At 41.4% G+C, this 53,160-nt stretch overlaps 1 protein-coding gene and 1 long non-coding RNA gene across 2 annotated transcripts; one reads left to right on the forward strand and one right to left on the reverse strand.

Annotated features, from left to right (window-relative positions):
* The first annotated feature begins 21,673 nt into the window (after positions 1–21,673).
* LOC110890876 (serine/arginine-rich SC35-like splicing factor SCL30A) lies at positions 21,674–27,517 on the forward strand. Its single transcript, XM_022138527.2, has 6 exons — positions 21,674–21,766; positions 24,407–24,573; positions 24,767–24,844; positions 25,576–25,737; positions 26,798–26,926; positions 27,023–27,517. The coding sequence occupies exons 2-6, from the start codon at positions 24,416–24,418 to the stop codon at positions 27,318–27,320; spliced, it is 825 nt and encodes a 274-aa protein (XP_021994219.1). The 5' UTR covers positions 21,674–21,766; positions 24,407–24,415; the 3' UTR covers positions 27,321–27,517.
* Positions 27,518–28,168: 651 nt separating this feature from the next.
* Positions 28,169–28,770, reverse strand: LOC118484109. Its single transcript, XR_004872740.1, has 2 exons — positions 28,627–28,770; positions 28,169–28,463 (listed from the first exon to the last, which is right to left on the reverse strand). It is a non-coding gene; the product is annotated as an uncharacterized LOC118484109 (long non-coding RNA).
* Between the last annotated feature and the right edge of the window lie 24,390 nt (positions 28,771–53,160).

The following is a 53,160-nucleotide window of genomic DNA, read 5'->3' on the forward strand; positions in this document are numbered from 1 at the left end:
TTTTATATAGACAGTAAAATAACGCCAAGACACCACGGACAAACGATAAGGAAAGATCACCTTCAACATAAGTAACTAGTTATTAAAGTCATTAATACAAAACCAAATAAAAAGTGCAAAAGATTAAAAATAAAAAGTATTATACTAAACACTTGTCTTCACCAAGTGATGTAAGAGACTTAGGCAAACATGGCCTTGATTGTCAAGAACTCTTACGATCAATCTTGGATCCCGAGACGACTCACACACTCTACGATGGACAATGGATGATGGTGGTGGATGATGGTGTTATGGTGGTGGTGGGTGGTGGATGAGGTGTGAGAGAGGTGGTGTGCCAAGGGATGAGTTGAAATGAAGCCAAGCACTCCTATTTATAGGCTGAACAGAAGCCTGGGCACGGCCCCGTGTCCGCTGGACACGGCCCCGTGCCCGTCTGACACTCTTTCTCTTCATTAATTGTAATTCGCAATTACAATAAATGCACCTGCAGCACTCTGACCACGCCCCCGTGTCCGCTGGGCACGGCCCCGTGGTGGGCAATAGAAGCTTCTACCACTTTGTCTTTTGTGCCAGGACTGACCATCCTGGACACTGCCCCGTGCTTGCTGAGCACGGCCCCGTGTTGAGCTGGACACGCCCCGTGTCCGCTGGACACAGCCCCGTGTTCAGCTGGGCACAACCCCATGCTCAGCTGGGCATAGCCCCATGCTCAGCTTTCTTCTTGTTTTTGCTTTGGGAGATGCTGTCGAGGAGTCGGGCATGCCACGTTTCTTCCTTTTCTTTGTATTTATGTTGGATTTGGCTGCATTTTTGCTTCTTTTGTTCATTTAAGCTCTTTTAACCCTGAAAATACAAAAGGAAAACAAAAGCACACTTTTTCCAACATTAGTACTTAAAAAGGGTTAGTTTTATGCCTCATTTGATGTAATTTATATGTTGCATTTTACACACATCAAATACCCCCACACTTGAATCTTTGCTTGTCCTCAAGCAAAACTCTTTAATATGTGGCTTACACTCCCAAATGGAATGGGTAGAAGAGAAGGTTTTGGGCTTGTCTTTGAGTGTCGGGAATCCAAGATCTTTATTGGGTTTTATTTTTATACTATTTACAATCCTATTCGTTATGATTTATTTAGAACGTTTCATAAGATAAATTACTTATTAGGGCATAGCATGCCTTTTTAAAATTTCATTTATATACAAGTTCACATACCTCACGGGGGATCACTCAACACTCGGCCGAATGTGTATTTTTAGTGAATCACTCGAGAGCGGCATGGAACTTATTCCTACCATAAGTTTGCCAAGCAATCAATCCTCCTCCTTTTTAACTTTATACCTTTGTAAATATCAAGAGGACTTTTTGGGTGAAGGGTTAGGCTTGTGCTAAAGGTGGGTGGTTGGGTTAGTGGTTAGTAAAAGGGCGAAAAGCGTAAAAAGCGTCGGTTTTCGTAAGACCTTTTTTTTTTTTGACTTTTTTTTTAATGAAGCAATTTTTTTTTCAAACAAAGTTCTTTTTGATAACCTTGTTTGTTTATTTCTTTTGGCTTCATTATTATCATCATTTTTCTCTCTTTTTTTTTTTTTTTTTTTTTGATAAGGAGGTCATAAGAAAAACCGCGCTTTGTTACTAAAATAAAGGGTTTAAAATGAAAAAGGGGTTTTGGTGGGAAAAAGGGTGTTTGTTTTGGGTTAAAAAATGAAAAGGTTTTGGCTCAAAGGGGTTAACTAGGGGGATTTTGGGTAGGTGGTAAAAAAAAATAATAATGGTGTACAAATAAAAAGGGGTTAGTCCTAATGCCTCCATCGTTTACTTACTCGGGTTTAAGTTGGTAAGGACCGGGAATGTATCGTCGTGGCAAGTTCTAGAGTCGTAAGAAACCAAGCGGCTATTCACACAAGAAACGAAAAATGAGCATTTAGTTTAAAGATGTATATTTGTATGCTCAATAAAGGCTCAAAACTCACTTTTGTGGGAATGGGTTTTTATGTGATCAAGTATATATAATCAAATTTTAACTAAGCTTGTCATGCCGTTTCATAATTTTCTTATGTTGGTTCTTTTTATCACGACGTTATCGGTTGTAAATTTGTAAAAATATAACCTTTTTAGAATTTTGAAATTCCCAAATTAAACCAAGACAAGTAAAGAAAAAAAAATGAAAAGTTTTTTGAAAAAAAATTGGGGTGTTTCGCGGTTCGAATAGAGCTTTGTGTAAGGCTTGTAATTAGGACTTGCAAAATTCAAGGTTTTAGCACCCCCCCCCACACTTAAATTACACATTGTCCTCAATGTGTCCCAAAAATAAGATTTTCGGTTGATTAGAATGTGTAAAAGTGTGTTAAAAACAAGATTTTATGGTACTGGGTAGCTGAACACGGGGTGGTGTTGGCTGAGCACGGCCCTGTGTCCAGACTGCCAGTACCAAAAGTAAACAGAAGGCTGGGCACGGGGGCGTGTTCAGTGAGCACGGCCCCGTGTCCAGGTACCTGAACTGGGCATTTCTGCAGATTTTTGGGCACGGGGGCGTGTTGGGTGAGCATGGCCCCGTGCTGAACTTGCAGTAATGAAGAAAAATTGTCGAGAGGCTCTGTTTTTGCGCATGGGGTGTTGGTTCAAGCTTCCCTTAGTATCCTTCACCATCCCGAGTGTGTTTTATTCCTGCAAATTAAAACTAAACTAGAAAGCATAAAAGTTAAACTAATCTAAAACTAAGGACAGTTCCGCAGAATGCCTCCGTGGTGCGCCACGTTTATAAGGGTCCTTGGCTAGACCCTCCTTATCGGGTGGTTCAGGCTCATCTTCAATTAGGGGGTCATTATTGCCAAAAAGATATTTCATTGAGCGCTCAAGATCTATGCTCCTTTTGAATGCCCCTAATTGAAGAGGTAGATTATTAAACTTCCGGTTTTTCAAAGCGTCATGAGTTTTTACAAAAGGTTTTCCCAAGACTAGAGGAGCGTCATCGAGGATGACAAAGTCGGTTGGAATAACCATTTGATTTGTTTGAACCAATAAATCCTCAACTACACCGATTGATTTTATTACTTTCCGATCGGATAGAAAAATGGGTATTTGAAGTGGAGAAAAATCACTAATACTTAATTTTTCGAAAATGTAGTTAGGCATTATGTTAACACAAAGATCTTTATCAATGGTGATATTACTAATAAAGGAATTTTGAAAGAAACATGGAACCGGTGTAATGTTAATTTCAAAAGGATCTTCTTTTATTAGCGAGGTTTGATCATTAGTTAACTTAACACTTACTAAGTCTTTGATTTTAGCACTAGTGTTTAACTCTTTTAAAAACTTAGCATGAGGGGTTATTAAACAATGATTTTTGAAAGTAGGTGACAAGAGGTTAATTTCTTCAAAATTAGACTCTTCTTGAATTTTAACATTATCGGACTCACCATTTTCGTTGTTTAACTCATGTGTCGGTTTTTCACTTTCTTGTTCTTCCATTTTTACATTTTCAACTATCTCTACGTTATTATCATTTTTTAGCTCTTCTCTTGCGCGGGATTCCTCTTCCCTTGCGCGAGATTCTTTTATGCAACGTTCGATAGTTTTAATGTGTTCTAATATCCTATTGGTCACTTCGGTGAGATTGAAAGAATTTGGATCCTCAAAGCTTGAATCCGGTTGTTCGATCCTTGGTTCCTCATAATTCTCATATGAAGTAGATGGTTCATACCATTGTTCTTCATTATAAGTATATGATGGATAAGGGTCAAAACTTTGTTCTTCATAGTACTCATATGAGGTGGGTTGTTCACGCCATGGTTCCTCATAATAAGTGTATGAAGGTGGTGGCTCATATCTTGAGTCTTCAAAGTATGAGTATGAAGGCTCATACCTTGGTTCCTCAAAATATGAGTATGAGGGAGGAGGTTCATACCTTTGGTCTTCATAGGATGTGTATGAAGTTGATGGCTCGTACCTGGGCTCCTCATAATGGTTGTATGAATTGGATGGTTGATATGAGTTATTATATTGAACCGAGCGTGTGTTACGACAATTAGTGCAATAATTACCCCTATAATCATCCTCATCATAGGTGTAGTTGTAACCTCTTAAGTATTGATCCATAAGAATCACTCAACAGACCACAACTGAGTCTCGGGACCAGAAAACAAAAAAATAAGACGGAAACAGAAGCTGGACACGGCCCCGTGTTGGGTGAACACGGCCCCGTGTTCAGGGTCTGTATCTGGGCGTTTTAATTAAAGTTACTGGTCACGTTGAGCACGGGGGCGTGTTGAGTGAACATGGCCCCGTGGTCAGACTCTGTATCTGGGTATCTACTCTAAAAATATGCAGCACGGGGGCGTGTTCAGCGAGCACGGCCATGTGTTCAGGCTACTGTAAATGCAAAACTACACTAAAATGCAGAAAAATGCGCGCGTTTTAAAAAGGTTTTGAAAAACTGATTAGGCCGTCGATTTTGAGCTTTCTTAAAATCCTTGTGTCCCCGGCAACGGCGCCAAAAACTTGATGTGCGTGAAGTGTGTTATAATTTTGATATATATTTAAGCCCCTTTTTATACTTTTAGCCAAGTTTTAAATTTATAAAACACGATATTTACTAACACTAAACACACATATGGGCAAGTGCACCCATCGTGGACGTAGTATAGTGTTGGTAAGATACCGAGGTCGTCCAAGGACACAAGAGCTTTTAATACCGGTTTATCCTCAACGTCTAACCAAATCAAAAATTGAGAAAAATGTTTAAACTAAGAAAAATAAAAACTAACTAAATGCTGAAAAATAAAATAAAATAAAAACAGATAGACAAGATGAATCACTTGGATCCGACACGTGTATTAGTATAACCTTTGATTATTTTAGCACTTTTGCACTTGTTTAAGAGATTATCTTAGTTATTGTAGTAGGCCCCTCTTTTGAAGGCGACGTTACCCTCAACCCAGTAGTTTGAGTCAGCAAGGATACAATCCTAAAGGGTCGGATTATTGAAAGATAATGAATTAAGTTATTAATGCAAATTGTGGTAGGCCCCGCTTTTGGCGGTGACGTTACCCTCGGCTAAGTAGTCTGAGTCAGCAGGGATACAGTCCTAAATAGCCGGGTTATAGTATTAATAGTAGTTAACTTATGAGGGGGTCAAAGAGTTTGGATCCCCGCCATCCAATACCTATGGGCATTGAAGGAGATCCTACTAAATTTGACCCAGGTCCCAAGCAGGACCTCTAAACGCTGAACAAGGGCAAGACCCTTACCAAACCGTTCCCTTAACCCCCGACCAGGTAGCCAACATACCTCCATATAGACCGTGGAGATATGAATGGTGAAAATCTTTTATTTTATATAGACAGTAAAATAACGCCAAGACACCACGGACAAACGATAAGGAAAGATCACCTTCAACATAAGTAACTAGTTATTAAAGTCATTAATACAAAACCAAATAAAAAGTGCAAAAGATTAAAAATAAAAAGTATTATACTAAACACTTGTCTTCACCAAGTGATGTAAGAGACTTAGGCAAACATGGCCTTGATTGTCAAGAACTCTTACGATCAATCTTGGATCCCGAGACGACTCACACACTCTACGATGGACAATGGATGATGGTGGTGGATGATGGTGTTATGGTGGTGGTGGGTGGTGGATGAGGTGTGAGAGAGGTGGTGTGCCAAGGGATGAGTTGAAATGAAGCCAAGCACTCCTATTTATAGGCTGAACAGAAGCCTGGGCACGGCCCCGTGTCCGCTGGACACGGCCCCGTGCCCGTCTGACACTCTTTCTCTTCATTAATTGTAATTCGCAATTACAATAAATGCACCTGCAGCACTCTGACCACGCCCCCGTGTCCGCTGGGCACGGCCCCGTGGTGGGCAATAGAAGCTTCTACCACTTTGTCTTTTGTGCCAGGACTGACCATCCTGGACACTGCCCCGTGCTTGCTGAGCACGGCCCCGTGTTGAGCTGGACACGCCCCGTGTCCGCTGGACACAGCCCCGTGTTCAGCTGGGCACAACCCCATGCTCAGCTGGGCACAGCCCCATGCTCAGCTTTCTTCTTGTTTTTGCTTTGGGAGATGCTGTCGAGGAGTCGGGCATGCCACGTTTTTTCCTTTTCTTTGTATTTATGTTGGATTTGGCTGCATTTTTGCTTCTTTTGTTCATTTAAGCTCTTTTAACCCTGAAAATACAAAAGGAAAACAAAAGCACACTTTTTCCAACATTAGTACTTAAAAAGGGTTAGTTTTATGCCTCATTTGATGTAATTTATATGTTGCATTTTACACACATCAATGTGTATATATTCCGTAAAATTTAATATTAACTAGAGATTTGAAATTTTATACATATATGCATATACCGAATAGAATTTCTTGATGGTACACCCAACATAATATCTTCTGTAAGATAAACATAAGAGAAAATATCATTGGTGATTCTTATGAAAATATGAAGTCATATAAGAATAAATCCTGAAACATATTATGTTTTAAAATGCTATCTGTCTCAATAAAATATTCCGTGCATCGGAATCTCATAATATATAAGCATGAATATACTTATTACGTTGAACCTAGCTATAATATCAATGGAGACAATGATATAATTGAAACTCTATTCTCCAACCAAAAGAAAGCTACAACCATAATAATATCTATGCTTAAATGAAAGAGTTACGATATTGCTATTCACTGATAACAACCAGGATAATATTTAGACTTGAATCTAAGAAAAATGCCTTAGTATAAAGCTTTGAGATAAGCTAATTACTTGTGTGGATAAAGTGAGATGGTTATTGGTATCCCGTGAGGATGATGACTAGAACAGTGCTTGTATGATAAATAAGCAATAACACCTGGCCACTGTTGTTTCTTGTTTATTGATACTACTCGGTTCTAGAATATAATCCATCATGAGAATACTAATTTCCTTGTTCCTTGATACAAGCCATAATAAATGATGTACTTCTGAAGTCATTATTTGAGAAAATTCTATTTACGGGAAATACAATGATAACTACCTCTCCGGCAAGTCTGGGTATGATGTGGTATACACTCCAGCTTGTCCGGGTGAGATGAGGGTACCTCTCCGGCGAGACTGGGTGAGATGGGGTATATGTTATGTTAATGGAATTCCCTAAATAGTACAATGATTTGATGTCTGACCTGTTTTTGGAAATATGAATATGATAAATACACTAGCCTAATGAATAGTGTGTATGTTACAATATGTGAGATATATGATTATATAGATATGTATATCTATGAGGAAATCCAAAGACCATATTGATTGACAATTAGGGATAAATCTCGAACAGGTGTGTCAATGATAATTCTAGATTTAATTATTAGGAATCTCTCTCATATACGTCTATAATTCCGATGTCAAACACTATTTCGTTTGATCGTCAGTCTCGAAACTCGTGCGACAAGATGAACAACGGGAACCCTATAAGTTGGGACGCCATGGAAAGTATAAGATTTCTCTTTGCGATTATTAATGCATTAGGAAGCCTGTAACCAAAAGTTGTGCTAAGGCACAAAACATCTAAAAACTTATAGAGAGTCGTTTTACCTTTATTAAGAGCTCTTGAGAAGATAAGAGTAATCACGACTAGATATACTTACAAGAACTCTTTTTCCTAATACTAAGATTTACCATTCGGAAACCTTAAATTTATTTGAAATGACAGGAATACATCCCTAACTGATAAATCTTTAGTTGTACCTCTTCAAAGTTATAAAGGTAAATGAAAATTTTAAATCCATTAAAAGATCATCCAAAATTTAAGGTAAGAATCTCAAAGCATAGAGAATAGTTATGGTCAAAGTCAAAATGAGGACCAGAATATACCTAGAAACTAAACTATCTAAAAATATTCATCCAAATTTCAGGGAATCTCGAGGACGAGATTTAAAACAAGGTGGGGAGGATGTAACATTCCTAAAATTTTTACATTATTAAAAGGATGCATCATGGATAAATTGACCAATGGTAATATGAGATAGTTTGAGCAAGCGTAGGAACCATTTAATAATTAAATACCTTATATTTGAACCTACTCTGTTTTTAATGAAACTTGGTTCAAAATGTAGATAAAAATATGCTCGTCCTAATGGCATATTTATTATTTTATAAAACATCATATTTTTGGAAGTTATACACGCCAAATGAGTAAAGCAGTTAAATTAATTATAATATATATATATTAAATAAAGTAAAAATATTAAAAATGTATATCTAACATGTCATGAGAATTGTAGGCTTACGTAATTCTTTTATTAGAATTGAAATTTGATAAGACTTACATATGGGATCAGAAGGAATCAAAAATAGTGTACGTGGAAGTATGGCAATTAATATAACGTAACCTCCAAGCCATTTATTCGAATCCAACTATAAATAGATCTAACTTGTGAGCTTCAAAGAACTGTTCAGCTTCATTCCTTTCCTCTCTCGCCACTTTGTGATATATTTACATCCACTTTTCTTTAAGTAATTCACCCCTAATTCTATAAAGCCCTGCCCTGTTTTAAGTATTGTAACCCTTGATCACTGATACCCTGTCCGACTGACGTAGGACCCCGTAACGTATGTCAAGGTTCTGTCTAAACTCGTTGGGATTCTGTCTCGTGACGTAGGGATAAAGTGTAATTGGGTTACTATACTTAATGTGAGTGCACTATATATTTTATTAGATAACCCAGGAGTTATACCCAAAATATAACAACTCTCCTAAAACACCCCTGACACCCCTACACTTCCTGAAATACATCCCATACGTGAAAACCGAGTCCGAATTATAATATAGTATTAAAAATAAATGGAAAACAAGAAAAAGTAAGTTGAGGCGGGCCGCGTAGACCCACCCCAAACTTAACGCGGGCCGTGTGAGGGTGTAACTGAACTCCGCTGAATTCTTTAGTTCATGCGGGCCGCGTAAGGCCACACCGTTAGTTTATGCGGGCCGCGAGTGTCCCAATTGGTGGCGCAGCCCGGTGTTGACACGTGTCATCATCGTGGCAAGGCTAGATCATGACCAGGACAAGCTACGCGTTGACCCAATATGGACGCGGGCCGCGTAAGCCTTGCCTGTTCTTTACGCGGGCCGCGTGGGAACCAGTTTCAGCAACTATATAAGGAACGCATCGGATTTCAATTCAGTTCGCTCATTTCTCAATTCTCAATCACAATTTCTGTAGAAGGCTTATTATACTCGGGTATTATACCCCCTAATTAGCGAAGCTCTGCCTCGTTGTAAGTATCATAACCCTTGGATACGTATTAGATACTCTGCCCGATTGATCAAGGGTTCCGTAACGGCTGTCGTGGTTCTGCCCGACGTAGTCGTTGGAATACCGTCTCGGGGAGGGTATTACTAATGTTAAAATGGGTTATTATACTAACGCGTGTGCATTGTTTATTTAATTAGACTATAACCAGGGAATCACAAAGGAAAGCCCTATAATAGCAATGTGAGTTGATCCACTTTTTGTTAAATGCTTTTACAAAACCTTACATACTTTTCCATGCGAATGACAGTTATTGAGTATTTGTAAGAATACAATTATCGTGGGTATGTTGGGGTTTTGTATACAAAATTTGTTACAACCTGGTTATGGAGTAACATTACCACAAGTCGGGTGTCGACAGTACCACGGGTGATAATTGATATAACTTAGAAACAAATGTAATTGCGGATGCGCCCTCAATACTGTTCACTGTGACTTTTTATTTAAACTTGATTAAACTGGGATTCACTCACTAGTATTTCCTGCTGATAAAATGTTTTAAACACGTGTTTCAGGTAACTTAGTGTGAAGCCAATAAAAGCCAGCTGGAGAGCACTAAAGGCTTGGAAAAGTGGCTATAAAGTTACCTAAAATAAAATAGATGTTTTTATTAATAAAAATAGGATTTATTCCTATGAAAGTGTGTATACTGAAAACTTGGGTTTTACCCATGTGTTTAATATTATGAAAATATGGTGGTTTTACTCTGATAAAAATATTTCCTAACTACGGTCCTGATGAAAATTTCCGCTGCCAAATTAGACCATACGCGATACCACCGACACTGGTTCACGGCCGCCCATTCCTGTGTTTGTATAAGGGATCGGGGGTTGTGACAATACATCCCTCTCTTGTGTGGAGAAGTTGGATGAATGTTTAGAGGCTGCGGATTACGTTGACCGGTTGCGGATGCTGTATGCTGATGCAGAAGAGGAAAATCCCGCTGGTGGCGGCCAAGATGGCGCGGGTATCAGTGGTACAAAATAGGGTTTAGGTTGGCTAGTGTGCCCCCTTTTTTGCTTTCCTTTTGTAAATGTGGGAAACTCTATGTAAATCCATTAAGCATCGCATGGGTGCTTGAATTTTTTGAATATAAAGTTTGTTGTTCAATTTGTACAAGTGTTTTTAATTCTTGCATGTTTGAACGTATATATGCGGAACTTTACCCATTTGTGAATGGGGTCAAGTATACTCCATACCTTTGTCGTATGAGTACGCGTTAATTCCATTGTTTACCTTTTTAGGGTTTAGGAATTGTGTAAGTTTTGTAAAAACTTGTCTATCCAGCCGGATAGACACTTGATATTCTGCCTTTTGCTGGCTTATTACAATATTTGTGTGTGGTTAACACTTTGTGTGGGTATCGCGAATGAAGATTTTGCCAATCTGTTTTTGCGGATACCGCAAAGTGGAACACGCATTTGTAATAGTAGTAACAAACAATATTGCATTGAATCGTTCGTTTATTTAAATGGCCTGCAGCCCGATAGGTTACATGAAAATGTAAAAACATGGCTTACATGTAACAGCGTCTAAGCTGTTGTGCATTCCATGTACGTGCGATAGGTTCGCCTTCTAACGTTTGCAATTTGTACGCGCCTTTTCCCAAGACCTCATTGATGAGGTAGGGTCCTTCCCACTTGGGGGCAAGTTTTCCTGGGCGTTCAGCATTAGATGCTTCATTGTCACGGAGGACGTAGTCTCCCGGGTTGAAAGTACAAACGCGGACACGCGAGTTGTAGTACTTTTCCAGTTTGGATTTGTACTTAGCCTCATTGATGGCAGCGTTTTCACGCCTTTCTTCCAAAAGGTCTAAGTCAATCCTGCGTTCCATACTGTTGTCTATTTTTTCAATAGCCAACATTCTGGGTGAAGGGAGGCCTACTTCTGCGGGGATCACCGCTTCTGAGCCATAGACTAGGCTGAAGGGTGTTTCCCCATTGCTTGTTTTTTGGCTCGTACGGTGAGCCCATAGGATACTTGGGAGTTCATCGACCCAGCCACGCCTGGCTGTTCCCAACCGTCCTTTGATGCCTTCGACTAGACTTTTATTGATACTCTCAACTTGCCCGTTTCCTTGCGGATGTGCCACGGATGAAAATATATGTTCAATGTGTAGTTCTTCTAGCCATTTTTGAAATTCGTCAGCAGCAAACTTGGTGCCATTATCGGTAACGATGCACATTGGTAGACCGAAACGGCAGATAATGTGTTCCCATATGAATTTTCTTGTTATCATAGCAGTGGTCGAGGCGAGCGGTTTTGCCTCTACCCATTTTGTGAAGTAATCAACCGCTACTATGATAAATTTGACTGCACCTGGTGCGTCAGGGAAAGGTCCCACAACGTCGATTGCCCATTTCTGTAAGGGCCATGCGGTGGTGACCGGGACCAAGTTGTTCTTGGGGCGAAAAGTTTTTGGAGCATGTCGTTGACAGTTGATACATTTGCGCAACTCTTTGACGGTGTCCAGGTGCATGCCGGGCCAGTAATACCCAGCATTCATGATTTTGGCCACTACCATGCGTGGTCCTGCGTGTATGCCGCACATAACCTCGTGTATCTCTCTGATGAGGTATGTGGCATCCTGGGGGTTGACGCATCGTAGGAGTGGCCCTAGGTATGATTTGCGGTATAAGATACCGTCTACCATTTGGTAGTGGCACGCTTTGTATTGTAACTTGCGTGCCTCTGACTTGCTTTCGGGAGTCACACCTGATTGCAGATATGCAATAATTGGTGTCATCCAAGATGTTGTGCCGTATTGGATGACGTTGACCTGGCGCAGGGGTACTGAAGGATTTTGTAGAATTTCGATACGTATCTCCTTTGCCAGGTGTTGGAAGTTGGTGGATGCAAGTTTGGAGAGTGCATCTGCGGATTTGTTTTCACTTCTGTTAATATGTCAGATATTAAATGAAGTGAACTTTGATGTTAGTTGCAGGGCTTGCTCGAGGTAGAGGATCATGATATCCCCCTTTGCGGCATAGTCGCCGCGTATCTGTCCCGCAACCAACAAAGAGTCGACGTGTGCTTCCAGGTGTTGCACGCCGAGCTTGACTGCTAAACGTAGTCCTGCCAGTAAGGCTTCATATTCGGCCTCGTTGTTTGTGCTTTTGAAATCGAGGCGGATTGCATATGTAAGTTCTTGGCCATTAGGGCTGACGAGTCGCAGACCTGTGCCCGCACCTTCTTCGTTGGAGGCCCCATCGGTAAATAGTGCCCATGTTTCTGAGGAAGATGGTGTTGGTGCGGGGTTTTGTGCTTCTTCGCATTCTTGGATGCGATTCACCGGTACTTCGGCGGCGAAATCAGCTAAGATTTGGCCTTTAATCGCGGGGCGCGGTTTATAGTTCAGCGTGTGTGCGCCCAGCTCTATTGCCCATTTTGCTAATCTCCCAGAGATGTCAGGTTTGGATAGGATCGGGCCGATCCTGTAATTGGTTAGCACCGTGATGACATGGTTCGCGAAGTAGCGTCGCAGCCGTCTTGATGCGTGCACTAGTGCTAATACCAATTTTTCCATTATTGAGTACCTTGTTTCTGGGTCGTTGAGCATCTTGCTGATATAATAGATGGGTGTTTGAACCCCCTCCCGCTCCACTATCAACACCGCACCTACCGCGTTGTCCGCGGCGGATAGGTATAATATGAGTGGCTCATCCTTGCGTGGTGCGGTTAAGGTTGGGAGTTGTATCAAACACTCCTTCATTTCCCGGAAAGCGTTTTCAGCCTCTGCGGTCCACTGGAATTGTTATTTTTTTAAACAGTTCCGCAGGGTCTTGATGAAAGGATAAGACTTAGTTGCATGGTTGGCTAAGAATCTGTTGAGTGCTGCTAGCCTGCCGGCCAGTCGTTGCATATCTTTCATCGTTGAAGGCGATGGCATGCGCTCGATCGCCTGAACTTTCTCCGGGTTTACCTTGAATCCATCTTTAGTCACGATGAATCCAAGGAATTTGCCTTCTTCCATTCCAAACGAGCATTTCCCTGGATTAAGCTTTATGTTAACGCTTCGCAGAGTCTGGAATGTTCTGTCAATGTCTGTGAGCATGGTATCTTCTTCCATGCTCATGACGACTAGGTCGTCCATGTAGATTTCGACACTTTTGCTTATTTGCCCGCGGAAAGTGTCATTCATCAGTTTTTGATAAGTTGCGTCTGCGTTGCGCAACCCAAACGGCATTTTTGTATAACAGTAATTCCCGGTAGGAGTCCGGAATGCCGTTTTGTCTTCATCCTAGATTGCCATTTGTACCTGATGGTACCCTTTGTAGCAATCGAGGAAACACTTCCATCTGAATGGTGCGAGATTATCGACTTTTTCGTCGATTTCTGGAAGCGCGTAACAATCCTTGGGGCAGGCTTTGTTAAGGTCTTTGTAATCGACGCACATGCGCCAGCCCCCGAATGGTTTTTCTACCATGACTGGGTTGGATAACCAAGTCTGGTATTTAACTTCCCGCAGGATGCCTGCGGAGAGCAGTTCTTCGACCTGCTCTTGCATCGCCTGATTTTTAGCGGACCCAAGGTGGCGTTGGACTTGGATCACCGGCTTGATACCTGGTAAGGTATTCAAGTGATGTTGCGCGATATCACGTGGGACCCCTGTCATGTCTGCGGGTGCCCACGCGAAAATGTCTTGGTTCCTGAAGAGAAGTTGCTTCAGGTGCGCTTTGGTGGTTGGGGACAAGGCGTGACCCAATGTAAACTTTTGTTCTGGGTATCTCGCGTTGAGAACCCATTTTTCTGGTTGGTTGTTGGGGGTGGGTCTTGCGACCTTGGTCAGACGTAGCTCGTCCGACATCATGACGTCTCTTTGAGCGTAGATTATCGCGACCCCCGATTTGGTTGGGAAACCGATAGCAGAGTAGGGGACGGATGTAATCATATTGAAATCTCCCGGGGATTCTCTCCCAAGGAGTACATCATATCTGGAGGTGTGAGGTAAAACCATGAAGTTTACCTCTTCTGTTCTTGTGTGTCTTCCACTAGTAAGACGCACAGGAAAGGTGATCTGGCCCAGGGGAAAGACAGTTTCCCCTACGAACCCGGCCAATGGGTAATCTACTGCTTGCAACCGATCTTTGTCCTCCTGGTCAAACTGGTTGAAGCATTGTTCGTAGATTATGTCAGAAGTACTGCCCGGGTCGATGAATAGACGCTCGGGGCAGTAGTGTGCCAGTTGGCCTGTAATAACGACGGCGCGCCTATCGCGCGGTCCGCCTCGGACTTTTGGAAAGACGACTTGCTCGTCTTTCCAGTCATTGTCCGGCCTTCTCGCCGCTTTGCGCGGCCTACCTTTGCCTCCGTTGATCATGTGGGTGGAGGCCACGTACATGGTTTTCTTCCCGGAGGAGGTACCTTCGGCATGAGGGGTGATGCGCTTGGTGGGTTTTTGTCCACCTGGCAAAAGATGTTGCAGTTTCCCCTCTTTTAAGGCTCGCTCGATCTCCAGCCGGAGACTGATGCAGTTGTTGGTGGTGTGGCCCGAGTCTTTGTGATACTCACAGTAGAGTGTGAGATCCTGATTTTTCTTGGACTTCATTGGTTGGGCCGGTCGCAAGAATTGCGGGTCCGCAAGAAGGACCTCGCTTGGCGACATAGTGATCTCGGTCCAGTTGCGGTCCCGAGAATCTTTCTTTGACGCCCGGTTGTCCCGTTGGGCGTTGTGGTTCCTTGGGTCGAACGGGTTGGTTCGCGGGAAGTATGGTTTAGAAATACTGTCGCGATTTCCCGCGTCCCTGTTGCGTTTGTTGTTACGCTTGGACCCTTGGTAGGAGGTTTCGGCTTGGGGCTGTGCCTTTGCCAGGTGCGGTTCAAGAGACCGCTGCGTCTGGGCATATGTCTTGACCGCGGTCATGGCATCTTCCTATTTTTTAGGCAAGCCCTCCTTGCCAGAGATGGTCATGACCATCTGCTTGTCCCTGACGGCCTTGATGAAGTGGTTCCTTGCCATTTGGTCTGACATGTCACCTATCTCCAGGCACTCTTTGTTGTAACGGACGACGAATGCTTCGATAGATTCGTCGTCCCTACGCCAGATATTCATGACGTCCATCGAATCACGTTCGTGGCGTCGTTGCTGGCTAAAATGGGCGAGGAACTTGGCGTGCAAGTCCTCGAATGATTCCAGTGATCCTACTGGCAAAGAATCGAACCATGCCCTGGCAAGGCCCGTAAGGGTCTGGGGGAAAAATTACACCAAGTGGGTTCATCCCACTGGCCATTGCACCCCGCACCCATGAAAATGTTCATGTGGTCGTCCGGGTCGGTCGAACCACTGTATTTCCCGACATTGAATGGGAACTTTGTTGTAGTGATATGGGCGCGGGCAATCCGCGGGGCGAATTTGGAATTTTCGGCCGCTGCCTTTGGCCTGTAGGGTTGATTCGCAGGGCGCTTTCCGCCCTGAGGTATGTGTTGCGGGGTGACTGGGAGGAACATAGTTGCGTCCTCCTGGTCTGCTGCTGGTGTCATGTGAATCCCCGATATATGTATGGTCGTCCGGGTCGGTACGACCATACCCTTCGGTATACGGTTGCGGGCCCAACCGGCTCTGAATTCCAGAGCCATGTCGGGATGCGGACCGTCGTCTGTCCTCAACGTGAGGACCTAGGCGGGTATGCACTGGTCCCCTGGTGTGGGACCCATACGAGGCATCGTCCTCGTTGATTGTGTGGATCGAACAGTAAGATGATCTGCGGTCTTCGCGTCTGCTTCTCGAAGCTGGACGTGAATGTACCCTGCCTTCGTATTGTAGAATACGTTCAGCAGGGGTGTGCGGTGCTGGGGTAGGCCCAGCTTGTATTTGCGCTTCCGCACAAGCGCGGTTGTATGTTGCTGTCAGCAAGGCTGCCTGCTGGTCGTACCAGGCATGAACGTCCATGCCTGGTGGGATCACAGATGCGTACTGTGATAAGTCATGTCCAAACGTAAGGGAGGGACCCCTTTGTGTGGACGTGCCGATGTGTCCGGGTTGCGATGTTGAGGGATTGACCCCTACCGGACTTAGATTTGTGGGATTTTGGTTATCCCCAGTGTTGTTTTGGTGATCAGTCATGATCGTGAGAGAGGGAAAAGGATGGTTTAAAAAGTGCTAAGAGTAGCGGTGGGCGCCAATGATGAAACAATGGTTAACCGGGCAGGGTTAACTCACTGGTCTCGTCAAGAAGGGTTAATCCCTTCCTCTCGAGGATCGCTGGCTGGATCACCGGTGGGTTGATCTCCTGCACAAGGAAACAAACCGTGACTTGTAACAAACCGGTAGTGAGAGAGTTGTGAAGAGATACCTCAAACCTGGTTTGGGGTTGGTATTTATAGCCGAGGAGTGAAGGAGGAGGATGATGGACGGACTGACGACGTGCTGCACCTTTGCAGGTGTGTCAGGTTTGTCGGTTGTGGATGTTATGCCACGTCAGTCCGTTGCTTACGTAGCCCTGACAGGTGACTGCCATTGGTGCCACTTGCACTGTGGTGTCAGTCCCACTTGTTGAGCGTATAGGATGCGGTGCGAGCCGCATCGCTGCCTGCGGTAACGTCTGATGTTATCGCGTCTCTTGCTTGTGATCAAGAAATACGCGAGATGCGGTGCTGGCCGCATCGTCGCCTGTGGTGACTGTTGCTGTTATCCAGCTTCCTTGTATTGATAGAAGTGTTCACTGGACGCGGTGCGAGGCCGCATCGCTGTGAATACTTCCGTTTTCATACACCAGACGTGATGCTATGTCGCATCACTCTACCGTTCTCATGTTCCAGGTAAGTCCTCCTTCATCACTAGTCAGATTGGATTCAACCCTTGTGTCGACGCGTTCTCGCATGGGCACAAGTAGGTTGTTGGCTGGTGGGGGTTTTGATAAGGGTAATGGTCACTCGCGGTCGATGCTGACGCGAGATCTGGGACCATACCCCTTCACTATCACTTCAAAGCATCTATCCACAATGTGTCCAATTTTATTACAGTGAGTACATTTGAAATTAGGATTAGGACCTTTAAACTCTCTTTTTCTTTGTTCAAAAGATTGATTTGTTTTAGTAGCAAAGGACACACTTTGATTTTTTGTAGCATTACTAGTATTTCTATGTGGACACAATTGAAAAAACAACCTTAACTGAAGGTAATGGCTCTCTAGTTAACAAATTAGTTCTTACAGGTTGATAAATATCATCCAATCCCATAAGAAACTGCATCAGTTTTATTAAAGTAGAGAAATCATTAAAATCTTTAGCAGCTTGACAAGAACATGTAGGCAGTTGAAGCACAGCATCAAACTGCTTCCACATTGTATTTAGCTTATGATAATATTCAGACACAGAACTGCCATTTTGAGTTATACAGTTAATTCCTTTATACAAATCATAAACTATAGAGCCATCAACCTTATCATAGGTTTCTTTCAAATCTGTCCAAACTTCAGATGCTAGTTTAGAAAAAACTTGTCCTAGATATAATTCTTCTGAAACAGAGTTTAATAACCAACTTAAGACCACAGAATTACATCTGTCCCACTGACTACTTAACACAGGGTCCTCAATATTCTTTTTACAATTACCATCTATAAAACCAAATTTGTTTTTTGCTTCCAAAGCTAATTTCATAGCACTAGACCAGACTCTGTAATTCTCAGTTCCTTTTAATTTTATACTAACAATAGTCAACGAACTAGAATCACTAGGATGAAGAAATAAAGGGTCACCAATATCCAACTTACTAATCAAAGTTTGAGACGAACTAGCAGTATCATCTTTATCACCCATGATGAATAAACACAACAACAATCACAGTCAAAAACAATGACAGCACAGATAACAACAAAGAACAAGATCCTAAGGCGAAGCTGTATCAGTGTCCAGCTTCCAGGTTCGTCACTTATAGTGCCTGGACAGGTCTTAATACAGGAGCCAAACAACAACCTAGATATTATAACAAGATAAATGCACAAACCAATCACAAAAAACAAATAGAGATGCCGGTCCTCACTACCCCGACTTCAACTAATCAACCAACAAACAAAAATAAAGAGAAGGGTTAGAACAGCCTCACAGAGGGTGCAAGCAACTCCAAAAAAACAGATCTGAAGTTCGTCACAACAGATCTATGACCAGTAACAATCAGTAACACAACTGGTCAGTTTGCCCTAAATCTTCGAGGATTTAGAGACCAACACAGTGTGTACAAGCACCAGCAAGAGAAGATCCTTCACAGACTCAGAGAAACCCTAGCTAGGGTTTCAAAAAATGCTTTAATACAGAAGCGATACTCCCAAGATCAAGACGATCTATCCAGAATAACCACAAGATCTGCAACTCTTAAACAGACCTAGTCACAAATCAACAAGAAATCAGCAAATAACAGCGGAAATAAACCAGATCAAAAGCCTATAGCTCTGATACCATGTGAAAATTAAAGATACAACTAACAATAGAAGATCAACACAAGAAATAGTGACAAAACAGGTGACAAAACTCTTATTAAACCAACCCAAAATATTTGCCCACCAAATACCCAAATGATCTTACAATTGTAAGATCTAATCAACACAGATACAACAGTACATAGATGATTATCCACTGATGATCATCAGAACATGAATACAAGTACCAACAGATGAATAATCTCTCTGATACAGAAGAGAGATTATTCGTACAAACCCTAGCAGCGTACAACAACCAGAGAGAGAAAACAGATCTGAACTAAAGCTTAGAGACGAAGACAAAACCCTTTATATAGGGTGTAACTTTGAAACTTTCACTTGAACCCACAACTTCATCAAATCAGCACTTCTAGTCCCTTATATTTACACTTGACCCCCTGGAGATATTTATGAACCTGTAACAGTACGAACAACTTAACAACCAATGTAACTAGTTAGTTCAGCCCAATAACAACCCAGTAGTTAAGCCCAATAATGTTAAACCAATGAATGACAAGTACCAAATATAAGCCCAATAGCCAATCTTTTTAACACATTCTTTTAATCTCTCACTATTCGCAATCATATTCACACTTTAATTGACAAAAACACAGGATTGTTCTTGAAAAAAACAAACCCCATATTGTTCTTGCCACTAATCCCAAATTTAAACTTAAAAATCAAACCCATTAAATCACGAGGGTTTGGGGGCGAATTTTGAGGTGTCGAAATAACCAAAGCCATTAGTAATTGTATATGTTCATCAGTTTGCAATTTGAATATCTTTCTTGAAAAAAAGAAGTAGAATATTGGAGTTTGTTGGTATGGTTACAAAATTGGATCTTGGTCGAAGCTTATGTGTTAATTTGTGGGTTTGTAAACATGAGGATTTCAGATGGGAATTTGAGGGGTTTTGGGGTCGAAATAGAGGTGGTTGCGACGGTGGAGTTGATGGTGGTAGAGTGGTGGTTTGTTGCAATAGAAGAGGTGGTTTTAGTGCGATGTTGATGTTGACATAATAGATCTATAATAACCAGATCTAATGATGAAAGTCGTGATGGTGGTGCAGGTCAAGTCATACGTGGATGGTGGTGGTGGTGGTGGCGGTGTTCGTAATGGGCAGGTGGAGGGTGATGGTGGTTGGTGATAACAGGTGAAGGTGATGGTGGTAGGGTGGAGGTAGTGGATGATAGTGGTAAGATAGGGGTAGAGAGATGGATAAAGAGAGGATAATGGTTTTGGTGGGGGTGAGCCGGTGAGAGGTGGTGGTGGCGGTAGGCGAAGGCTTAGAGAGTGAGAGGAGAGAGATAACATAAATGGGGTTTCGTTATATAACTAGTTGATGCCCCGACTGTGTTGTGGGGCGATGTCTGAATAATTCTCAATCAATTAAAAAAAGACTACTATAATTTTGCTAGGAAAAAAAAACAAAAACGATTATAAGACCGTAATTTTGGGCTCAGGGCAAAACTGTAACTTTTAGGACTAATGAGCGAGTGTTAGGCAGCTCCTTGACACGAAAAAAAAATTAAATCGAGTAAACCAATTAAAAAAAACCTTTATAGTTTTGCTAAAAAAAACTAAAACGATTGGAAAAACATAATTTTTAACTGAGGGCGAAATCATAATTTTAATTCGGGGATAAATCGTAAATTAAATGGACCAACGGGGGAGTGTCAGGAAGCTGTCGGCACGACTGTAATTTTACACTGGGGGCAAAATTGTAATTTCACCAAGAAAAAAACAAAAACGATGAGGAAAATGTAAATTTAAGTTGAGGGCAAAATCGTAACTTAGGTGTGAGAAAAAAAACTAATGGCAAAATTATAAATTTATACGTGGCAAAATCGTAATTTTGAACCGAGGGCAAAATTGGAATTTTTAGCTGGGAGTAAAAGCGTAAATTTATTTTTAAGTGGGGTTAAAAACATAATTTTGAACTGATGGGGAAATCATAATTTTAAGGGAAAAAAAACTAATGACAAAACTGTAAATTGAAACGGGGCAACATTGTAATTTTAAATTGGGGGCAAAATTGAAATATTTAGCTGTGAATAAAAGCGTAAATTTATTTTTAAGTGGGGGCAAAAACATAATTATGAACTAATGGCAAAATCGTAATTTTAGAGGGGGATAAAATCGTAAATTTGTTGGGCCAATAGGGGAGTGCCAGACAGCAGACAGCTGCCTGACACTATTCCTTTGCCGCTCATTTAGCCCAATGAAGGGCCACACCTATTCTCGTGTCAGTGCTGACACTTGTTTTTGTAGTTGTTGAAAATTATAATTATTTTTTTAATTTGGTTTTGTTTTATTTATTGAAATATATTAAATAAATGGGTAAAAAGACTAAATTACCCTTGGGAAACCATATTTAACAAAATTTTTTTTTAACTAGGTTAGGGCTAAAGGACATAATGTGCAGGATTTTGAAATGTTAAGTACAAAACTCGTCAAGTTTTGCGCTAAATGACATCGCTTGAACATGGCTATTAACACAAGGACAAAACCTGTAATTTACTCAAAATTTAATAATAATCAAAAGAGTTAATTGTCATTTTCGTCTTTGTGATTTGTTCACTTTTGTCATTTAAGATCATTTTCAAAAATGCACCAGTTTCCTCCTCGATATACTGGAAACGTGACACTTCAGTTCAAAAATTAAAACTCAGTTAAGTCACACATGTTAAATGAAGGGTATTATCGTCAATTATATATCTTTTATTTTTACCTTATTTTATGAATTGACAATAATATCCTTCATTTAACATGTCTGACTTAACTGAGTTTTAATTTTTGGACAAAAGTGACACATTTTCGGTATGTCAGGAAGAAAACCAATCTATTTTTTAAAATTGGTTTGAAAAGACAAAAAAGAACAAAATACAGAGACGAAAATGACAGTTAAAAAATGTAAAAATATAAAATTGGGAGAGCACGCATCTCACGTGACCACTGATATAAAGAGGCGTTACCCCAAACCACACCCAACATATCATCTTCGTCGCCCATTCGCTTTTTAGCCCTAATCTATCATTCTTTGGTCTCTCCTGCGAAAACACTCAGGTACACTTTGATTCTCTTAATAAATCCGCTTTAATAACGGTTTTCGAAACATTATACACTGCAATCAATCTCGATTTTCTTTTATACGTCTTAACTTTCTCTCTCGTTGTTTGATTTCTTGTTTTACACTCGATTTCACTTTGATCTGGACAAATTAGCTTTTAGTTACCTGTAATTGCAGTTTTCGTGGATTTAGTAGCTACATGTTCTGGATTTTTATTATTAGGGTTTTGTGATTAATGTAAATTGGATAATCAATTGTTGTATATTTATATTTATGATACGTATTGTGGAAGAACGAGTGAGGTTAGGGTTTTTTTTAGTTAATTTGTTTCTGCGGATTAGTTTGTGTTTTCTTGGATATGTGTTGGATGTATAGTTGTCAATATGCTACGTAAGGATAGCCGCTATTTCATGTTTAGCAATAAAGTAGAGGAACAGAAAAATACATGTTATCGAGCAGTGGAGATGAGGAAAATACAGAAAAATACATGTTATAAGATCAGACGTGAGGTACCTAGCAGTGGAGATGAGAAAAAAATAAAAATGTCGCTATTTATCGCTGTTATGTATACTGTATAGCGACATATGACCTATACGCCACGTGGGGCGCTATAGTGGGCACTTATAGCTGCTATTGACAACTATGATTGGATGTTTTGCATGGTTTTGATATAAGCTATTTTTGAAAGATATGTACATACGGGTTAAGTTATTGGGAAAATGTCATAGAAATGTAACCAAGTTTGTCTAGTGTTCTAATTAAATCACTCAAACATTTTTTGTCTCTCTAAAGCAACTAAACTTTAATTTAGTGTTCTAATAGTGTGTAATTACCAGGTCCCCAGGTTATTATTATTTTTTATTTTCTTTAATGCTTATCTTGTATCACCTGACCCCACGACCCTCCCAACCCAACCCAACCCTGGCCGCCGTTTCAGACCAGGGTTGGGAAGATAAGTGAGATTTCAATAGTATTTTTGTATTTAAATTTTGTGAATCTTTGAGATTTAGAATCCATTTTTGAAGGGTAAATGACGATGAGGTGGATGTTAAAGATAATTAAAACTGTAAAATTTGAAGGTTTAAATGGATTTTTTGGTGTGAAGTCTACATTTGCTTCTGGTGTCAAGAGGAATACAAACTATGTTTTGAATTTCCATGATGATGATACATCTTCCATGTTTTTTGGTGGAAGATGGCTTTTTATAGTTTTAGCAGAGAAGACGAATTCATTATAATATGGCTTTTAGGGTTTTAGCAGAAGACGAATTCATTATAATAATTTTTAGTATTTTGTTTTAAGTTTAAGGAATAAAATATAATTATTTGTTCAAGTTTAAAAACTAATATATAAACATGACCTGCTACGTTATGAAGGTAACCTGGTAACCTGTAAATTGCATAACACTATAACAATAAATCAGACTTGAGTAACTTTAGAGAGACAAAAGAAGATTGAGTGACTTTAGTGGAATATATTAGAAACTTGGTTACTATTTTATAAAGTTACCCCTCAGTTATTCTACAAAGATTCCTAATTGTAAGAAGTGTAAGAAGGATTTATAGAGTGACAATTGTCCAATAACCTAAAACCACCACTCAAAACCTAAACACCCACCCCACCACCACCCAAAACCTAAACACCCACCACCACCCAAAAACTTACTCCCCCCCCCCCCCCCCCCAAATCCCAAAAACCTAAAAAAACCTAACCCCTCACCCCCCAAATCCCAAAAACCTAAAAAAACCTAACCCCTCACCCCCCAAATACCTAAAAAAAATCCTTAACACCCAAAAACCTACCCCCCCCCCTCTTCTTGACAATTGTGCTTTTGTGTTTGTATGCACTTTATTATAATTGTTTTAACCTTCTACTCATTGATGGGTTTAATACTGCTGGTTAGGTGAGTGATGAGTTGAGATTGAGTGTTAAAACTTTCATTTTCAGGTGTCTTAGGTTTCATTGGTAGTTCATAGCTATGCTGTCAAAGCACCTAGGTGCACAGTGCACTCAAGGCATATAGGCCAATCCTGGAGCGCTAAAGAAGCGAGGGCTTTTTTAAGCTAGGTGCATAGTATAAAATATAATTTTTTAAGGATTTTAGACATGTTTTAGGCCTGTTTAGGGCCAGTCTGAGTTGTTTAAGGTTGATTCCAGCCTTATTTAAGGGTTTATTTTTTATTTTTTTAATCATTTTTGGCCTGAATTTAGCCAGATATTGGCCTGAGCTGGCTCCTGGTTGTCTGAAACCTCACCTTTCAGGCTGCAACGCTAAATCTTCGGTGGGCTGCGCTTCAATGCGTAGGGCGCTTTTGACAACATAGGTTCATAGTTGTCACGTTTAATCATAAAGAAAGGTTTGCACATATTGTGTCTGTGACTCTGTCTGCACATGGTTTAAGTGTTTCAACCATCTACTCATTGGTATTCTGTAAGATAAGAATGAGTGATGGATGGGTTGAGACTGAATGTTAAAAATTTCATTTTTATGTGTCATAGGTTTCATTGGTAGTTTATAGCTGTACTTGCAGTCGTTTACAATGTGCTCTGTATTTTAGTGTTGCTAGTGGAATCTTTTTTAAATTTTTTTTTCTTTTATACGAGTTTTTATTTGTTTTGCTAAACTGATTGGACAGAGCTAAAACATGGGTGGAAGAAGCTACTCTCCATCACCGCCTAGGGGTGGTCGTTATGCGCGAAGGGGAAGGAGCCCTAGCCCCAGGGGTCGCTATGGTGGTGGTAGTAGCCGTGGAAGAGATCTCCCTACAAGTCTCTTGGTTCGTAATCTTCGTCTTGATTGCCGGTATGTTCGTGATCACTTTAATTTCCTTCTATGCATTTTATTGATACAGGAATTGGATTTTGGCATTATACCCTTTTTGTTAATTTGTTGCATGTACTTATAACACTTATCACTCTGAATTTGGGTTACCCTTAAAGAATATCTGTAAGTGATTTTATTGTTGATAACATTCTGATGCACCTAATTTGTTCAGGCCGGAGGACCTTCGAAGGCCGTTTGGAGAATTCGGTCCTTTAAAGGACATCTACTTGCCGAGGGATTATTATAGCGGGTGAGCTAGTGTAGCCTTTATGTTTATGATATTTAGTTAATCGACAGTTTAGTGTTTATTTTTCGTACAAATAAAGTCATAACTTTGGAATGAAAAGTCACATCATTTATGATATAATCAGATGCATTTACACTATATTCGTTTTCCTTTCACGTTTTTTTATAAAATATCGAGCATGCGTATGAGATTGGTGCCATGCCTTTTCAGATATTTTTCACTTATATTAAATATTAGTTTCTTTTAATCAAGTTGAGTGCCGGACATTTTTTTTTTATTTTAATTGTGTTTTCTTAGATTCTTAGATGTTTTACCATTTATTAATCTTACATCTTAAATTCGGTTCTCCATTAAGATTGTTGCCGTTTAACAGTGAAGTGAAGTAAAAGTTTTGAAGGCATGAATCAAGTATTAAGGTTTCTCTTGATATTATGAACTAAGTACCAATGAATCAAGTAGTAAAGAGTTCTGTCAAGGTGGTTTTGTTTGGTAGTGAAGATGTGAAGAAAATTGAGTCGGGTTACATTTAGAAGATTTCAAGATTCCAAGTCTTGAAGAATTTCAACTCATATTTATACACTGTCACTTACAAGGTCAGCAGTTCTGCTTATGACCATGACCTACCGTAACACTGAAAACTAATCATTAAATTATCAGTTAAAAACAGGTTAAATAAGGTCACTTGTTTCGGATTTTACTGGTTGTTGAGTTTTTTTTTTTAATTGTGTGTGCAGAGAGCCACGGGGGTTTGGATTCGTTCAGTTTGTTGATCCGGCTGATGCAGCAGAAGCAAAATACCAGATGGATGGTCAGGTTTTTCAAGGGAGAGAGCTGACTGTCGTTTTTGCTGAGGAGAATCGGAAGAAACCAGCTGATATGAGATCAAGAGAGCGCAGGCTAGTTTATTGACTCGTTTATAAGTTGAAGTATTTATATTAATTTGTAGAGTAAAATGCCATTTCGTCTCTGACTTAACGGAGAAAAAATAGATTTCAAACCTAAAAGATGCGGAAAAACAAACATTTGGACGAAAGTTGCAAAACTTGCCAAATCTTAGAGACGAAAATGGTATTTTACTCTCATTTTTATTAGAGGTGAGCATAAAACCGAACCGTAACCGAAGGGTCGGTTATTGTATTTTTGATAACCGCATGTTGCGGTTTGGTTATGGTTATTTTTATTTTCATAACCGAACCGAACCGAATGTTTTAAACATGGCCGAATGTTTTAAACATTTTTTTTAGTTAAATAACCATGACCCTGTCCATATGTTTTTTGGTGAAGTGTTTAAGTCTTTTGCCGTTAAAAAAAAAGTGTTTTTAAGTCTTTTAACCATGACCCAATCTCATTAAATTTAAAACTCTAGCCACTTTGTGTTCGTATGTATGCTTCCACATAACACGTGTCTACATGTGTTACTTTTGTTTTTGCAATTCAGTATGCAGAGTGAAATATAATTGATAATTGTACAAGATTTAAGTGTGTATTTAATTTTTGCGCATGAATTTTGCATAACCCACACTTTTAAAGCCTAACCTTAGGAACGATAAAAAACGACCTATAACCGAGCGGAAACCGCATTAACCGCAAATAACTGATTAACCGAAACCGCATTAACCGAACCGAACGGTAATGATTTTTGATAACCGAAGTGTCGATTCTCTCATCTTCTGTAGTCGAAACTCTATTCACAGGTGATGTTTAGAGTTTCAGCATCGCAACGTAAAGACCGTACCGATGTCATACGATTGTATGCTCTAACACATCTCCAATTACTTTGCTGGTGTCACTCCATGCGGTCCGTAGCCTAAACCCTAAACCCTAAAATGATTTTTGATAACCGAAGTGTGCGGTTATGGTTTCGGTTTTAGGCAATAACCGAACAGAACTGCACCATGCTCACCCTAATTTTTATATGCTAGTCGATGTTTTTTTATATGATTAATGTTATTGCAGAGGCGGAAGCAGATATAGTGACCGCAGACGATCGCCACCACGTCGCCACTCTCCACCGCCTCGCTACGCCAGATCGCGGTCTCGTAGCCGTGAGTACTCACCTCCTCCCAAGAGAAGGCATCAATCTAGGTATGTATTTAATATTTTAATTCTCATCTCTGCCCATTTTGTGGTTGTGAAAAAACCATGTTGAATTATTTTTATATATACTTTGAAATTATTTAGGTCGGTTTCGCCTCGAGGAAAAAGGTTTAGTAGAGAAAGGTCGTGTTCACGCTCACCAGTGAGAGCGCGTTCTCCACCTTACAATGGTGGGTCTAGGAGTCCTAGTCGAAGTCCCATCAGAGACAGGTCTCCTCCACCCTATAATAATGGGTCAAGGAGCCCAAGCCGAAGCCCTGAAAGAGAGGAACAGTCACCAACGGGCCGAAGCCCAATTCGAAGTCCAAGTCGAAGCAGAAGCCCTGATCCCCGTGAGTACGCGAGAGCCAAACCAAAGCGAGATGCTTCACTTAGCCCTTGAGTAATCGGCACCCAGAGTGATTTGGGTGCAGAAACCGCTGTTGTGTTTTTAGAATTTCGACATGATTTGACCTTGTTCAGGTGTTGGTTGTGGACGTTTTCATGGTGTTGGCACTTTATAGTTTTGAGTATTTTTTGTGATTCGACTGCTAATGGTTTTGATCCTGAAGTGATATGATTGTTGTGGTGTTTAATTCATGGTTATTCGAGCGAACCCTATGCAAATCGGTTTTGTTGGGTTGAACCAGTTAAACTGGTTTTCTAATCGGTTCAGTCCAAACCGGTTTCAATAATGAGAGTTCGGTAATGAGGTAAGAACTGATATACAAGTTGTAGATTTGAATTGGGTTAGGAACCGGTTTGAATAGTGGGTTTTTTTTTAATTTTATTTTATTATCAACTGTTGAGTGATAGACAAACCCTATGCGTGGTTGCCAATCCAGCCCCACCAAACCACCCCATGGCCAGCGTTTATAATGTTGTTGTCCGTTGGCTTCCACCGGCGTTAAGGGCAAACGGCTAGCGAGTTGGAATTTTATTATTGGTGGGTTTAAACTAACCGTTCAACGACTAGTTTGACCTAATAATTTTTTTGGATAACCCTATATTTTAGGGGTGTTCATTGAATCAAATTTTCGAATTATTCGAATAATTTTTATTTTCCCTTAAATTCGAATTCGATTAAAACCTACCCAATTTGATTCGACTTCGTATTCGAATAAAAAAACCAATTCGTATTCGATTAAAAATTAAATTCGAATCGAATTCGAATAAATTCGATTTGATTCATATTCTTTTAGAACGTGTAAGAAACTATCAAAATGAAAAATAAATCTTAAAGCAACCATACGAATCAGATTGAATAATTATATTTATGTAAAATTAGTCATAATCCGGTAACACACTATGTAGCCGAACACTAAAAATGAGATGCACAACATGATGTAAAATCAGTCATAATCTGGTAACACGCTATGTAGACGAACACTAAAAATGAGATGCACAACATGAAACACCCTCAAAAACCTAACATCTTAAAATTTAATAAACAAATATCAAAGAGGCAGTCTTCCAAACACATGGTCTAAACAACATCACCATTTTGATCTGTTAACCAAATTCTTGAACCTAATATCTTAAACTCCTGCAAAAACCAAAAATCATTACAAATATCAAACACATGGTCTAAGCAAGATCATAATATAGAAATAAGGATGTTATACATGTCATTTTTTAAAAGCAAAAGGAATTTTGGGATATTCAATCTGTGTTTAATTTTGTAAAAAAAATCCCCAAAAGTTAACAACCCGCATCGACTTCTATCGCTTAAAGGTCTATCCGTTTGGTGCACGGATGGCGATGTTGCCGCACGGATAGCACCTACCCGAAGCCAAATCGGTGGATGGCCCGGATTCCCTTACAAGACACATTCTTTTTGAGGATCCCTGTAGTCTATAAATCTTAGATATCAACTTAAACTATTATTTTCCAGCTAAAATAAGATATTAACTTTTAGGACATGTATTTAAGTAATCTTACCTAACAAATTCATATTTATTTTAAAATTCGACAACTCATATTATGAGCACACCTAACTAATTCATATTTATTTTAAAATTCGGCAACTCATGTTACCTATTACCTATTACCTATTACCTAATACTATAATTTTCAACATGTTTAAGCATAAAGGTGTTGTACCTTATGCTTTGGGGTTTTTCAAAGGACTTTTGATTTTTTTTTATTTTTGATCTAAAACTATATGATTCTTTACTTTTAACCCAAACTATTTTATTTTTTTACTTTTAACCCTAAAACTTTTCATCTTTTGCAATTTAACCGCACAACTTTTTTACTTTTAACTTTGGTCATCTATACTTTTCATTTTTCGCAAAATTTTCGTTTTACATTCCATTATAAATTTTGCGAGTTAACATGGCGCAACGTGCATGTGTGGTTAAATGTTTTTACGCACAATTTTTCCTGTTTGACAGGTTCATCATAACGTACGAGTGCTAGATCGACTTAGTTATTACCCAATACTATAATTTAAACTTGTGTAGACATAAACACTTTTTTTGGGGGGGGGGGGGTTCAAAAAAGCTTTTGATTTTTATTTACTTTTAACCCAAAACTATTTGATTTTTTTTATACTTTTAACCCAAAACTATTTGATTTTTTTTTTTACTTTTATTCCAAAACTATTTGATTATTTTTACTTTTAACCCCAATTTTCATCTTTTCCAATTTAACCTCACGACTTTTTTACCTTCAACTTTGGTCCTCTATAGTTTTCATTTTTTCACAAAATTTTCGTTTTACGTTTCGTTATAAATCTTGCGCGTTAACATGGCGCAACGTGCGTGTGTGGTTAAAAGTTTTTACGTTGTCTATTTTTTTCGTTGACAGGTTCATCGTAACGCGCGGGTTGTAGATCGACTTAGTTATTCTTTTATATGTTTTACGTTTCGGTTTCATTTCTTCGCATTAACATGTTGCAACTTAATGTTGGTGGTCGCTGATAGTAGTGTGACATTGATGTTTGCTCTCGCCGCAGCGCGGATCCTTAATACTAGTTATGAAATAATAAGATATTTGTCAACTATTAAATGAATATTTTAGATGATGGTTTTTTTTTTTTTTTTTGAATATTGATGTCACATAACATTCCATATCCCTTTTTAAATCTAGAGGTTAATATGGTAATTTTCTACCCTCTTACCCTAGATGGTTTACCACTTATATAAACCAACTTATTTAAGGTCTCGTCTTCACTCTAGCCGTCATGTAGGAATCCCTGAATACTGTTAATCGAAGTTAGATCCGTTAATTTTGTGTTTGAGTTCGAAATGGATACTGAAGAAACACGGAACTAATTATGGGGACTAATCAGTTTGGTTTATGTTTCTACCATAGTGGTTAATCTTCTAATGGATATTTGAGCTCCGACTTGATGTCTAATCCTGCAAAACAGAACACCGTTACTCGTTAAGAGGGGAATGTGGGGTTTCCCTCTTAACCGGGCTCCGGCGTGAGAATAAGCGACTGCTTTGGGAGGATAATTAAATGTTAAGAGTGAGAGTAGAGGGAATAGAATGTTTAACCTGTGGAATGAGGTCTCTATTTATAGCCGGAGAGGTGTAAGAGGATATGGGCTGATGGGCCTTGGGCCGGTAATGGACAACATAACGGATATGCTCTTTGTCTCACTAGTGTCGACCATTTAGTGGCTTCTAGAAGCTCTTCGGCGCTAGCGCGCCTTGGTTGGAGCCACGTGTCATTGTTGTCGGCCCTGCTGGTCTTCTGCCATCAGCAGACAAGTGGATATCGTGGGACAGATGTCTCCGTCCTCTGATTGGTGCCACGTAGGCGTCCTTAAGTACTTCTCGTCAGACGATCGTGGCGCACGATTGAACAGAGCCTGTTGAACGCTCATTGGCTCTTTTTCACTGCCACTTGTACCTTGTGTACCACTAGGGGCAGCCTTGCGCTGCCTCCTTGTATGGTTCTTGTTGAGCCTCTAACTAACCCGCGCGGGTTAGTATGCCCATGTGCTCTTTCAGTATGCTAAGTGCTGATATCGGAGCTTCTTGTGGGCGAGACCTCGCGCGACGTAGAGTAGAAAGTGGTGTAGCTCGCGCGAGACTTTTGGTAGGAAGTTTATTAAGATAAGGAGTATAGTCCCACGCGCAACCTTGATGTAGGTTTGCGCGGCTTTTTGGGACCATACCCCTTCAAGTCCCCCCAGTCCAGTGCTGCACCATGCGCGACGCAAGTGGTTGGAGCTCTGGACTTAGAAAAAATAAAAGTTGAAGGGAATGTGTCTTGCTTTTGGTTGGCGTGGCGCGTGTAGTCTTTTTTGTTTCCAACTGCGCGGAATCCAAGGTAGGTTCCAGGTGGTTCATTGGTTCTCCGAGCAGGCGCGAAGTGTTGTTAAGGTGATGTTAACTTGCGCGGCCTTGGTAGCTTTTGCATGAAGCTAATTGTAATTTTATGGCGGGAAAAACTTCGAAATTTGAACTCTGGCAAGTTGGTGAGATAAGTCGCTGATTGCGACGTCTGAGTTGACCCCTGGCACGGATGTCATCATGCCGACCGCGACGGTTGCACTTCGTTTCAGGAGAGTGAGACCCACGCGCGCGTGGTAACCGTCACCCCTGCTTTTCCGCGTGACGTGGCAGCCTCTCGTTGGTTAGCCTAGCGGCGAAAGCGGCACGTTTACCCATCGCATTAAATGCGATGGGTATATATATCCGAAGAGATGTGAGAGGTTCTCACTTCTCTTCTGTTCTTTCCAACTTTTATCTCGTTTCTCCTCTTTGAATCTTCAAATCTTGTAGCAGATCTTCAAGATTTTTCTTCACATCTTCAAGTTTTTCCAGAAACTTGCATCCTTATTGACGATGACTGAAGAACATCAGGAGGGTGTTTCCGTAGAAGAGGGTCCTGTTCCCGTTCTCCGGTGGGATCTTGGACTTTTTGAGCAGATTGTTAGGAGCTTCCGGTTTCCACCGGAGTGGGATGCTCGGCACCCGGCTCAAAATCAGACGGCAGCCGACGCACCGCCGGGTTACATCACGTTATTTGAAGACTTTTTTTCTTCAAGGTAACTTTAGACTGCCGGCGACAAACTTCATGGGGCATATATTGCATCACTACAACTTCCATCTTTCCCAGATGAGCCCTCCTGGAATGGTTAGGGTTCGTCATTTTGAGTTTTTATGCCGAGCCCATGGCATCGAGCCATCTGTTGAGAAGTTACGGGCCTTCTACCAACTTCAACGGACGATGGGCTTCTTCTCGTTTGCCAGCCATGGTGCTGCAAAGAAGATCTTGTTAAACCCACCGAAGAGTTTCCACGATTGGAAACCCAAATTCTTCTTTATTCGGGAAGAGGTGCTTCCGATTGCCATGCCCTTCAGAGATTGGAGTGAGCCAGTGCTGAAGGAGGATCTTACAATCCCAAAGCATGAATGGTGGTATCAACAGTTAACCCCTACCCTGAATCGGGTATTTGCGGAAAATGTGTTGGTAGCGGCGCGCATGAGTGACCAGTGGTCACCAGATAGCAAGGAGGTGCCGGTTTTGAAGATTGGTGATCAAGGTCAGTGATTTCCCTACTTTCCCTTGTTTCATGTTTTATGTTTTATTTTACTTATGCATTTTGACGTGTAGAGGCGCAATTGTATCAAGCTGCGTTCGCCACTTTTGGTGGATCTATGGGCGTGCGCCCACTGCGCGAGGATGAGGAAAGCTGGTACGAGCAGATTAGAGGCAATTTCATGTATCCGGTTGCTGATGCCTTTGCCTTGCCGCCTACCGCGACTGAAGGTGCGCAATTCTCTAAACCTCGTGCTTTGCGCTCTGTGACTTCTGCTGGGAAAGAGGTTGTCTATCTTTCCAGCAAGGAGTCTGTAGGGTCTTCAAACGGCGAGCTAAGTCTGTGGTCTAACATCTTTGCAGGTGTGTTGCGCGACCTGGGGGTTGACCCAGAAGAGAAGAAGAAAAAACCCTTGAAGAAGAAGAAGATAGTTAACTTGGATCCTGAGGTGACCAGTAAGGGGGCTGGTAGTAGTCGCGCAACCGCTGCTGCTGGTAAAGGTACTCTTCGCCTTCGACAGAGTGACTTAAACGATTATGTGATAATTAGTGATTCACTTAAAGGCTTATCGCGCACAGCTGAGACGAAGACTGGAGCGGGTGGTTCAAGGAGCTCTGGAAGCGCGGGTTCTCGTAACCCTGATGCTGGCGCGACTCCTTCCACTGCCGCGCATGAAGAAGAGGAAGCTGAAGAAGAAGAGGAGGCTGCTGCACAGTTGGTCAGCAGAAAAAGAGTTAGGAGCGAGACCACAGCTGGTGTGGCTTCCGCGCCGATAGTTGGTGCGATTCCCTTGGTTGGGAAAACGAGCAACCTGCGCTCTCTATATAAATTTTCTCATGGTAAGCTCTTGATTTCTCTCCCTTTAGTTACTTTCCTAGCTTAATTACGTGGTTTCTGCAGAGATCAAGAAGAAGACCCCTGAGAAGGGGGTTAAGTTTACTGAGCCAGAGCCGAAAAGGCCGAAGATTACTATCAAATCTTCTCAAACTGTTGGGGTTGAGACTGCTAAGGAGAAGAATGCTGCTGAGAAGGATTCGGCGAAGGCTGCTGAGGCGCAGAGAAAGGCTGAGGAGCGTCGGAAGAAAATTGAGGAAGAGAAAAAGAGGAAAGCTGAGGAAGATAGGAAGTCTGAGGAAGTGAAGAAGAAAAAGGCTGTAACACCCCCAAATTCCACCTGCGGAAACCCCGCGAGGCGTGTTACGCATCAGAGTTCGAGCCACCAATCACATTGAACCAATGATAAATATTTAGGTAAGTCATAACATTAATTACCAAATAAGATGTCTACATGATATCAATTCTCAAAAGTTGTGTAGCGGAAGCATGTAATCGTTTCATAATAATAATCAAAATCAATGCATTGTTTATAAGTGAATCCAAGAGTCTCGATCCATGACCACTCCAGCACTCCCAGATAGCAAGTCCATGTTCCAAACGTTAACGACCTACAAGCATGCAAACAAGTGTGTCAGACTACGCTGGTGAGTTCAAGGTTTTGTTAACGTGTTGAGTTACCAGATGTATGTTAATGCGATTCAACGTTACGTTACGATGTTGCTCATGTTAGATACCCTAGGGAGTGTACCCATGTGTATCCGGGGAGTGGGTACCCCTTACGACTGATTGCTATGTTGCCTTCGTTAGATACCCTAGGGAGAGTGCCCATATGTATCCGAGGAGTGTGCCTCTAACAACCATAGCCATACCCAGATAATTAGTTCACGCCCGTCCTTACGGCCCGGTGTGAGGTTTCCCACCTAATAGCGCTATCAACTAATACCCCCATTGCCCTCCAGGCAATAACCAAAACCGATTAAGTTATTTACCCAATGTTTCCCTTCCAAATGTTTACCAGTTGTCCCAAACCACCGGGACGCATGCTTAGAGAAAAGAGCAATGAACTCACCTTTGGTTTGCTCGGATTGTTAATCTACTTTACCAGTTCCCAGTTGGTCAACCGAACCCTATCGTGGTTACCAATCGCTATTAGTTACGAAATCGTGTGAGTCACGTATTGTACACAATAAGTCACGTATTCATACACAGAAAACCACGCATTCATGTACAGTTTGCATCTACCGATTACCCTATAGCAAATATCATGTTCTGTTCATGTTCTCAATCTATGTATATCATGCATCAGCATTCCCAGTAGCATCAATTATTCACATTATACAGTTTGTATTTGACTACGCACAACTGTTTATATACAAGTACCTTATTCTAGATAGCCTATCCTCACACAGCAACCATAATTTGTAAAACAACAGGCACCACATCACACATTGTTCAAGATGTTACCTAGACGACGAAAGGCCCAACTTTTGTCGCCCTTCAATCACGACGAAGTTCATGTTTCGTCGTCCCATTTATTTGTCAAACCCTAGTCATCACATAATAATGCAGAATATATCTTGAATTCAATCATTAGCAGTAATCATTGAATCACCGATTTACGAGAATATCGGACAGGCTATATACAATATATTTTTTTATATGCAAAACATTAATCAAGCACACATATATACAATCACCTATACTCAGACAATTCACATGCAATTAAGAACACAATGGCCGACAACATGAGGTGATGCTTCTCCAATTGGCTGCCCTATTTAAAAATCTCACATGCAATTATATAGGATATTGGGCAATTAATGATATTACTAATTCAATAAACAAAAGCATCTCAACAGGGATTCATATTGTAGTCGAAGATCACAAAAATGCACACACTAATTGATGGACATACAATCTTGACCAACACAGTTTACGTACGTTAACATATCCTGACCAAACATTATACACATGCTTTCCAACCAAGGATTTCCACAATAAAGACAAAGAAATCACAAAGTATAAAGTAACTTCGGCTAGACATCCACTGACCGAGAGTTGCGGGACAGATGGAGCTGCTCGTTGCCTCTGTTGTTGTCTGTTTTGGAGCTCCGGCGGTCCGTCGTCGCCGGCGTGTTCTCCGCTACCACCATCTGAAGCACCACCCGGTACACTCTTCGTCGTCACAACCACCGTTCCGAACACTCCTGATGACAACCACCATCTTCCTGCCGTTTCTCTCTATTGTTCTTGTTCGATTCGTCGGTTGTCGGAGTTGCGCCGTCGCCGCTATTTGACGTCACCCATCGGCCACCATCGCCCCCCCTCAAACCGTACAACAATATGCAAGTGATTACACTGACCGAATGATATAATCCAGGTAGAAAGCCTCGAGAGGGGGGTGGGCATCTACTGCCGAGATTGTGCGATCAGGAAGAGGGGATGTAGGGGTAGGGTTTATTTAAAAGCCTGTGCATATCCAATTCACGTATGCATGGATATATATGCAATCTAATAGGTAGTTAGGGCGGTGGCCCAATCATTGGTTCGGTCAAGGTAGGCTTAAGCCCAAATAAAGGCTGCCGAACATTCTTAGGCAAGGGATAGCAGAATTTATTAATTATACACGGCCCACTCCTAAGTACTGCCCTAAGTTCGGCCCAATACACTCTCATAAATATCTACTCGAACATATTATACGCGTAACCATTACCGACACAAGTGTTCACTGATTTTTATCGTGCACAAAATATGAAGAAGAAAATCACAAGAAACAGAACCACGTGACAAACATATACTGACTTTGAAAATTCGGGTTGTCACAAAGGCTGAGGAGAGGAGAGCTGAGGAGGCGAAGAGGAAGAGAGCCTCTGATTTGGAGAAGGAGAGGGAGCAGAAGAAGGCTATGGAAAGGCCTGTAAACGATCCAGATTTTGAAATCACTAAGGGTCCTGAGAGGAGGACGGAGCCTAGGTTACGAAACCTACCCACCCCGCGCATACTAAGGCTCATGATCGCACAAAGATAGTTACTACCAAGGGGTCGGGTCGGTATGTCTCCAGTGGTGCGAGCTCTGGTGGGGATGGGGGCTACAATCCACAAGTCATTGGGGCGAAGGATACCCTCGGTGATATCTATTATAAGAGCTACACCGAGGAAGAACGTGGTAGCGCTCCTCACCAAGCTCCCTGGGGTTTGAAGCAAAGGGACACTTTTCAGGAGTTCGGGCCCTGCCGCTATTGGTTCTTAAACTCGTTTACTCCCGGCGAGGTTAACCGGCAGAGGGCGAAGACCCATGAGATGTTGTATCGAACTTACGTCATCGGGGAGGCCAATACCCGCGCCGCGAATCATCAGATAGTTCGTGAGTGGCGAACGATGGTTAGGGAGCGGGCGGATTGGGAGGGTTATCGCGAGCGGATGTTGAAGCGTATCGCCGATTTTGAGAAGTCCAAAGCCGCCTTTGATGATGAGAAGGCCAAGTTTGATGCGGACAAGAAGGCAGAGGAATGGGGGCGTGAGGGCTTGAAAAATAAGCTTTAAGCTCCTGAACAGCAACTGGCCAAGGAGAAGGCCGAGTTTAAGCGCATATGCGAGAAGGATAATGAGCGCGCTTTCGCGGCTCGGAACAAGATCGTTGAGCTTGAAGCCAAGATTGTTGAGCTTACTGCGAAAGTTGAGGATGCGCAGGCTGAAAAGGCTGCCAAGCAGCAGATTGAGGTTAGCCTACCACTTATTTTCTTTCTTGCTATGCTGTTTACAAAACAGCCTAAGTCTTTTGTCGCTTTTCAGGTTGAGTTGGCTAATGTGAAGGTGTAATTGTCCAGCAAGGATAAGGATCTACAGGCCAAGGATGTCGAAATCGCTGAGCTGAAACGTCGCCTGAATGATCAGATTGATAGATGCGAGTCCTTGGAGATCGACCTCGAGGCGGAGAAAGTTAAGGCTGCCACTGCTGAAGAGGCGCGCACTGTCAGTACCGCCACCCTTAATGTAGCGGAGACTAACTACTCTGAGGCGCAAGGTATCGTTGATACACTTGTCTCTGAGGACGAGTGGATGCGCAGTCACGGAGTAGTGCTGGTAAGTTTGTACTTATATATTTTTATATGCTTAATTTTCTAGGAATTGTCTTTAATGTTCTGTTTTCGTTATAGGTTGCCAACTCTATCCTCAACGCTGGCGAGCTGGATCGCGCTGTCGCTGCGCTGACAGATGCTGCGCGCGCAGTGGGTCATCGAGGGGGCTATCTGGAATGTGCCCAACACGTTGAGGAGATGTTTGGACAAGAGTTTGATGTGAGCCATTGCTCGGTGACCGACCAGGCTAACGTCGAGTTGACGCGTGCTGAGACTGCTTATGATAACCTTACATTGCCTGTAATGGACTTGGTTGTGGAGGCTTTAAAGAAAGACGGCTGGTGTCAGCGTCTCAAGGCCATTCTCGATCCACCGGTGACTGTTGAATTATCAGATGAGGAGGAACCAGCTGGCGATGATGGTGGAAATGGTGATGATGATGGTGGCAACGATGATGATGGTGATGATGATGGTGATCAACATGATGAACTCGAATAGGCTTTGTCAGTAGGCTTTGTGCCTTGTAATTTTTTGCTTTCTTTGAATGTACAATGTTGCGCGTTTGCGCTTGTTTTATATTGAATGAATTTTGCTTGTTCCTTCCCGTTACAATTATTGCACTGTTGTTAAAAACTTAGGTTAAATTAGCTCGAATAAATGGAAGTCTCTTCGAGTAAGTGGAACTGCCCGGTCTCGCGCTTTGTTCGCGGAGGACCTTGGAGGCGTTCTTGTTTGAGAGCTTGTAAGTTGCGGGAGTGTTTTCGTGCTAATCAGAAGTTTAACATGCATTTGTAACGAAAGAAGTAATAGAAAACATGTCGTATGCTTTCATTGACTTGGAAACGGGTGCTTAGGCCAACATACATTAATTGTAAAGGGCGTATAGCCAACATAGGAAAGTAAAAAGGCGCGTGATAGTAGCGGTTAAAGGCTCAAGGCCGAGGTGAGTTACATATAGCATTTGCGCAGTTGTTGCGCATTCCACGTTCGCGGTAAGATGTGGCCATCTAGGGTGCGTAACTTGTAAGCCCCTTTGCCTAGCACCTCGTGGATCAAGTATGGGCCTTCCCATTTGGGTGCTAGTTTCCCTGGGCGTTCCGCATTTGACGCTTCGTTGTCCCGGAAGACGTACTCTCCTGGTGTGAAGGTGCAGATGCGGACTCTTGTGTTATAGTATCTTTCCAGTTGTGTTTTGTACTTGGCTTCTCTGATTCGCGCGATTTCGCGCCTTTCTTCTAACAAGTCCAAGTCAAGGCGTCTCTCTGCTTCATTGTCGATTGCGTTGACTGCTGTCAAGCGCGGGGAGGGTAGGCCAACTTCAGCTGGGATAACCGCTTCTGAGCCATAGACTAGGCTAAAAGGGGTTTCGCCGGTACTAGTCTTTGGCATGGTTCGGTGAGCCCACAAGATGCTTGGGAGCTCATCTACCCAGCCTCTTCGCCTTGTGCCCAGTCGGGCCTTTATCCCCTCGACAATACATTTGTTCACGCTTTCCACCTGTCCGTTGCCTTGAGGATGCGCAACGGATGTGAAAGTGTGTTCGATTTTCATCTCTTTCATCCAATTCTGGAGGTCTTCTGACGCAAAGTTGGTGCCATTATCGGTTACAATCTTGAGCGGGAGGCCAAATCTGCAGATGATGTGTTCCCAAATGAACTTGCACACCATCATAGCTGTAGTTGACGTGAGAGCTTTGGCCTCCACCCATTTTGTGAAGTAATCGACGGCCACTATTATGAATTTGACGGCGCCAGGAGCCTCTGGGAAGGGTCCCACCATGTCGATTCCCCACTGCTGGAAAGGCCATGCAGTGGATACAGGGATAAGGTCGTTCTTGGGGCGCAGGGTTTTTAGAGAATGTCGCTGACAGGAGTCGCACTTGCGGATCTCCTTCAGGGCATCGACATGCATCCCTGGCCAGTAATATCCCGCGCTCATGATCTTCGCGACGACCATGCGTGGTCCCGAATGGATGCCGCAGATCCCTTCGTGGATCTCCCTGATCAAGTAGTTCGCATCCTGGGGGTCCACGCAGCGCAATAGTGGCCCCAAGAAGGACTTTCGGTACAGAATACCGCCATTCATTTCGTAGTGCAGGGCCTTGTCTTGAATCTTCCTCGCCTCTGCTTTGTTTTCAGGGAGTATCCCTTCTTGAAAATATTGGATTATAGGGGTCATCCAGGATGGTTGCCCCATCTCAATCACGTTTACTTGTCGCAGCAACACTGATGGGTTCTTGAGTACTTCTATTCTTACATCTTTGGCAAGGTGTAATAAAGAAGTCGAAGCAAGCTTACTCAAGGCATCAGCTGGTTTGTTTTCGGAGCGATTGATGTGGATTACTTTGTGAGACTTGAATTGTTGAAGCAATTCTTTTGCCTGCTCTAGATACAGGGCCATGACTTCGCCCTTTGCATCGTATATACCATTAACTTGGCTGGCTATCAGGAGTGAATCAACATGTGCGCGTAGATTTTTAGCTCCCATTTTGATGGCGAGGCGTAAGCCTGCCAGAAATGCTTCATACTCTGCCTCGTTGTTGGTGTTTTTAAAGTCCAACTTGATGGCGTAAGTAAATTCGTGATTCTCAGGGCTCACCAGGCGCAGTCCTACTCCCGCCCCGTCCTCGTTTGAGGCCCCATCAGTATAAAGCATCCAAGTCTCATCTGTCATGTCCTTTTCGGGAGTCTCCACTAGCTCACATTCTTTGATTTTATCGGCCGACACTTCTGTGATGAAGTCGGCTAGGACCTGGCCCTTAATGGCTGGGCGCGGCCTGTACAAGATATTATGGCCCCCCAGCTCGATGGCCCATTTTGCTAACCGCCCTGACGTCTCTGGCTTTCGCAATATCGTGCCGATGTGGAAGTTGGTAAGCATGGTTATCACATGCCCTGTAAAATATCTGCGCAGCCTTCGGGAGGCGTGTAGCAGCGCGAGAACCAATTTTTCCATCGTCGAATATCTTGTTTCTGGGTCAGTGAGTACCCTGCTGACGTAATAAATTGGAGTTTGAACTCCGTTTCTCTCCACCAATAATACCGACCCTACTGCCTTATCCGAGGAAGACAAGTACAGTATGAGTGGTTCTTTTTCGAACGGTGCAGTCAGGGTAGGGAGCTCAATCAGACACTCTTTCATTTGCTGAAAAGCTGTCTCTGCCTCGGGGGTCCATTTGAATTCTTGTTTTATTCACACAGTTGCGCAACGTGCTGATAAAGGGGTACGATTTCGCGGCGTGATTGGAAAGAAAACGGTTAAGCGCGGCCAGGCGGCCGGCCAACCGTTGCATCTCTTTGATTGTTCGCGGCGATGGCATTCGGTCTATGGCCTGGACTTTCTCTGGATTCACTTTAAAACCGCCGTTTGTGACAATGAAGCCTAAAAACTTCCCTTCTTCCATGCCAAAAGAGCATTTGGCTGGATTCAGCTTCATATTTACACTGCGCAATGAATTGAACGTTTTTTCGATGTCCTTCAACATTTGTTCCTCTTCAGGACTTTTAACCACTAGATCATCGATGTAAACTTCAATGTGCTTCCCGATGTCCCTTGCGAAGGTCTTGTCCATCAAGCGTTGGTATGTTGCGCCAGCATTTTTCAGGCCGAAAGGCATCTTTGTGTAGCAAAAGATTCCAAGATCAGTTCTAAAGGCTGTCTTGTCTTCATCTTCGAGTTTCATCTGGACTTGATGATAACCTTTATAGCAATCTAAGAAGCACTTCCATCTATATGGCGCGAAAGAGTCTATCTTTTTGTCGATTTCAGGCAAAGAATAGCAATCTTTTGAGCATGCCTTGTTGAGATCGGTGTAGTTTACGCACATTCGCCATCCACCGTTTGAATTTTCAACCATTACCGGGTTCGCGACCCAACTCTGATAACGTACCTCTCGCAAGATCCCAGCTTTGAGCAGCTCGCATACTTGTTCATTCATTGCTTTCGTTTTGTCTGCTCCTAAGCTGCGCCTTCTTTGGACCTTTGGTTCAACAGAGGGGTAAGTGTTTAGGCAATGTTCGATTATGTTGCGCGGGACGCCGGTCATGTCTGCCGGGGTCCAGGCAAAGATATCCATATTTCGGAACAATAATTGCTTTAAACGCGTTCGGATGTCTGACGAAATGGCGTGGCCAATTGTCACTGTTTGCTCTGGGTATTTGCGGTTTAAAACCCATTTTTCGGGCTCGGTTGTAGAAACCTTCGCCGTTTTCGCTGGGCGCACTTCTTCAGTTGACATCACTTCCTTCTTGGCATAGATGATTGCTACTCCCGTTTTGGTTGGGAACCCTATCGCAGAGTGGGGAGTTGAAGTCACCATGTTCAGCTCGCCTTGGGTCTCCCTCCCAATTAACACATCATGCCTCGATTTCACGGGCATCACCATGAAATTCACGCTTGTTGTTCTTGAATGTTTCCCGTCAGAAAGTGTGACGGGGAAACTGATCTGACCGAGTGGGAAAACCATCTCATTGCAAAATCCAGACAAGGGATAGTCGACTGGCTCGAGCCTCGCCTTGTCTTCTTCATCAAATTGGTTAAAACACTGCTCATAAATGATGTCAGCTGTACATCCTGGATCAATGAATATGTACTCCGTTTCATAATGGCCGATGATACCAGTAATGACGGCAGGTCGTGTGGCGCGAGGACCGCCGCGCACTACCGGGAAAATGACCTGTTGCTCTTGCCATGAAGGCTCATAGGGGCGCTTGCCTTTCTCTTTTGCGCTATATCTCGGTCCATTGACCATGTGGGTCTCTAAGCGTCGGACTTTCTTGTGATTTCCTTCATCGTGGCGCTGGAGCTGGCGAGTTTCTTGGCGCACGTTCTTCACCAAGTGGCTTAGCTTACCACTATTAAGCGCTCTCTCGATCTCTTGGCGCAAACTATAGCAGTCATCGGTCAAGTGCCCTGAGTCTTTATGAAAATCACAGTACAAGTTGGGGTCTTGCCCCTTCTTGTTTGTCATAGGCCTGAGAGCCTTGAAATCGTGGTTCTCCGTCATCAATACCTCTTTTGGCGTTTTTGTGAGCGGAGTCCAGTGCTTGTCACGATTATCATCTTTGACTGCTTTCTTGTAGCCGATTCGGTCAATTGTTTCACGCGCGTCCTCCCTATAGCGAGGCCTTTCATCGTGGCCTCTTGATCTCTCAGACTTCCAGTCATTTCCCTTGTATTTGTTGCGCTTGTTGTTGTCGCGCGTGTTGCCTCTGGAGAATCGATCTTCAGAGTAATAACTCTTGTTCCCAGCGAGTGATTCTTCGGTTTGCGCGACAATTTTTGCGGCTTCCATTAGTTTATCCCATTCTTTTGGCATTCCGTCTTTGCCCGTGATGGTTTTGATGAGACTATCACAGGGAATGGCTTTCTTGAAATGACAACGCATGAGTTGTTCGCTTACGCCACCTATCTCCAAACATTCTTTGTTAAAACGGGTGATGAAGTCCTCCAGACCTTCACCATCTCTTCGCCAGATGTCTTCTACTTCAGCTGTGTCACGCTGGTAGCGTCGTTGTTGGCTGAAGTAGCTCAAAAACTGCATCTTGAAATCTACCCAAGATTTAATCTTTCCCGGAGGAAGGCTGTCGAACCAGGCGCGAGCAGCCTCGGTAAGAGTTTGAATAAACAAGTGACACCACATAGGCATGTTCCAACCTCCCATGCAGCCTACACTTGTGAACGTTCTGACGTGATCATCGGGATCAGTCAATCCATTGAACTTCCCGACAGTCGGAGGTAACTTTTCTCGTGAGAGCGGCGCGAGTGCGATTTTCGGGATGAACTTGGAATGTTCAGCAGCTTCCGCTGGCCGGTATGCCAGGCGGAAGTCTCTTTCAGCTTCTTCTGTGTACCCGATGTGCTGTCTCGGCTTGAAGTACTCGTGGTTTTTCGGCAAGCGGTTAAAAACTGACGAACCTTCGTCATCCTCCCAAGTTGGATCATTCGGGTCTGTTTCTTCCCATTCGTTGTTCATGTTGCGCGGCGTGAGCCGGCTATGAACAGGACCTTTTTGAAGGTTTGACGGATAGTCGTAGTAGCTTTCCGTTTCTCCCCTTGTGTCGCGCGTGTCTTGCACGCCTAGACGCCTGGTAGGGGGTGGCCTGTTGATTCTGCCTTGGAGACTTGGCGGTGGGGGCATCTGGCGTGCCCCCTGACTTTGAGGAGTGACCAAGGACGATTCTGCGGTCAAAACTGCTTGCTGCGCAATCAGCGATTGGTACGCTGCGTTGATAGTGGCGATATTTTTCGCATACCATGAGGCTGGAGTTTCGCCTTCTGGTAGCCCTAGCAACGCTGAAACATTCTGAGGCGGTGTTGGGTTCGAAGGTCCTTCTCCATTGTTTCCTGGGGTGACCGCATGAGTGATGCGGGTGATGCTCCCGCGCGGGCCCCCAGTATTGGTCACTTCGACTTCACCAATTTCTTCGATTTGTTGGGCTTGGAAGTTTTGGATTCCTTCACCCAACGCCGCGTTAGAGTTGGCTCCGAAGCCGAACTCTGGAATGGTTCCTTGACCAGCCATGATCGAAGGAAGAAAAGATGTCAAAGGCTCAAATAAAAGAAGATGAAGATGGTTATAGAAAAAACCGGTGGGCGCCAATGAAGAAACACGGAACTAATTATGGGGACTAATCAGTTTGGTTTATGTTTCTACCATAGTGGTTAATCTTCTAATGGATATTTGAGCTCCGACTTGATGTCTAATCCTGCAAAACAGAACACCGTTACTCGTTAAGAGGGGAATGTGGGGGTTTCCCTCTTAACCGGGCTCCGGCGTGAGAATAAGCGACTGCTTTGGGAGGATAATTAAATGTTAAGAGTGAGAGTAGAGGGAATAGAATGTTTAACCTGTGGAATGAGGTCTCTATTTGTAGCCGGAGAGGTGTAAGAGGATATGGGCTGATGGGCCTTGGGCCGGTAATGGACAATATAACGGATATGCTCTTTGTCTCACTAGTGTCGACCATTTAGTGGCTTCTAGAAGCTCTTCGGCGCTGGCGCGCCTTGGTTGGAGGCACGTGTCATTGTTGTCGGCCCTGCTGGTCTTCTGCCATCAGCAGACAAGTGGAGATCGTGGGACAGATGTCCCCGTCCTCTGATTGGTGCCACGTAGGCGTCCTTAAGTACTTCTCGTCAGATGATCGTGGCGCACGATTGAACAAAGCCTGCTGAACGCTCATTGGCTCTTTTTCACTGCCACTTGTACCTTGTGTACCACTCGGGGCAGCCTTGCGCTGCCTCCTTGTATGGTTCTTGTTGAGCCTCTAACTAACCCGCGCGGGTTAGTATACCCATGTGCTCTTTTAGTATGCTAAGTGCTGATATCGGAGCTTCTAGTGGGCGAGACCTCGCGCGACGTAGAGCAGAAAGTGGTGTAGCTCGCGCGAGACTCTTGGTAGGAAGTTTATTAAGATAAGGAGTATGGTCCCACGCGCAACCTTGATGTAGGTTTGCACGGCTTTTTGGAACCATACCCCTTCAGATACGGTGGATGGGATATCGTTTTACCGCTTCAGATGCTATGGTTTTTGATCGTGATTTCTTTGTTTAAATTCGATATCCAATCCACATTTCGTGGTCTTCGGTATTGTACGAAGTACCGCAGGTTATTTTATCCACCTCTTATTTATATATGTTTGTTATCTTATTTATGTCGGATTTTGTTTGGTTATCTTATATGTTTGTATCTCATGAGGTCCCCCCCTTGATTCCATGATGTATGCATATGTGAATTTGTCGGATTATGTTTTAGTATAATAGTCTATCTAGGTATGACATTATAATAATACAACTTGTGATCTTGTATATTTTGTAAATGGCAAATCACATCACAAATATTTCTATATGGTAGGATCAGTGAAGCATGATTGGTCACTATTACTGTTGTATAGTTTAAAAAACAGGGCTGCCACTTTTATGTATATATATTGTTTTGTTAATTTGGGTTTTTTTTGTTTGTTTAGTTTATCTAAAATGCCTAAAAGTGGAAAATGTGGAAAAATGCAGCCAACTCTCTTAATGCGTCTTGAACATCGTTAACCAACTCTTGTTGAAGGGGGTTGTTTGCATACTCAAAGAGACACCCATGTGATCGGTTGTTTGCATACTCAAAGAGACACCCATCTGATCTGGCGGAGTCTTCGTCCCAGACTGAGATTAATTCGTGATGGGGTAAGAATAGTTCATCAAGTTTCGGCTTCGCCATCTGTATGGCTGCAATCTTTGTAACATCACAACCAGGGTTCTGCAAACCACAAAATTGTTAGAATTAGAAGTAGTAAATCAAACTTAGATACGTTTGTTATTATGTATGCCACTACTTCAAAGACGGATTGCGAGTTTAGAAACGAACTTAACCAGTTAATGCAACCAATTAGGAAGAATGCCAATGATTTCACTTTGTGGTTAGGAGTGAAATGAAAAACAAAATTTTCAGTCTCTTAAAATCGAACACAAAAATGGGAAGTATGTTGAAAGAATGTGATTAACAGACTTTCATTTATTGGGTTTAGTCATTCCAGCTGGGCTTTAACTCCTGTTGGGCCTGACTTGCCTGACTTGTGGGCTTTGTTGTAACTAATTGGTTGTTTAAGTTGTTATGACAGTGACTTGGGCCAGATATTTTGGAGGGTTGAAAGTGTAAATCTGAGGGCTTATGTTGACTAGTTCTGGATCTGTTGGAGGCATTGTGGAACATGTATTCAAGAGGAGTATAAAAGAGATTTCTCTCTCTTCATTATTTACTTTTTCTGTATATTCGCTTTCATCTCTGTTAGATCTAGGGTTTGTTCATCTTAGTTTCTCCGGTTGTATTGGTGGTTTCTCTCATCTGTTTGAGAGATTTGTTGCAAGAGTTGGTATAGATGATCATCTGTTGATGATCATCAAGACGGTTGTATCGTTCCTTTTGTATTGATCTTACGATTGTAAGATCTTAGGGTTTGGGGGGTACTTTTTGGTTTGGGTTAAATAAGATTTTGTCACCTTGTTTTGTCGCTATTTCGTGTTGTTCTTGTTGTTTATGTTACTGAATCATCACAATACCATAGTTTTTAACATGGTATCAGAGCTCATGAGCTCCTGTTGATGATCTGGTTTGTTTATCCGCTGCATATTTTGATCTTGTGTCTCTGATTAGTTTTTTCTTTGTTGTTGTTTTGTTAGGGTTTCTGTACTCGGAAACTTTTGGTGATACCAGATCTGGTTAGATCTGGTTGTTCTTGGTGGTGTTGGACGAAACCCTAGCTTAGGGTTGGCTTGCTTGTTAACAGATCTGTTTAGATCTGTGCTTGGTGTTTCTTTGTACCCTCTTCGTGTCAAGACTTCTGCGTTGGTCTCTAGATCCTAGAAGATCTAGGGCAAACTGACCAGAAGAGTTATTTTGTGGTTTCTTTGCATCAGATCTTGTAGTTCTTGAAAACTACAGATCTGGTGATCTTTGAAGGTTGCACCCACTGTAAGCTGGTTCTATCTCTCTTTTTATTTTCTGTTGATTGGTATAGTTGAAGTCGGGGTAGTGAGGACCGGCACATATTTTTTTTGTTCTTGGTTGTTATTGGTTGTCTAGGATAGATTGGCTCCTGAGTAAAGGCTTGTCCAGGCACCTTTTGAGTGACGAACCTGGAATCTGGTCCCTGACTCAGTTTCGCCTTTGTGTGTTTGCTGTTGTTTACCTGCTGTTGTTTGTGTGAATATTTGGTGATTGTTTGTGTGTTTGCTGTTGTTTACCTTCTGTTGTTTGTGTGAATATTTGGTGTCTCATTGTTGGTTGTCATTATGCCTCCTGAACCTGCTCCTAGCACTTCTCAGACATTGATTGGTAAATTGGATATAGGAGATCCATTGTACTTGCACCCTAGTGACTCTAGTAGTTTAACCATTGTTAGTATTAAACTTAAAGGTACTGAGAATTATGCTGTGTGGTCCAGTGCCATGAAATTGGCTTTAGAAGCCAAGAATAAGTATGGTTTTATTGATGGTAAAGTAGAAAAGTCTAAGGATGATGATGTGTTAGCTGCTCAATGGGATAGGTGCAATTCAGTTGTTCTTACTTGGTTATTGAATTCTGTTTCAGAAGAGTTGTTTCTTGGACAAGTTTTTTCTAAACTAGCTTCTGAAGTATGGAATGATTTAAAAGAGTCTTTTGACAAAATTGATGGTTCAGTTGTTTATGACCTTTATAAAAGAATAAACTGTATTGCACAAAATGGTAGTACTGTAGCAGAATATTATAACAAGTTGACAACAATGTGGAAGCAGTTTGATGCAATGCTTCAACTGCCTTCATGTTCTTGTCAAGCTGCTAAGGACTACAATGATTTTTCTGCCCTTATAAAATTAATGCAGTTTCTCATGGGGCTTGATGATGTTTATCAGCCTGTGAGAACTAACATTTTAACAAGGGAAACATTTCCATCTGTTAAAGTTGCTTTCTCTATTGTTTCTAGAGAAGAGTCACATAGACTCACAAGTAGTGGGTCTAAGAGTCAAAGTGTTTCTTATGTGGCTAGGTCTAATCAGTTTAATCAAAACACATCAAGAAGAAACTTTAGAGGACCTAATTCAAACTTAAAGTGTACTCATTGTAACATGATAGGTCATACAGTTGATAGGTGTTTTGAAATAATTGGTTATCCTCCTGGTATGAAAAAAAGGGGTAATGTGTCTTTTGGTAAAAGTAGTGGTAGTAATACTGGTAAGTCTAGTTTGTCTTCTGGTCCTTCTAGTTCTGCTGTATCTGCTTTGCCTTTTACTCCAGAACAGATTGCAAAGCTTATGAGTTTAGTTGGTGAAAAGCCTGATGGGGATCAGGAGAAGTCCAATATGGGAGGTATGTCTGCTTGTGTGTCTGGTTTTCTGAGTTGTTCTAGCAGTGTGTGTTTTGATCATGACTATAATTGGGTTGTTGATTCAGGTGCTAATCAGCACATGATTAAAAGTGATAAGGACATGTTTAATTGTATAGATGTGTCTGAGTGTGGGTTAAAAGTTGGTCATCCCAATGGAACAAGTGTTAGTGTGTTAAAAATTGGAGATCTTAGGCTAATTAACAATGTCATTATAAAAGATGTTTTTTATGTTCCTGGGTATAGTGTTAATTTGTTGTCAGTTCACAAACTAGCAAAAGACAATAAAATAGCTGTCTTGTTTAATGAAGATAATTGTATGTTACAGGATTTGGGGTCAAAGAAAATTCTGGTGATTGGTAGACAAGAGAATGGGTTGTATTTTGTTGGTAGAGATGGTAATTTTGCTAGCTTATGTTTTAATAGTTTTGTTAGAACTGATCTTTGGCATAGTAGGTTAGGTCATCCTTCTGATCAAGTTTTGGCTGTGTTGAAAGATAATTTGGATGTTAAAAATGTTGAGCATAGCCCTTGTGAGATTTGTCACAGGTCCAAACAAGTTAGAGTCCCTTTTCCTTTGAGTGAACATAAGTCAAAGGAATTAGGGGATCTAATTCATTTGGACTTGTGGGGACCTTATAAGGTATCTAGCTATGAAGGTTATAAATATTTTTTAACTGTGGTTGATGACTTTACTAGAACTGTTTGGTGCTATATGCTTAAAAGTAAGGTTGAAGTTTTTGAAAACTTGAAATACTTTTACGAGCTTGTGTTAGCTCAATTTAAAAAGAAAGTAAAGGTGTTTAGAAGTGATAATGGTACAGAATTTATAAATAATCAAATGAATGTGTTTTGTAAACAAAAAGGTATTATTCATCAGACTTCATGTTCATATACCCCACAACAAAATGGGGTAGTTGAGCGTAAACATAGGCATCTTTTAAATACAGCCAGAACTTTGATGTTTCAGAGTGGCCTACCTTTGAAATTTTGGAGTGATTGTGTGCTAACTGCTGTGTACATTATTAACAGGCTGCCATCTTCTGTGTTGAATGGAAAAAGTCCTTATGAGCTTATGTTTGGTTTTAAGCCCTCTCTGTCTTATTTTAGAAATTTTGGGTGTCTTTGTTTCAGTACTATCTTGAATGAGTCTGATAAATTTGCTTATCATGCTGATAAGTGTGTTTTGATAGGATATTCAAATGTAAAAAAGGGTTATAAACTGTGGAGTATAGATGAGAAAAAGGTTTTTTTCTCTAGAGATGTCAAATTTTATGAACATGTGTACCCTTTTAAGTCTAAACAGATTAATGATGATGTTAATGTTGATAACAGTTTAAACTTGGTCAATTTTTTTGATAAAACTGAAACAAATTCACCTGGTTTTTCTTTAACTCCCGATGATGAGGAGGGTACTACTGATTCTCACGACACTGTCAGTGATGATCAGCAGCCAGGTTCCTCTACATCTGCCACTCCTAGTCCAAGTAATTTGGGTGTTAACTTAGGCTCTAGTGTAGAAGGTAGTAGTAGTAGGGAGACTGGCAGGGCAGAGGACGCTGGTGTGTCGACTGATGAGATCAGCCCAGCTGAGGGAAATCTAGAAGGTCTTAGACGGTCTTCTAGAGTTGTGTCTGTTCCTAAACGATTTCAAGATTTTGTGTTAAATGGTAATGTGAGATATGACATTAACAAAGTGGTTAACTATTCTTGTTTATCTGGTGATTCTGCATGTTTTGTTAGTAGTTTAAATAAAGGTGTTGAACCTAAAACATATAGTGAGGCTGCTAAGGACCCTAAATGGGTCGAAGCAATGAACTTAGAAATGGAGGCTTTACTGAGTAATAAAACATGGGAATTGGTAGATTTACCTGTTAACCGAAAACCCATTGGTTGTAAGTGGGTTTTTAAGATTAAGTATAAGGCAAATGGCGAAATTGAACGGTATAAAGCTAGGCTGGTTGCAAAGGGTTACAACCAGCGTAAAGGGTTAGATTTTGGTGAGACTTTTTCACCAGTTGTTAAAATGGTGACTATTCGGTGTGTGTTAAGTTTAGCTGTTAAAAGTGGTTGGTCGTTGTTTCAATTAGACATTAATAATGCTTTCTTGTATGGGTCAATAACTGAGGATGTATACATGTCTCCTCCTGAAGGTTATTTTTCTAACACTGGTAACAAAGTGTGCAAACTTGTTAAGTCGTTGTATGGTTTAAAACAGGCTCCACGAAAGTGGAATGAGAAGTTAACAGATGTGCTTCTTAGTGTTGGTTTTGTGCAAAGTTGTTGTGATCATTCTTTATATACTTTGACAAAACAAGATGTGTTTGTTATATTACTTGTGTATGTAGATGATATTATCGTAACTGGTAATAATAATAATGAGATAGATAAAATTAAGCAACTGCTTAGTGATAGTTTTAAAATTAAGGATCTGGGGATCCTTAGGTATTTTTTAGGCTTGGAGATTGTTTATAATGATGAGGGAATGTGTTTGAATCAGCGGAAGTATTGCCTGGAGCTACTGTCTGAGTTTGGGTATTTAGGCTGCAAGCCTGTTAATACTCCTGTTGAATTAAGCCATGTGATTAACAAAAAGGTTAGTGAAGATACAAGAGTTCTAAATGATATAACCAATTATCAGAAATTAGTTGGTAAATTGATTTACTTGTCTCTAACTAGACCTGACATTAGCTATACTGTTCAGTACTTGAGTCAGTTTATGCATAAACCTTTAGTTGTTCATCTTGAAATTGCTTTGAGGTTATTAAGGTTTCTGAAGTTATGTCCAGGAAAGGGTATTTTGTTTAATAAAGATAGTTCTTTAGATTTGGTTTGTTATACAGATTCGGACTGGGCAAAATGTCTTGATACCCGAAGGTCTGTAACTGGTTATTGTGTGTTGTTTGGAAATTGCCTTGTTTCTTGGAAGAGCAAGAAGCAAAGTGTGGTTTCCAGGTCTACAGGGGAGGCTGAGTATAGAGCGATGTGCTCAGCCACCTGTGAACTGGTTTGGATTGTTAATCTGCTTGATGAGTTGCATGTTAAGTGCAAATTACCTATTAAAGTGTGTTGTGATAGCAGTGCTGCTATATCAATAGCAGCCAATCCTGTGTTTCACGAACGGACCAAGCATTTTGAGGTAGATTTGTATTATTTAAGAGAAAAGGTTGCAGCTGGGTTCATTAACACGGTAAAAGTTGAATCTGAAAATCAGCTTGCTGATTTGTTTACTAAAGGTGTTAGTGTTGGTCAGCTTGAGTTCTTTTGCAATAAGTTAGGAATGATTAATATGTTTAAACCCAATGAATGATGGGGGGATGTTGAAAGAATGTGATTAACAGACTTTCATTTATTGGGTTTAGTCATTCCAGCTGGGCTTTAACTCCTGTTGGGCCTGACTTGCCTGACTTGTGGGCTTTGTTGTAACTAATTGGTTGTTTAAGTTGTTATGACAGTGACTTGGGCCAGATATTTTGGAGGGTTGAAAGTGTAAATCTGAGGGCTTATGTTGACTAGTTCTGGATCTGTTGGAGGCATTGTGGAACATGTATTCAAGAGGAGTATAAAAGAGATTTCTCTCTCTTCATTATTTACTTTTTCTGTATATTCGCTTTCATCTCTGTTAGATCTAGGGTTTGTTCATCTTAGTTTCTCCGGTTGTATTGGTGGTTTCTCTCATCTGTTTGAGAGATTTGTTGCAAGAGTTGGTATAGATGATCATCTGTTGATGATCATCAAGACGGTTGTATCGTTCCTTTTGTATTGATCTTACGATTGTAAGATCTTAGGGTTTGGGGGGTACTTTTTGGTTTGGGTTAAATAAGATTTTGTCACCTTGTTTTGTCGCTATTTCGTGTTGTTCTTGTTGTTTATGTTACTGAATCATCACAATACCATAGTTTTTAACAAAGTACTATGACAAGATATTAAGGTATTACGTGTATAATACATTTTTTTTTGTTAGAGACATGAACTATAATTTGTTAACCTTTTGCTTTATAAATTTTTAGCCAGAATGGAGTATTCAAAGCGAGACGCATCAAACTTTCATACTTAAAAATGCAAAAAAACCGCCATACAAATTGGCTGAGTTACCTTACAACAGAATATGTAAAGAAAGGCTTAATTGCCTTCAATACGTATAAGAATCTCGATTTAAATCATTGGAATGAATTCGTTACCTGAAGGAGTGACAAGGAATTTGAAGTATATTTGAATTAATTATTAATATTGTTATATATTTTGTTTAATATTTGTTTATTAATGTCAAGGAAAACAATCGAAAGACAACAAGTGCGAAGGCGAACAAAAACCTAACTCGCTTAGGACGCATTGGGTTTGTGGCTTTGAGTCCTTGCCTTGAGAAGACATGGTCTCAACTTGTACCGATGTTTTCTTTTCTTAAAAGTTTTCAAGACTTGCGCTCTAAAAGGTATATAATGAGTAGAGCAAAAAGAAATCGGAAAACTAATATGTATTCACTATCTGATAGCACGCGATTCAACTAGTAAGTTATCTATATTTATTCAATAATATATATTATAATCAATTTTTAACAGTTGTATATACTTTTATAGGCTGATTTCGAAAAAAATTGATTGATGATAGCATTTAATTTTCTGGAACGGAGGATCAACTAATCAACTTATTAGGACCTGAGTGCAGAGGGCGATCATGTATAATATTATAGGTAACCATATATATATATATATAATACTATATAACACCATATAAATACCGTATAACAATATGTAACACCATATAAAAGTATATACGGTGTTATATAGTATTATATATAGTGTTATAATACACTTCTCACACTTTGAGCACTTTTTACAGGATCCTCTACCTACCTATATATATATATATATATATATATATATATATAGTAGGAGTTGGGTGGAAAGTGTGTTTTTCCTAGAAAGTCTAGGAAGCAATAAGAACGCGACATGTGGCATTGAAGGATTTTATCTAAAA

This window comes from Helianthus annuus, chromosome 11, assembly GCF_002127325.2.
Source record: "Helianthus annuus cultivar XRQ/B chromosome 11, HanXRQr2.0-SUNRISE, whole genome shotgun sequence".
Classification (NCBI taxonomy): Eukaryota; Viridiplantae; Streptophyta; class Magnoliopsida; order Asterales; family Asteraceae; genus Helianthus; species Helianthus annuus.

Bases quoted from the DNA above. Each gene is read 5' to 3' on its own strand.
- LOC110890876 (XM_022138527.2), top strand. From the start codon at position 24,416: ATGGGTGGAAGAAGCTACTCTCCATCACCGCCTAGGGGTGGTCGTTAT. The intron at 24,574-24,766 runs GTATGTTCGTGA...TAATTTGTTCAG, and splicing joins AATCTTCGTCTTGATTGCCG to GCCGGAGGACCTTCGAAGGC. The intron at 26,927-27,022 runs GTATGTATTTAA...GAAATTATTTAG, and splicing joins AAGAGAAGGCATCAATCTAG to GTCGGTTTCGCCTCGAGGAA.